General features: G+C 32.1%; 8 protein-coding genes, 1 long non-coding RNA gene and 1 pseudogene across 14 annotated transcripts in view; 5 read left to right on the top strand and 5 right to left on the bottom strand.

Moving 5' to 3' along the window:
* LOC9311556 (putative cysteine-rich repeat secretory protein 14) overlaps nucleotides 1–901 on the top strand; it is a 1175-nt gene extending 274 nt beyond the window's left edge. Inside the window, exons 1-2 of the mRNA XM_002877107.2 lie at nucleotides 1–219; nucleotides 365–901. The exon at nucleotides 1–219 is cut by the window's left edge and continues 274 nt beyond it. Of these exons, the coding sequence (XP_002877153.1) occupies nucleotides 1–219; nucleotides 365–871 (726 nt within the window). The 3' untranslated portion in view covers nucleotides 872–901. The remainder of the gene's footprint in view (nucleotides 220–364) is intronic.
* Nucleotides 902–1936: 1035 nt separating this feature from the next.
* LOC9311555 (putative cysteine-rich repeat secretory protein 13) lies at nucleotides 1937–3661 on the bottom strand. Its single transcript, XM_002875441.2, has 2 exons — nucleotides 3077–3661; nucleotides 1937–2616 (listed from the first exon to the last, which is right to left on the bottom strand). The coding sequence occupies exons 1-2, from the start codon at nucleotides 3398–3400 to the stop codon at nucleotides 2176–2178; spliced, it is 765 nt and encodes a 254-aa protein (XP_002875487.1). The 5' UTR covers nucleotides 3401–3661; the 3' UTR covers nucleotides 1937–2175.
* A 20740-nt stretch (nucleotides 3662–24401) lies between these two features.
* LOC110228289 lies at nucleotides 24402–26507 on the bottom strand (annotated as a pseudogene).
* A 1116-nt stretch (nucleotides 26508–27623) lies between these two features.
* Nucleotides 27624–29171, bottom strand: LOC9313221 (NAC domain-containing protein 59). Its single transcript, XM_021026709.1, has 3 exons — nucleotides 28795–29171; nucleotides 28439–28716; nucleotides 27624–28320 (listed from the first exon to the last, which is right to left on the bottom strand). Exons 1-3 carry the CDS (start codon nucleotides 29003–29005, stop codon nucleotides 27841–27843), a joined length of 969 nt encoding a protein of 322 aa, XP_020882368.1. The 5' UTR covers nucleotides 29006–29171; the 3' UTR covers nucleotides 27624–27840.
* Nucleotides 29172–36846: 7675 nt separating this feature from the next.
* Nucleotides 36847–37404, top strand: LOC9313220. The gene has a single exon (XM_021025609.1). The coding sequence runs from the start codon at nucleotides 36981–36983 to the stop codon at nucleotides 37233–37235; it is 255 nt and encodes an 84-aa protein (XP_020881268.1). The 5' UTR covers nucleotides 36847–36980; the 3' UTR covers nucleotides 37236–37404.
* Nucleotides 37405–45715: 8311 nt separating this feature from the next.
* On the top strand, nucleotides 45716–48337 carry LOC9313219 (expansin-A5). The gene is made up of 3 exons (XM_021026018.1): nucleotides 45716–46261; nucleotides 46671–46962; nucleotides 47754–48337. Exons 1-3 carry the CDS (start codon nucleotides 46096–46098, stop codon nucleotides 48061–48063), a joined length of 768 nt encoding a protein of 255 aa, XP_020881677.1. The 5' UTR covers nucleotides 45716–46095; the 3' UTR covers nucleotides 48064–48337.
* A 1211-nt stretch (nucleotides 48338–49548) lies between these two features.
* On the top strand, nucleotides 49549–51211 carry LOC9311554 (transcription factor MYB57). The gene is made up of 3 exons (XM_002877104.2): nucleotides 49549–50191; nucleotides 50299–50586; nucleotides 50760–51211. Exons 1-3 carry the CDS (start codon nucleotides 49897–49899, stop codon nucleotides 51089–51091), a joined length of 915 nt encoding a protein of 304 aa, XP_002877150.1. The 5' UTR covers nucleotides 49549–49896; the 3' UTR covers nucleotides 51092–51211.
* A 20-nt stretch (nucleotides 51212–51231) lies between these two features.
* LOC9311553 (putative lipoate-protein ligase A) lies at nucleotides 51232–53023 on the bottom strand. 4 transcript variants are annotated; one of them, XM_021026700.1, is made up of 5 exons: nucleotides 52758–53023; nucleotides 52312–52507; nucleotides 51995–52233; nucleotides 51757–51905; nucleotides 51232–51655 (listed from the first exon to the last, which is right to left on the bottom strand). In XM_021026700.1, exons 2-5 carry the CDS (start codon nucleotides 52488–52490, stop codon nucleotides 51434–51436), a joined length of 789 nt encoding a protein of 262 aa, XP_020882359.1. In that variant the 5' UTR covers nucleotides 52491–52507; nucleotides 52758–53023; the 3' UTR covers nucleotides 51232–51433. The 4 variants fall into 4 exon arrangements, with proteins under 4 accessions (XP_020882359.1, XP_020882361.1, XP_002875485.1 ...); XM_021026702.1 differs by having other exon boundaries at nucleotides 52312–52504; XM_021026703.1 differs by having other exon boundaries at nucleotides 51527–51655; nucleotides 51761–51905.
* Nucleotides 53024–53121: 98 nt separating this feature from the next.
* On the bottom strand, nucleotides 53122–53778 carry LOC9313218 (probable calcium-binding protein CML30). Its single transcript, XM_021026704.1, has one exon. The coding sequence runs from the start codon at nucleotides 53715–53717 to the stop codon at nucleotides 53157–53159; it is 561 nt and encodes a 186-aa protein (XP_020882363.1). The 5' UTR covers nucleotides 53718–53778; the 3' UTR covers nucleotides 53122–53156.
* Nucleotides 53779–71422: 17644 nt separating this feature from the next.
* LOC110228105 overlaps nucleotides 71423–71606 on the top strand; it is a 1665-nt gene continuing 1481 nt past the window's right edge. For 2 of the 3 annotated variants that reach the window (XR_002331717.1, XR_002331716.1), the window contains exon 1: nucleotides 71426–71606. This exon is cut by the window's right edge and continues 266 nt beyond it. This is a non-coding gene — a long non-coding RNA (uncharacterized LOC110228105). The other variant, XR_002331715.1, reaches the window with a different exon arrangement.

Raw genomic sequence — 71606 nt, 5'->3', positions numbered from 1 at the left:
GAATACAAGCCAGGAAGCCACTACAAGAAAGTCCTCGATTCTGGCATCCAAGAATTGTCGAAAGATAAGGAAGCTTTTCGTGGTGGTTTCGTCTATATGGACCACACCGATATTAAAGAAGTTCGTTTGGAGCCTGAAAGGGTCTACATCACCTTTCAGTGCCGTGGAGACATTTACGGGCCCCAGTGCCGCTCTTGCTTTGCCACTGCCCGGCCTGAGGTAACTACCACCGCACACACACGTCATTTTTTGTACCATCTTCAAGATGATCGTATAATAGACAAGAAAAACTATCTTATATGCAAATTAGTCTGTGCAATGTTGATATTGATTGTGGTGTTGATATGCATAATGTAAATGACAGCTTTTTAAGAGATGTCCGAGAGATAAGGGGGCGATAATATGGTACGATCATTGTCTTCTCGAGTTTTCTTCGATCAGTACCTCAGGGAAGATCAATTATGATGACAATTTCTGTATTGATACCGCAAGGGCAAGGCCGAATGCGAAAACTCATACCCGTGATGAAGTTTTAGAGTTTTTGACTCTCATCGATAATCTGACAAATATAGCCGTCACTAAAAGAAATAATTTCGTAAAAGATGTGGACAAACCGGCACTATATGCGGCAGGAGAGAAGAGGTTCGGAAATAAGAAGATCTATGTAATGGTTCAGTGTACGAAGGACTTAACTCCTAAGGCTTGTGTGGAGTGTGTGAGTCACAATGTCATAAAATTTCAAAATTGCTATGAAAATAAACCAGTAGGTTTGAAAATAGGTGGAAGAGTTTTCGGTAGGAGCTGTAACTTTAGGTTTGAGCGTTACCCTTTTGTTAACGCCAAGACCAGTCCTAACTATTTGAAGTTCTAAAGCAAGTTAAAAAAAAATTGTTGCTTTAGACTTCTTTTGTGTCAACTCTAACTTTTATTTTACATGAAACTATTGTATTATTTAGAAAAATCAAACGATGTAGTTTTAATCAAAATTTATTTCAAATATTCTAAAGGAGATTATAAAATGAAGTTGTTTTAAAGCATTTTTGTTGGAAAAAAGAGATTTATAAATCAATAAGAATCATTGTATAAGAGTAATCTCTAATCATGTTTTAAATAGAAAAAAAAAAAAATTATCTGTTCTTATGAAAGCACATGTTAGGCAGTTGCAGCTGAAACCGTAGTCTGCAAGTAATGCTAGTCTATATATGAAATCGTCTTCTGTTTTTGTATTAAAAGTAAACAAAAAATGCTATATTTTTTGTTATATAATAATGTGTTGAGCATAATTATATAGGACTTAAGCATAAAATCTATGATTTTACAGTTCCTTAAGACATTACTTCTAACAAGTTTGGATTAAGATGGCAAAGAGAAGATATTAAATTATGAATAGTTGATCTAAATGTACAAAATTACATCATACAAATATATCTATAAAAATTAACAACTCAGCTTAATTTCAACATTGTTATTTTTTCTGTCCACTATCATCTAGAATTGATCATCATGATGAAAGTGGCCATTAGCGTCTGATCATAAACTCATCATACCGTATATCGGACGATGAGAGAGCTCCGGCTATATATGGACGCGATCTATATGCTAGCGAGGAGACACTTCCGAGAATCTCCAACGATGAGAGGAAGACGAATCACGATCCATAATGTTTTTCCTCTGCCATTTGCTAGGTATTTTAGTTGTTTGTTAAATGAAAGGTTATTTTTGTTTTTTGTGAGACTAAGAATGTGGTATAAATGGGACGTTTAGGAATAATGTAAGTGTTAATTTTGTTTTCAAAACTTGTTATTATGCTAACTTTGAGAATTGCTAGAGAAGCCTTTAAAATTGACGAATAATGGGATATTTATTATGTTGAAATTACATTGCAAAATGGCCTATAGTTTATTGAGTTACCACAAAATTCAAACGCTAATTTGAATATGTTAAAATCCGACCTTGATCTATATACTTGGAAAATGACCTTGTACTGAAACTATTACATAAAAGCTATTAAAAATATATATATAAAACACACATACGATCTAAATAATTGTTTGAAAAAGTCTCTCCATACCATACTATTTCTCCTGAGTGTTTTATATCTCTTTAAGAGAAGAGAAAATCAAACAAGTAAACGTGAGAGGTAGAGAGAAATGGAGCTCTCATCTAAAAGTCCTTTTACCTTCTAAGAAAAGGGTAAAGCTCATACCTTAAGCTACAACTCCTACCCAAAACTCTCCCTCCTTGTCTACGGTCGAAGTAGTAACTATCATACCTACCGGTAATCCATTCTAGACACACATAGCAACCGTTCGGCGTTAAGTCTAGCGCACACTGCATCATTGCATACAACTTATTTCTCCCTATCCTCGTCTCACCCACTGCGTACCAACCATTCTTTTCGCTTACATCCTTAGTGGCTTTTACCAATAGCTTGTTGAAGAGATCTTTCCTTTTATTTTTAAACTGCTCCGCATCGCTACTCACATTCTTCAGGTTGGTCATATTGAAAAAACTATCGTAACGAATCCTCCCCTTGGTATTAATTGAAGAAATCTCCAAAACACACTGGTCGTACCATATTATTGCTCCTCTGTTTCCCGGACATCTCTCACGAAGCTGTCATATATATAAAATTTTATACACACCGATCAAGAACAACATTGCATGGAATAATCTACATATAACAATTAGCTTTCTTTTGTACTAGCCTTAAAAATGCGTATCAGTTTTATCAATTAGATCACGTTAGAATAATTATACACCGTTTATACATTTATCTCTAAGATTTACCTAAGATTGGTCGTGTGTGTACATTCATATATGGAAATATGTGACTTCTAATACTCCCTCCGTCCCACAAAGATGGATTTTTCAGAAAATAAATTTGTCCCACAATGATAGAAGTTTTGTGTTTCCAATGTCAAATTTAAAACAGTTTATCTCCTTTACCCTTATTAAACAACAAGGTTAAAAGGTTAAAATTGTCATTATACATTATTTTTTTAAATAATATGAAATTTCTAAAAAATCTATCTTTGTGGGACGAAGAAAATATATAATACTGAAGTAAAGTTACCCCAGAGAGGGCTGTATGGAGGCAGGAGTGGCACTTAGACCCGTACGAGTCACCACGGCACTGGAGCAAAACGAAGACAATGTTGGGATCCTTACTAACTTCATAAGCCACAACATTGGATTCGTAGGTGTAACCGTTGCGAAGATGAAGGTGGGAGATGTTATGGATGACTTGGTTGAGATTCTTCTCAAACGTACTCCCCCGCGTGTATGTCCCTTGGGTGTTGTTGCATTGGTGGTTCAAATACTCATTGGTAACGTTTTGAGAAGAAACGCTGCGTATAAGGAGTTGTATAGCCACCACGGCCAATATATTTGAAAACATTGGGTTTCTTGATATTTTTGTGGATAGTGTTTTCTTTCTTGTATTTTTTTTTTCCTTTTTTTATGAGACGAATCGTTAAGAAGTTCGAATGTTTATATAGGAGAGTTGATGATGAGGGATTTGGATCTTAAGTGGAGCTGATACCTTTTTAATAATTTGATAATTATTAGAATTGGTGTAAAAGCGTTGACCTTATATATAAATTCGTTTGATCATTTCATTACTATATATAACACATGTTCTATATTAGTCTGTCTATGAGAGAGAAGAGAGAAGTTGGACGTTGAGACTTGGTATTTGCGCCGAGAAGTGAGGCCGATAAAATGGTCACACGACACGAACGGTGTCAACCTGAAATGAAGGTAGTCTTAGTTTATTTTTATTTATTTATTTATTTTTTATGATTAGGAGGTTCAGAGTCTCCGTAGACCCTTACATTCTTCAGGGCGAGGCCCAAACAATGTAATATAACTCTCTTTTGGACAGCAGACCCCTCCCAACGTGAATCGAACCCGTGACCTCCAAAGTCTCTACATTATCGGTAACCAAAGGGCTTAACCACTAGGCCAACTCATTGTTGGTGTAGTCTTAGTTTATTACTCCTCCCGTTTCAAATTATAAGATGTTTAAGGTAAAAACGTACATATTTAGATACATATTTAGGTAATTTGTTTTTCTTTTAAAAAATATGATTTGTATTTAATAAAAACAAATCACATCAATCATAGAAAATACTGCAGAATATAAATGGTCACAAATGATTAAATACATTTAAATTTGCATAGAAATTTGTAAAACATCTTATAATATGAAACAAAATAAAATGCATAAAACATCTTATATTTTGAAACAGAGGAAGTACATAGTTGTGTCAGAACAAGAATCCTTTTTTCTCAAAATAAATAGATTCCACCGGAAAATAAAAAGTGATTTAAATCTCAAATTGGGGACTTGGGAAATATTCTTGGATGATAAGAGTGGGTTGATACCATTACATATATATAAACTACTCAACTAGTAAGAATTTCTGTTGACTAGGAGATTACTCTGACTTTGGAGTTGAGATTAATTGCTCCTATGAAAAAGAAAAAAAAATCTAAAAACAGTAATAAATATAGAAACATTAAAAGAAGCTATCTACACTGATTTTTTTCAGAATAAAGAATCAAACATGACGCTATGCTTTATATTATACTAGATAAAGACCCGTCCGATGTGCGGATATAAAAACTTTTAAATTAAATTAAATTTAACAAAAAAGATATAAACTTTTGCTGCAAGTAGAAACAATTTTTAGGAAATAAATAGAGAAATTTTAAGTTAGAGAAAATAATTATTTCTATTTTCGTTTTTACCTTAAGGCACTAATTTGCAGTTCTGTATTATTAATTTATATAAGATTTATTACAATAATCTAGAAAATTCTAAGCACGATCGTATTATATAAAGTATGGTTTTCAAAATTAGTAACTCAAATGATGGCGACAGGTATCAAATATATCGATAAGATTTTGAAATGTGTAAACAAATTATATTAATTAACGAAATTATAAAATTAATTAAAAATAAGGAAAATGGTACTATTTTTGAAAAGTATATAAAACGAAAAATAATAGTAAATTACTAATCCTAATAAAAAACAATTAAAAGCATTATTCCTTTTTTTAATAAAGTAAATTACAAATCTAATAAGAAAATAATTTCAAGTACTATCTTTTTGTAAACATATATTAAAAAGGAAACTGTACAAAAAGTGATAAAGTGATTAAAGTATATCTTTTTATTATACAAAGTTTGATGTTCTAGAATATAATTATTTCTTTTTTAATTTTCATATTTTAGTTTAAATTCTTTTATGAAAAATAAAAGTTTTGATGGTTATAACAAAAATTTCAGGTTTATGGGTGATAGAGAGTTTAATATATCAATTACAATCATCGCACAATAAGACAATGAAGTTGAAAATATCCATTTCCATTATCTACTTTAGGTGTTTGATTATTTTGTAACATATTCATGCATTTTTTATTTATTCAATATTTAATGAAATAAATTATTGTAATACATTTATCAAATATATTTTTCTTATCTCTTTCTTATTTTAATATATGTATTATTATATTTAATTTTTGTGATCCAATAGATAATTATATAAAGATCTTATAATGTTTATTTTATTTAAAGTTTGAGGTTTAAGAGTTTTTTGAAAACAAAAAGACTTCGTTAAAACAAGGGAGACTCACAAAAATGCCCCTTTCTTCAATACCACTTTTCAAAAATGCCCCCTTTGGCTCTCCATTTTTAAAAATACTCCTTTTTATGTACAAAATGACTAAATTACCCTTCTTTTAATAAAAGATATCACAAATATATAAGGAAAACATGAGAATGTGCACACATCAAAATTACAAATTTGATTTGTAAAAACTTGTAAAACCTTTAAAATACCTTGTAAAAATTTTCCCGTAAAAATTTTTCCCGCCAAAAAATTTTCCCACTAAAAAATTTTTTTTGCGGGAAAAGTGATTCCGCAATTTTTTTGGCGGAAAAAATTTACAAGGTATTTACAAGGTATTTTACAGGGTATTTATAAGGTTTTACAATGTATTTTAAAAGGTTTTACAACGTATTTATAAGGTATTTATAAGATATTATAAGATTTTACAAGCTATTTTATAAGGTTTTACAAGTTATTAGGTTTTACAAGTTTTTTATAAGGTTTTACAAGTTATAAATACCTTATAAAACCTTATAAGTCCCTTGTAAAACCTTTTAAAATACATTGTAAAACCTTACAAAACACTTGTAAATACTCTGTAAAACCTTTAAAATACCTAGAAAATTTTTTCTGCCAAAAACATTTCTTCAAAAAAATTGCGGAATCACTTTTCCCGCAAAAAAATTTTTTGGCGGGAAAAATTTTCACGGGAAAATTTTACAAGGTATTTTAAAGTTTTTACAAGTGTTTTGGCGGGAAAATTGCGGGATCACTTTTCCCGCCAAAAAATATTTTGTATTTTGTGGACCTAATTTTGTTTCAAATAAGGGTAAAATGGTCTTTAAAAATTAAAAGAGGGCGAACTTAAAAATGGACTCTCAAAGGAGGCATTTTTGAAAAGGGGTATTGAAAAAAGGGCATTTTTAACAATTTCTCTTAAAACAATGTGGTCTTTAAAATTTCAAAAATGAGATCAGATGTTTCAAGAAAATTAAATTTAGTAAAAATAGAGTAAAATATATTAAAAATAACTATAATTAAAACAAAAATCAATTTGTTAAATCATACAAAGATGAAACCATTAGTATGAAATCTAGCACTACCATTTAAATTGATGAGTGAAATTTAAAAAAAAAAAAGAAAAGAAAGAAAGATAGAAGTTATCCTTGTGATCTTTAAAAAAATATATATAGATTGAAGTTAATATAAATGTTTTAAGAAAAACAAATTTATATGCCACTTAAAAAATAATATGAATGAACTATTATATGAGAGTTTGTATCAACAAACAAACAAATTATCATGTTATTTTATATCAACAATTTATTTTTCTAAAAGTAATATATAATATATGTTTATTAATGTTTACATATATATATAACAGTAGGGTAAAACTACTAAAATATGAGTAAATGCAAGATATCAAATCTTAAGAGCCTTTTAATTTTCTTCCAGTCATACTTATATTGACACAATTTTATTTTTAAGAAAATATACTTACCAAAAAAAAAAAATTATTTTTAAAAAAATATTCCGTCGCTTAGCGCGGACTTTCATCTAGTGACAACAAAAGGTAGCTCTATGTCTACTTTTCAACAACATTATCTAAGGTCTTATTGCAGTTTGGTTTATCTTTTTTCTTATAAATTTTTAACACAATAGATGTATATATATATATATATATATATGCCCCTTTTCTTAAGGAATTAAGATAAACCAAACTGTTATTTGAGAAATTGTTAAGGAATTAATTTAAGAGACGGAATATTTTCTTAAGGAATTAATTTAAGAGAAATTGTTAAAAATGCCCCTTTTTCAATACCCTTTTTCAAAAATGCCCCTTTTGAGAGTCCATTTTTAAGTTTGCCCTCTTTTAATTTTTAATGACCATTTTACTCTTATTTGAAACAAAATTAGTTCCACAAAATACAAAATATTTTTTGGCGGGAAAAGTGATCCCGCAATTTTCCCACCAAAACACTTGTAAAAACTTGCAAAACCTTTAAAATACCTTGTAAAATTTTCCCGTACAAATTTTTCCCGCCAAAAAATTTTCCCGCCAAAACTTTTTTTGCGGGAAAAGTGATTCCGCAATTTTTTTGGCGGGAAAAATTTACAAGGTATTTTAAAGGTTTTACAGATTATTTACAAGTGTTTTGTAAAGTTTTACAATGTATTTTAAAAGGTTTTACAAGGTACTTATAAGGTTTTATAAGGTAGAAATTTTTACGGAAAAATTTTACAAGATATTTTAAAGGTTTTACAAGTTTTTACAAAATCAAATTTGTAATTTTGATGTGTGCACATTCTCATGTTTTCTTTATATATTTGTGATATCTTTTATTAAAAGAAGGATAATTTAGTCATTTTGTACATAAAAAGGTATTTTTTTAAATGTACAGCCAAATGAGGCATTTATGAAAATGGGCATTTTTGTGAGTCTCCCTTAATTTAATTTGCCCCCATTAAAAATATTTCTTGCCTTAAACTTTCGTATGGCGAGATCCATAGATTCCTGATGTTAACCCACGGCCCGCAAATGGAAGAGGAAAAACATTACTTCCAAGTTTGATGGTTAACCATTTAATTAATCCGGTTACTAAAGAATGGCACCTTCCCATTTTACAAGAATTTTTGGATCCAGTGGATATTCAGTTTATTAGGGGATTGGCTATTAGCAAAGTTTATAAGCCAGATAGGCTTATCTGGCATCATACAAGATCAGGAAGATATACAGTAAAATCAGGCTATCGGGTTGCTAGAGAGATGACAGAAACGATCGAATGTGGCCCAAATTATAAGAATTTACAAGCACAAGCTTGGAAAGTCAAAGCCCCTCCAAAACTAAAACATTTCTTATGGCAAATTGCTACGGGATCTCTAGCAGTTACTTCAAAATTAGCACATCGAGGGATCCGATGTGACTTTCTCTGTAAAAGGTGTGAGATGGCAAAGGAAACAATAAATCATGCTTTATTTGAGTGCACTCATTCTCAGAAAATATGGGAATTATCCAATATACCTACGGCAATAGGTAGTTTTCCTCTAACCTCGGAATTCTCAAATCTAGATTATCTTTATTGGAGGTTACCATCTAATCTGGATGGGGGAGAGAAAACCTTCAGTTATGCTTGGATTTTGTGGTTCATCTGGAAAGATAGGAATAAAAAGGTTTTCAAGGGATTACAATCTGAACCCAGAGACATTTTAAATCATGCTTTGAGTGAAAAATTATTGTGGGAAGAAGCTCAGTTGGATCCGATCGAAACTAGTTCTATTACGGAAACTTTGGAACGACCGGTTCAATCTATAAAATGTCGGATTGATGGCTCTTGGAAAAATTCAGATCCAACAATGGGTATAGGATGGTGGTGTTTTCAAGGAAATAATCAAACGATACTGCTCGATGCAAAGTGCCTTCAGAGGTGTCCCTCCCCTCTTCACTCGGAGATGGAAGCTTTAATTTGGGCTATGAAGAATATCCTTTCAAGAGGGATCGATTGTCAGGTGTTTGAAACAGACTGCTCGGAGTTAGTCTCGATGATATAGTCACCGGATGAATGGCCTGCTTTCTCCAATCTGCTAGACGAATTTGGTTTTCTCCGTGTCTCTTTCCCGTTCTTCTCGCTTTCTCTTACTTCTCGTTTATGTAATGTTCAAGCGGACTGCTTAGCCCGTTCTTCTAGACTTTTATTTTCTGAAGTTACTTTTGTAAACTCTTTTCCTCCTAATTGGGCAACCAATCAAGGAGTTATTTATTAATTAATGTGTGGTTGACAAAAAAAAAAAAAAAAACCTTTCGTTTCCCAATTAACCAATTCTCGTTAACTAAAATAAAGGTAAATGAATATTACATATTCTTTTTCCCCTTTAATGCAGCTTAGTTCTTTACAAATTTAGTTCCAAAAATTTTAAATAACAACGTAATCTAACATGCATATACCGTTATATTTATTTCCCTTTGTATCAACTCAAAATTTAATATTTAGAATACTCAGTCATTTCCTATAATTTTGGTGGTTTATATATATGGTAAATGATTTCTCTATAGCATTTTATGTGTTCCCTTTCCAAATATTTGAGTTTTCTATAAAGCATTAAATTTAAAACGTTAGTATACAAATTCTGGTAAATTTAAGTTTATGTTGAGAGTCGTTTAAAATTTTATTTTTTGTAAAATTTATAACAAATACATGCTAATTCAAAATCTCTAAATTTTTAAATATTACTCTTTGAATTTTTCAAGCTTTAATGATTTTTAAAATAATCTTCCTATTATATTTAAGTGTTCATAAAAATATTGCATTCATTTTACTTTTTCTTATATACATTATTAATTATATATATCATAATTAAATAAGGCAAATACTATATGAATTTCTTTTTACATAAAAGTATATTTATATTTTATCGATCCCCCTCCCCCTCCCCCATGAAAAATTTCTAGATCTGCCATTGGTGGTCCTGCGTGGTTGCATGAACGAACTGCAGAAGAATGTCGCACGGGTCACTGATCTCTCGATATGTTTGGCTACCTTAGCCTCTGTTTTTATCGTTGCTCTGTTTTGCTTGTATTTTGAATAACTCTGTTTGTTGGTTTGTGGCTAATGAAATGAAGATGTTAAGAAAAAAAAACATATATTGAACAAGTAATCTCGAAAATATAAAGTGAAAGTCTAAAGTTTATATATTGATCTGTTAACTATCTCATTGATCTTTTATTTTGTGTATAATTTTTTATACAATAACCCACGAGTGGCATGGGCAAAACTAGGCCCGATCCTTCACACAAACCTAAGATACATTTGTATTGGGTCCCCAATTTTTGAAACAGATTTTGTAGAAAAAATCTATTTTAAAGGCCCAAAAAATCAAATAATTATCTTTTAAAGGCCTCAAAAATCTAATATAGTTTTTTAGAGACCCAAAAATATAATAATCCAATTGTGCAAGGTTTTTTTTTTTTGTTAAACAGCTTAGATTTTTTTTTCTATATTTACGCCCAAATAATACTGGGCCGGCACTGAGAAAAACATCTAGTAAAAGAAAAAAAACTTGTTTTTGGGTCGAAGCGAAAAATCACTCTGATTGGTTCGGATACGGGTGGGTCAGTAAGTGTGGGCAAAAAAAAAAGAAAAAGCCCTAGTAATAAAAACCAACGGAGTAACTCTAAGTCGCTCCGAACGATGTCGGCCGAATTGAAAGGTAACAAAATTAGATCTCTTCTTGTTTCATCTGGTCGTTCTCCATTGCTCGTCGCATCTAGTCATTATTCATGTTTTCTATAATTCAAGGCATATAATGAATCATTTTTATATAGATTATAATTAATCGTCTCAGTTTTTTTCAAAATTGTTCAAAATATGAACATCACAACATGTCTTAAGATTGAATTCCAAGACTCTATCAACTCATTTCGACACCGTTTTCCTATTTTGTCCATAAAACAAGATCATTGACTTCCCCCATTCGTCATTCTTAACATGAAGAATCATTTTATCTTTTATAATAAATGTATTACCTAAAAAATCAAGAAATCGGAGATGTGTCTTTAGTCAAGTGGTTAAATCCATTTGACTCCGCCTTCCCCACCGGAGTTCGACTCCAGTAAGTCGCGTTACCCCGCGTAGTAGGGATTGGCTATGGATCGGGCCTTGTCGATCCAAAGTTGTCAAAAAAAAAAAAAAATCAAGAAATCAAAATTGTCCTAAACCCTAACCATTTAATTTATGAATGATTGTGACAAAGGTAAATTTTGTTTTTATTTTGTATATCCGGCTTTTCAACTTGTCATCAACTGCCTCAAAAATCAAATTTATCAATGCTAGAACTGAATTTTAAAAAATGCAATAAAGTTAGAAATTATGACATGTATTGAAAAGATATAAACAACCATTGTAATGGTTTTGATTATTTTAAGAGTATTCATAATAAATGACCACAAATTATGATTGTAGATTCATAATGAAATTTGTTTTTGGTAAAAACACTAATGTGGATGTTCTTTGGTTTTTATTATTCTATTTAATAAATCAAATAGTAAATATAATTTTTTATTTTATGGGTTGGTAATTTACTATTTTATTTTTATATATTTTTAATAATTGTAATTGTAATCCTTTTACATATATGATTTTTATAATTTCCTTTTTCATATAAGTTAATGTTTTAGATACATACATAAAAATTAGTATGTGTAAATATTTTATAATGGTTTTCTTATTTTTTAAAAGGAAAAAAAATTAAATCTTTTATGACATGTGTCACGATCATGCAAGTTACTAACTTTTTAAACAAAAATTTATATAATACGATTAGATAAAAATTTACGATTCAGAGAGATATAGGTTGTCTCTATTTGATACAAAGCGATAACATGGTGGGCAAATAAGACATTTTCCCAATATCCAAAATCTCAAACATGATAATCAGTCCATCAGCACCAAAAATCCTAATAAACTCTTACAAATGAAGAAAATATTTCACACGAAAACTGGTCCACGCCCAGGCCCACTAGAGGTTTCGATCATTAGGGTTTAATGGTAACGTCGAAGAGAAGGGCGTTTCCGATTTCCCCGAGCGGAATCGACATGACAGCTTTTTCTTAAAGTTTCGTCTAGTTTCTATGTGTGTGGCTGTATATTTTCACTCTTTTTTTTTTTTTGAATACCAGGAGCATATGGGCCAAAGCCCGTAACATCATGTAATATTAGTTTCGTCCAAAACATCACTCGAACCGGCGACCTCTAAGCTTCGCCTAAGATCTTTACGAGTTGAGCTAAAGATACTTAGCTTTTTCTTTTTCATCTTATTAATTTGTTTTTTTTTTTTTTTTTTTTTTTAACATCTTTGGATCGACAAGGCCAAATCCATAGCCAATCCCTACTACGCGGAGTAACGCGACTTACTGGAGTCAAACTCCGGTGGAAAAGGCGGAGTCAAATGGACTTAACCATTTGACTAAAGACACATCCCCCATCTTATTAATTTGTTTACTTGGCTTAATTAGTATAAATCCTTCGAGTCTTAATGATATTGGTTTTTCATGTGTCTTTCTTTGTTTTAGTAACAATAGCTTGGGTTTTGTAAGATATGGACAAAATCAATGGATTGCTTAATGACGTGTTGTTGATGATATTATCGTTTCTTCCAACAAAAGTTGTTGTCTCCACTTTCATTTTGTCGAAAGAATGGGAGTTTCTTTGGATGTGGTTGCCGAATCTTGAGTTAAATTCTCTGTCGGATCCAAGGACTGGACTTGGGGATTTTATAGACAAGAAGCTGCCATTACATAGAGCCCCAGTCATAGAAAGCTTGCGTAACTTTAATCCATATATTAAACCTGAAGATGTCAAACTGTGGATTGAAATCACAGTTTCTCGCCATGTACATGTGCTGGAAATTGATTTTTATCCAATGATGAAAACATATTACCGACTCTTCCCTTCTTTGTAAGTTCTTCTCGAAATGAAGTTGCGTTTCTGAATGAAAAAAAAAACTTGTTTGAAAAATTGCTAGGCGCTAGTCGGACGTTCGGTATGGGCTTAGCGATTAATCGGAAAATCGGATTAAAATTGGGGATTAATCGGGGATTAGTTTTAGGGTTAAAATATTAATCCAATATTGTTTTCAAAACTGCAGTAAACACAAAAAACTGTATTTTTGAGATAAATTTTTATGATTTTTATTACAAATTTATGATTTTTATTAAAATTTGAATGTAAGTTACTGTAAAACTTCATAAACTCCCAATTTAAATGATTGAATAACAAAAATAAAATGTTTTTTTATACTTGCAATATAAAAATAATTGGGATATTTAAAATTAGGCGGAGAGTAATCGGATTAGGCGGGAAGTAATCGGATTAGGCGGGAAGTAATCGGATTAGACGGAGAGTAATCGGGTAACTGATTTCTTTAAGGGATTAGTCATTAATCGGGGTGAATAGGGTGGGCGTATTGATTAAGTGAGGAGTAATCGGGTAGGTGGGGATTTTTAGAACGGAAAAAAAAAAACCAAAAAGCTCCGTTTTTGGGTGAAACCGAAACCTTTAAAGAAAGCCCACAAAAATATATAATTAAAAGCCCATTAATATTTAGGTCAAGCCCAAAAACTCATCAAACATGAGTAGGGTTTTACACTTTTACTTGTGAGTTTATATATAAGCTTGTTTATCGTTCTTTAAAAGACAACAAACACTTTTGACTTCTCTTCTGTTCTTAGCCGTTTCTGTCTTCTTCTTAGTTTCGTTTTTTTTTTTTTTTTGTGTCTGATTATTTCGTTTTTGTTTTTGAGAAGGCTATTAATGATTGCACAAGTACTGGGACATCCCTGTAAAAACAATTGGGGAATCTGTCTAATAATTTTATGTGCATATATTAAAATTAGGGATCCGCTTTGCAGCTTTTGACCGACCTGATTTAATTCGGGTATTTTCGTGTCTCTGCTGCCAGTAATCTCCTGAAATTCGCTTTTCTTCACAAGCCTTATTGTTTTTTTTTTTAATCCAAATCTTATTTCATTGGAATCATGTTTTTGCATTGATATGTTTGTTTTTTTATGTTCAACTACACTGATATGTTAAACTTAACTCTTTTGTTTTCATATGTTTAGATTTGTATGTGGTATATTAGTTGTTTTATTGTAATCTAAATAATGGAGAACTTGATGTGGTTTGATAAATTCCTTTCTTATACTTGATTAATTTTCCTCAGCATCGATAAAAATTTAATAGTCACTGAAAAAGTTGTAATCGGGTTGTATAATAAAACTTTAAATTGTGGAAAAAATTAGGAAAATATTTATAACCTCTTAACATTTGGCAAGTATAATAAGTATTTATAACCTTTTAACATTTGGCAGGGAATAACCTTTTAATCATTTCAACTCCATCATGCAATTTCACTTATCTATAATTACTCAGAAACCAAACAACACTACGATCTAGGCCTGGGAGTTCGGCTAAACCGGGTTATTCGGGTCGGTTTGTTCGGTTTGGGAGAAATTCGGTTTTTAAAAAATTCCACCGAATAGACCCGAATTGAAATTCGGTTCGGGTCGGTTCGGAAGTCGGTTTATTCGGGTCGGTTATTGGCTAAAATTTAAGTTCCGAACATGAACCGGATTTTTAATTTCTTCGGTTTATTCGGTTTCTATTTCGGTTTACATATTAGAAAAGAAAAAAAAATATTCTATTACAAACCCAAATCCAATAAAATAAAACTCAAAAGCCCAATACAATTAACAAAACCCAAATAAAAGCCCAATATAATTAATACCCAATAAAAATTTTAGGGTTTTGACAAGGATATGAGCTGAGCGGCTGCGGCTCCGGTTGTGACGGTGAGTCGGTGAAGGTGACGGCGACAGCCGCGGCAAACTCCGACCGTCCTATTCCAGCTTTTAAGAGAGATTGCATTGAACGAGGTTGATGAAGAAAGGAGAATGGAGATCGTAGAGGAGAACAAAGAAGATCAAGATGGGTTGAAGGCGGATTGAGACGAGAACGAAGAAAATTAAGATGTAGAGGAGTCTTAGAAAAGAAGGAAGGAGATGAAGAAAGAAGAACTGAAGAAGAATGGAGATCGTAGGGTGGAGGAGATGAGATCTTTTACCTCTAGGAAATGAATTAGATCTAGGGTTTTTAAGTTTTTATAGTGTGTTCCCCTAAACCGACTAAACCGATCGGTAACCGAATACCGAACCGACCCGAACCGAAATCCGATTACCCAATTTAATTTCGCCGATCGGTTAGGAAGAAGCTGTTCGGTTTACGCCGATAACCGAAAATGTCGGTTTGATCGGTTTGATCCGAACTCCCAGGCCTACTACGATCTCTTCTACAACATTTTCTCTCGTTCTTCTTCATTGAAACAACGTCCCAAGTACTCAGCAATTCGCTATAGCTCAACTCCGGTGTTGTTCTTGAATGCCTTGTACGTAACAGAAAGGACCAATATCCCAATACATGCCCCCAAAATGGTCATCTATAAACTTGCCGTTACAAACGACATTACAAACGAGAAAAGGGTATTTTTATACTCGTACAATTTACAAAGTGTATTTTTCAGCCTGAACAAATTTGTAGGGTTAATTCATACACAAACTCCAAAAAAAATTGAATTTCATACCTAAACTTTACATTTAGTGCCTAATTCGAAATCGTAATAACAGATGTTAATCAATCATTACGGTTGTTGAATCAGATGACACATATTTGATGACGTTGCTTAGGATGACGTCGTTTTAAACATTGGAGTTGAAGTTAATAATCAAGTCTCAAACCCACAACGTTTCACGATAGTTGTCGATCAAATGGTAATCGGCCGCGAAAATGAGTGAAACGCCATGGCTTCGAGACCCGGTTTTTGTAAAATTTTATAAAATCTTAACTCCAACGCTTAAAACTACATTGTTTTGAGCCATAACATCAAACACATGTCATTTGACTCGTAACCGTAATGGTTGACTAACACCCGTTAATTATGACTCCATATTAGACACTAAATATAAAGTTCGGGTATGAAATTCAAATTTTTTTGGAGTTTGGGTATAATTTAACCCTACGTGTTCATTCAGGTCGGAATACACACTTTGCGGATTGTACAAATTACCCTTTTCCCCATTACAAACTATATATTCATGCCCAAGGTAGGGGCAATGCTGACAGTGCAATAGTATTGGGTCCCATAGTTTTTTCTAGTTTTTATAAGGTATTAAGATCCCAAAATTTTAGAAATTTGGCAAATATGTCCCTAAATTTTTATATTATGAACTTTTCGAGAATTATTATTTTTAACTAGACACAAGGTCGAAGATGTGCCTTTAGTCAAGTGGTTAAGTCCACTTGACTCCGCCTTCTCCACCGGAGTTCGACTCCACTAAGTCGCGTTATCCCGCGTAGTAGGGATTAGTTATGGATCGGGCCTTGTCGATCCAAAGATGTCAAAAAAAAAAAAAAAACTAGACACAAGGTCCAAAATATTTTTGAGCCAGACATGACTGTCCTTACAGGGATCGTGTAATAATACAAAATATTACAAGACAAGCTCTTAACTAACTCTCGTGTTCATGAGTCTTGAAGAAGACATGTCATTTGGAAAATATACCTTTTCGCTGTAAAATCCCTCCAAGAAGTGCATGAGAAGATGCAGATTGCAAACACAAAGAGGATGATTACTAGAAAAAACAAAAAAAAATAATTCTGTGATTTAAAAAAAAAAGAAAATAAATTTGGTCCAAGGGAGTCATGGGACCAATACATTGTTATTGTTGAGTTTATTGGTCTTAGAATGTGCTTTGATTATTATAAAACTCAATCACTTAGAGAGAGATAGAAGATGTTGTGTTGACTGAGTTTGATAAGCTATCAGAACAGAAAGTGACTGTGATAGATAAGACAAAGATACATAGATGGAATCGTCATATATGTCTCATAAATGGTGTGACAGTAAATACAAAGTTATTAGACATAACTGAAAAAGATGATGGTTGAGCAGATGCAAAGATAGTACTTTATGAAAGTGTTGATACAATGATTGACACAAAACAGAGAATATGTTGTGATGAATCAAAAAACATGTGAGATATATCATAGGATGTATCAGACGTCTAAAGTATTTTTTTTTTAATATTAGTTCTGATGTTAATACATGAAGTAGTACAAAAAGTCGAGGTTTTCAACTGCTTTGAAAAGTTGGAGTACATAAGTTTGGGGCGGACTTGGACAAACCAAGTGACGTCTGTTGAGCTTTGTAAACAACGTGAAGAGTATATTCAAGATGGGAACATGAACACAAAATTCCTTATCCACAAAGAAAAAATAAATCTGTCAAATTCCTATTTGGTGTAGGATAATAAAATTAGGGATGAAAAGTTTCCATCTCTTAGGAGAAGAAAAAGGAAAGATTGTGTGGATACTCTTAAGGTTTTGGGTTGAGCTATCAATATAAATATAAGAGGCTGCCTCATGCAGCGCCGGCTCGAGCATTTGATAGGCCCCGGGGCAAAATAAAAAACAGGACCCCTATTATATTAAAAAAAACGTTTTGAGAAAAAAGAAAAAAACTAACGTTTACAAAAAGAAAGAAATAAGATTATTTTGGAGAATCAATATGATTATCTGAATGCCAAATGAACAATGTAAACCTGAAAAATATTAGTGACCAGTTGTTAGTGATTAGTGACTTTCAATTTAAGAATATGAAATATTAGTTTAGAAAAAAACAGAACAAAACTCAAACAGAACATGAAAACTTACATAAATAGATTACAGATCTAGAGAACTTGAACTGAATTGACTATTGTATAAAATCGAAAACAAAATCATTCATTGTTGTGTGTTGATCTATGATTTTGCTGGGAAAGAGACTCGAGAGACAGACTCAGAGATGTGGTGGGGTGGGAAGGTGAAAAGTTTCATAGAATGATTTTTGATGTGTGTTAAATCCTTTCTTTGTAACAGAAATAAAAAAAGAATTAGTCATAGCCCAATAAATCAATTAAAAATTTAGAATGGTTGGGTTAAAGAAAAGAATCAATTACGGATTTGCCATTTTTTTGGATGACATTTGTGGATTTTGCCCTTTTTTGAATAGTTTATGGATTTTACCCTTTTTCAGGCTAAGGAAACATGCGTTTTATTCGTTATGTTTGGGTTTAGTCGGTTGTGGTTGTTCTTAGGGTTTAGTATTTTGTATAAACTACGTATTTTTACCAAAAAAAATCCGAAATACGTACATTTTTAAGTGTTAGAAAATGGCAAATCCATAAAGATTTTTGCAAAAATGGCATTTTCAAAAGATTTTGGTAAAAAATGGCAAAATCAACAATAATCCCTAAAGAAAATTAAGATCCAATTTTGGCCCAGTAAAAAGAAAGAGAAAACTTGTCGTTATGTTTACAAAAAAAATACAAAAATTATTGGCCTTTTTGATTTAAAAAAATAATTCCTACGGCAGATTTTTTTTTCCGTTAATGCTTACAAACAAAAAAAATTGTGGGCCCCCTTGATGTGTGGGCCCCTGGTGGTTGCACTGTCTGCCCTTCTAACTAAGCTGGCACTGGCCTCATGAAGACTTGCGCGCCTAAGGATATTTTTGAGAGATGCATATGAAGTGTGAGGTATCGTCCCACCATAAATATTTGTAGATAAGTTGGTGGTAATTGTCTATGAAAATTGCAGCCGTTAAGAAGGCGGTGATGTTCTCGTGTTGCCATGATAGTCAAGCATGCGGGCTTGGTATCTATTTTTATAGTTTATCCACTATACGTAATTAGAGTTGCAATTTTGCTCTAGTGGATTTGATTCTGGATTAGGTCTCAGGCATGTAGGGAAACCGAATTTCGATAAAAAAATTGTGTGCAAACCGAATTTCGATAAAAAAAATTGTGTGCAAACCGAATTTCGATAAAAAAAATTGTGTGCTTTACTTTATGCTCGTACAAACTCGCACTTGAACGTTCTCATACTTGAACATATATATAGCTACAAATATGCACCTTTCATACATGTCATGGAGACCAACAATATAGAAAATACTTATTTTATTTTTAACAGATGGCATAATAATAATATGACAATATCGACCAAGATATTAAGACAGATGGTTTTTATAATATATAAAACAATTAACGATTGATAAATTGCTCATTCAGTTTCATTTGATGTATGTGTCAATTAAAGATTTTTTCACACTCATAAAGAAAAATCCATAAAAAGAATTTATCAAATTTATAAATTAAATTAATTGAGGAAAACCCGCAATTTTTGATTGAAAAGTTTCATTAAATATACAAAACAACATTCTTTTGTGAACCAAAATTAAGTCATAATTTAATACTTCCTATGTATCACTTTAAGTGATGTGTTAAGGATATTATTTAGTTTTATTTTAATTGATGTTTTTAATTTTTTATGCAAAAATTAAATGTCTTAAATTTTTTTAAACAATTATATTTTACATTTTTACATTATGTTTTCTTATTGGTTGAATTCAGTTTACTTATGAACAATTCTTGGATTCACCCCTAAGGGCTAGGAGTGACTCTCTTATTAACTCCTTATTAAATAGCCAATCAAAATTTACCATGTAATCTAATTAAATAACCTAAACAATTACTATTATCTAATAAAGAATAATTTAATGGATCACCAAAACAAAGGAATAATTTAATTCATTAAAAATTCTTAAATTGATTTAATTGTAAAATCAAAACCCTAATCATTCTTTTGTAAACCCAAAGTGACATCTAATTTCACTTCATTGTAAAATCTAAACCATAACCCTCTTTCATAAACCCAAACCGACATATAATTTTGTTTAATTGTAAATTCTAAACCCTAAACCTCATTAGAAAACCAAATTGACATAAATTTCGTTTAAATCTAAAATTTAAACACTAATCACTCTGGTGTCGGTCGACACCAATACCTGACGGCAATTCAACCCCACCCCTGATGTCGGTTGACACCAATATCTGACGGCAATTCAATTTCGAGTCTCTTTGAAGTTTTGAAGATTTACAGAAAGTGCCCAGAAGTTTTCCCTATTTCCAAAAAAGTTCCTACACGTTTTTAAGAACATATAAATAGATTTTTAAGGTTTTGTTTTAAGAACATCTCTCAAAGAAGAGCTTGAACCCTTTGGGAGATAATTAGAGAGAGCTCCTCCAGAGAAGATCTTTCTTAACTCTATTCTCTTCTTTGTTTTCTTAATGCAATTTTATTTAATCATGTTGTTTGTTTCATTCATCATGTCTGAGTAGTTTGCTTGTTAGGTTTAGGGATTCTCATTAGGGATTTAGATGAATTAGTAGATCGATTACCTGTTAGGATTAATCTTTAGAGTTCTTCACCTTAGGTTGTTCTTAATGCTAGTTCTAGAGTAGCTAACTAGAACTTGATCATAGGATAATAGGTTTTGATCCGAGAGGGCGCCTATTACTGGAACTATCTTAGGTGGGAAAATATTTCTAGATACATTAGAGAGGAGGTCTAGGAATATTTGTGAACATATCAAACATGTTTGTAACGCTAGTCTAGATCTAGGAGTTCGCATTCGAGAGGGTGGAATTACCTGATATTCGATTAGTTAGTCAATTCATACGAGAGGTGGTTGGCTATACACTAGTGTTTTGAGTTCTAGAACGGTTCGATAATAATCCTAATTAATTTGCTAGATTTACTATTTATTTATTTCCTGAGAATTTCCCTAAACCTGACGCTTTAATCTATTGATCTTTTTACTTGATATAATTGCCTGCTTCGTTTTTATTTTAATTCTTATTATTTTATTTAGTATAATTTCGATATTGTTAGCAATTGTGTAAACAAAAGAACTTTGTGGAATTCGACCCTTAAGTGCTGCAAGTGATCTCTTATTTGAGAGAGTAGTCTATAGGTCTAATTTGACTCATATCAGTAACTAACGACATTTCCCATTCGATCTATCGGCGCTGGCACCATCTAATGTTTCTACTTAAACTTACTCGCCTCGTTGTCTTATGCAATTTTTATTGTTATAAAAAAAATAGACGACGACGAGCATAGTTTAATGGGAATAATTAATCAATTATATAGACAAGAACCTATGTTCTATGGTTAATTTACTCATCACAAGCTTTTAGTTCATCCAACTTCACTTTTTGTTCCGGTGTAAGAACACTCTCATCAAACGGTGGCTCCACATATGGTTCATCATCTTTCTTCTTGCGGCAATTCATTGTATTCCATGGCATAAAAAAAAAACAAATGAAAGTTAGTAATAATTAAAAATGCTCTAGACTAAAAACTAATCCTAAATCCTTAGGTAACGCAATTGGTCCCCAGCAACGGCGCCAACTTGATTGCTTGAGTAATTACCCGATACACTTAACCGCAAGGTAGTATATACGGAGTCGATCCACAAGAACCAATGGTACACTAAAGACTTCCGAGACTCGGTCTTAGCTAAAGCGAGAGAGATTGTTTTGTTTGGGTTTTCAGATTGTACAATAAAAATGCAAGTAATTTAAACTATTTAACTTATGAATTTAAATACATTAGGCCATAGGGTGTTTCAGAGATCAATGAATAATAGAAACATGAGACATGGAATTCAACAATTAAGTACCGTTCTTGAACATGAACACATTTAGACTAACTCTCTTTCAAGATATTAATCACTAAATTTGACTATTAGACTACTAAACTTTCGCATGTAATTTCCTAGTCAAATTCGCATTATCAAACAGGTTCATTTAGTTCACAATGCGTCCTAACGTCAACGTCAATTCACATTGGTTCAGGCATTCTATCGAACACTTTTGATGCATAGGAAAACCTAGAATCTACAACAGGGTGATCAATCCTATTCTAGCATTAAGAACATGTGAATCAAAGAACCTAGAGAATGAGAATTCCTAGTAACAATCAATCCATCAATCCACTAAATCCCCTAATTAGAACCCTAGAACCCAATAGGATAACTACTCACACATAGGAAAAGAGATAACAAAAATAAATGAAGGAAACATGATGAAATTGTAGAAATAAAAAGAAAGGGTTTAGAAATCTTCTCCAAGTGTTAAGAGGATGGATTCCTTTGCCCAAAGTTGTTTACAAACCAAAGACCAAAGTTTAGAACTGAAAAAATCAAAGATAATGTCTCAAAAGTCGAGCATAGGGTTTTAAAACAATAGGAGACGAGTCGGGTCGGATCTGGAGTGACTCGGGTCAAATCTGGGCCAAAACTACGTCTGGGGAAGGGATCGATCGATCCAGCAGTGTCTGGAACGTTTCTCATCCGTCAGGGAAGTGGATCGATCGATCCACAAAGGGATCGATCGATCTGGAGCTTCTGGTCTTCAGCTTTGCAACTGCTTCAAATGCTCGCCAGAATGACCTGTCTTCACTAATTCGGGTATAACTATTGAGTGCACCGTTAGATTTCCTTCAAATCACCTGGAAACTCACTCTAACATCTTCATATAGCTTGTTTCAAAATGTCAGAAAGATCTAACGGTGGTAAGTCTTCCATCTGAGGCCAAACGTTTGACACTTCTAACCGAAACTACATCTCCAAATGTGTGTTTATATCCCAAATCATCTTGTTTTCCTCCGAAGCAACCTCAAACCTGTAAAGACTCGATAAAGGACTAAAAAACTCTAAAAAAAACTTTGACTCTATAAAATATATGATCTAGGAAAGAAAACAAAGACTCAAAACCGATAAAAACAGAACATATCAACTCCCCCCCGACTTAGATCTTTGCTTGTCCTCAAGGAAAGCAGAAATCCTTATCAAGAGAAGATGTTTGAAAACACGAGAACTCACATTTTCTTCGGGATCATGCTCTTATCAATTGTCTGCAAACCACTATCACAAAACTCATGAAACCGTACTAGACTGTACTTCGCCATAACCATAGCAACAAAATTAAGTCCCGAGATCTAAAAGAACTTTCAGAGTCAGATAACTTAACTTTTTAACATTCATTAGCAGTGGCGTGTACTCTCACAATGTGGGTATCAAACACGTTATGGGCTTGGTAAAAAGGGCTAATATTTGGTGGCTCAAGTGTTTCGGGTTCTCAAACAGTGTAAAATGGATGCATGTCATTATGCGAAATCACAATGAGACACAAACCAACTAGGAGGTACATAGCTTCCCTTAAGCTCGGATCAAATCAACCAACACACTACCCCAATCAAATCAATGCGTACCCTTGATGCTTATCAACGTAACTAATATCAACTCGACATTTCCAGTTCCATTCATTCTCCTTTCCCATTTATTCTTTTCATTTCCATTTTTTTTTTTTTTGAACGAGGGAGTGGAACCGGTGTCTCACATAATCTGCATCAAGAAAAACCGCAAGCGATAACAACATATCTCATGAATACAACCTCTAAACCATAGTGGCTCAATCTCATCATATATCAGCAACCAGTAAACTACAACTCACTATCCTAACAGAAGGAAAGCTATGTCGGTCCGTATACTCCGTAGTTTTCGTACATGGATGCATATCATGATGATCATATAAGAATGCATGATCGTATACTCTGCAATTGCTTCAAATGCTCGCCAGAATGACCTGTCTTCACTAATTCGGGTATAACTAATGAATGTACCGTTAGATTTCCTTCAAATTACTTGGAAACTCAAGATAACATCTTCATATAGCTTGTGTCAAAATTTCAGAAAGATCTAACGGTGGTAAGTCTTCCATCTTAGGCCAAACGTCAGACACTTCTAACCAAAACTTCATCTCCAAATGTGTGTTAATATCCCAAAACATCTCGTTTTCCTCCGAAGCAACCTCAAACCTGCAAAGACTCGATAAAGGACTAAAAGACTCTAAAAACAAACTTTGAGTCTATAAAATATATGATCTAGGAAAGAAAACAAAGACTCAAAACCGATAAAAACAGAACATATCACTCAGCTCTCTTAATTCTCCAAGACGTCTTCAACTCCTCTTTATATACCCAAAACGATTTCCTAATCACCATAAGAGAAGATTTCTAAATTCAATAAGGAAAAGTAAATTTCCTTTTACACTTTTCCTTTTTCTCACCAAACTCCACTTTCATCAAGTCTTCCAAATCTCTTTAGGTCATTTTTCCTTTTTGATTCGTCCTCTAAACACGCTCCAAACATACTTTCTCAAATCTTCTAGAAACCTACACTCACACAAAAACATTCGCATCTTGAATTACTTCTTGAAGCATTCATCAATTCCATCAGAAAAAATCTTGTATTACTTCTTGACTCATTTAACAACTCCACCAACAGCATTCATTCTCCCCCTTTTTGACTATGTTTGTGAACTCAACAGTTCTAACTCCAAAACAACATCACGAAACACATCATCATTCTCCCCCTGAATGAGTCACAACATGGTCAAAACTACTTGGAAAATTCTCTCCGCTTTGCAATACGAGGTTGATAGCCTAGTACACCACCTCCATAGAAATCATCTTTCCTAACCCAAATCTTGTTGCACCTTAAACCTTCATGACTGAATTCTCGAATGAATCTGAAACAATTCCTATTAATATGTCCTTGAACTCCACAATGATAACATGTAGGACCACAAAATCTCACATTGTAAGTGTTCTCCATTCGATTTTTCACCCTCAACAATCTAAAAAATCTTGGCCTAATATGCCCAACAACTCCACAATGATGACAAACATGTCAAAAAATCCGTCGAGGTGCATTCTTCAATTCTGGAATTTTCCTTAAAGCTGATGCAGTCTCTGTACCGTTTCTCATAGTAGTTCTCGTATCAGATGCAGTCTCTGCCACAGTTGCAGTTTCTGACACACTTCTTGATGCAGACGTGATTTTCCACCATAAACAAACACTGGATCCGATTTTGAAAGACTTCCTTTAAATCCAAGGCCACACTTATCAATCTTGCCTATATTCAGAATATGATCCAACTTCTTTGTGCCATTATTAAGCATCCTCAAATTCTTTTGAGTTTCTTCAAGTTGCACTTTAGCTTGTGCTGCTTCTTCTTCTTTCTCAGCCGCATATTTCTGTGCTTCAACAACCTTAGCCTCTAACTTGAGCTTCTCCTTAGTTAACACTGAATTTTCCTGAACCATTTTAAGCCAATGCTCATATAAGGCTTTGTAATTCTCATGAAACTCTTCATCACTGATACTTGCAGCATCTTCATCACTTTGATCATTGTCACTTTCAATTACAGCTCCTGTTGAAGACGCTGATGCAGACTCTGACACAGACGCTGATACACCTCCTACTACATATATGACTCAAAGGTTGTAAACGCCACAAAACTCTTCACCTCTTCACCATCATCTGAATCAGTTTTAGAGTTACTCATAATAAGTTCCTTCTTCTTTGGCTTCAGCAAATTCGCACATTCCAAACGCACATATCCAAAACCTTTGCACTCAAAACATTGTATGCCCTTTGATAAATTGCCCAACTCTTCTCTGCTTCCATTAGCCCTAAACCCGTGAAGAGATTTGTTTCCCTCATTCCATGAGAACCGCTTCTTGAATGGCAACCTCAATATCTCCATCAATCTTGATATCAAACTCTGTCTTACTTCCTGAACGATTTCCTAAACCTCACCCTTGAGCTACCCGAAACAAGACTAAATCTCTATCGAGAACCATCTCTGATACCACTTGTAAGTGCGAGTGAGGTAATAATAAAATGCCAAAAGTAAACGAGACAAAAAATTTATTAACGAGGTTCGGTTTTTCCCATTCCCCGTGACCTAGTCCAGATTCGATTTCACTAGAACAAAAAAGCAAATTATAACCAATTCGCAAACTCGTAAAACAAGCACAACCCTCTTGATTTACCGCTCCCTTCTATAACGTGAAACCTTAAGGATAATCTCTACCCTTAACTAAACTCCTCCTGAGTCTAGATTTAATTAGGATAACCTAACCCTGAGCTAAACTCCCACTGAGCCTAGACTTCAATTCTTCAAGTCTCTGCACCAACCGTCACACACGAACGTTACACCAACAGACAAATAAGCTTGATCATACAAGCATCAAACCGCGAAACTATATCGCACAAAACCGCGAAACTATGTCGTACACACCCTGAGAAAGCTCTCAATGATTTGTCTCTATGCCTCAGCTTTCTTACTTCTCCAAGACGTCCTCAACTCCTCCTTATATACCCAAAAAGATTTCCTAATCACCATAAGAGAAGATTTTCAAATTCCATAAGGAAAAGTAAATTTCTTTTTACACTTTTCCTTTTTCTCATCAAACTCTACTTTCATCAAGTCTTCCAAATTTCTTTAAGTCTTTCTTCTTTTTTGATTCGTCCTCTAAACACGCTCCAAACATATCTTCTCAAATCTTGTAGAAACCGACACTCACATAAAAACCAGGGCCGGCCCATAGCTAAAGCTGGTGAAGCTGGTGCTTTAGGCATCATATTGGTATATATATAATTTTGGGGCATCATTTTGTTAAAATGTCGTTAGTGTAGTGGTTTATGTTGATATGAAAATGTGTCCTTGGACTTTAATGTTGTGTGTTCGAAACCTCCAAAGTCCCAATTGATGTTTTTCTTTTAATAAATGCATTTGTTAATGGGCTTCATTTTTTGTTTTGCTTTAGGTAGCTAAACATAACGGGCCGGCCCTGATAAAAACAGTCGCATCTTGAATTACTTTTTGAATCATTCAGCAACTCCATGACACAAAATCTTGTATTATTTTTTGACTCATTTAACAACTCCATCAGCATCAACTACATCTTCATCATAATCCTTTGCTTTGTAGATATACGGAATAGATGGTCAACTAAACATTGTAGTATTGACATAATTAAGTTAGAAACATGTAACACTTGGTAGAGGGATTCACATAGCAAAAAGATGATCGTTTTGATTTACGAATGAGTTTGCGCATATATATATGTGATGAGAAAATAAAAACAGAAAAGAGATAGATATACGGAATAGATGGTCAACTAAACATTGTAGTATTGACATAATTAAGTTAGAAACATGTAACACTTGGTAGAGGGATTCACATAGCAAAAAGATGATCGTTTTGATTTACGAATGAGTTTGCGCATATATATATGTGATGAGAAAATAAAAACAGAAAAGAGATAGATATACGGAATAGATGGTCAACTAAACATTGTAGTATTGACATAATTAAGTTAGAAACATGTAACACTTGGTAGATATACACATGGAATGACATCCAAACTTAGTTCATCGAGAGAAACATTGAACAATTTTTTGGTTTTTAACTAATCTTATCTCTTAAAAAAAGTATATTTATTTCCTTGCCCATCGATCATTTTTTGGTTTTAGTGTCTAATTTGGATAATCTGAACTGATTCAATCCAAATGAAACAAGGAAAAAAAAAAGAACTTATAAAAAAGAACTAATCTTTGCTAAATGAATTATAAAATGAAATATACCTTAATTGGTCAGATCATATCACTACTTTTTCTTTCGTCAACCATATATATCAAAGAGATCAGAACACTACGTCATCCTCTAAAATTGAAACTATTGTGATTAATCCAAATGGTAAGTGAGTAGATTTTCACTACAATGATTCTTTTTACAAAATGTTACAAGAATTTTGGTATATCCTGAGTCTTTAGACTCTAGATTCTAAAGCAAACACATAACACATATACTGTTAAACCTATATACCTCCTATTTTTTCTCCCATACAACCGATATGCAATGTTCCAATTTCCAAAATCAGAAATTCCAAACACAATCAAGATTCACTGGTCCAGTTGAAGCACAAGGATCGTGACCGTGCAAAGAACTCGCGATTAATTCACTCTCCGAGGAACCAGAATTCTGAAGATTCTTCTTGAATTGGGTTTCTTCACTGTCAAGCAACATCTTCAGTATGGAAGAATTGTCTTGCAGAAACAGAGGACCATAGTCTAGCAGAGAACTAATGTTTGGTATCAAATTAGTCGATGCCGAACCGAACATGGTATTTTTAAAATCGTCTTTAAACTCGACCACAAGACTCTTGTCGTCGGTTGTTTTGTCGAGGAAGCAGGTCATGTTAGAAAACAAACCACCAAGGGTGGTTCCGGCAAAAGAGTCTCGTCCTCTACTCTTTAGATATGGGGAAGAATCCATCAGCGGAGGTAAACCGACGGACATATGCGCCTTCGTACCATCTGCCCGTTTATGAAAAACACGACTAATAACACATTCGTTCTGTATTCACAAACAACACAAAAAAAACTTATAAATCAAAGTTTTGCTTTAAAAAAAAAAACTTAGCTCACAATAAAAACAGAGAACTATGATATATATGTCTATATATTTATCTCACCTTAGCGGTTTTAGGGAGATTATCGATGGCATATTTGCCTTCTAAGCGATATTCATGCATGACCCAATTGGTTTTTACTCCTTTAGGAGCTCTTCCTTTGTAGAAAACCAAAGTTTTCTTCATACCAACAAGAGATTTCCCTTTGAAGATCTCTTTATCTTTCCCTGTAGCTTTCCAATAACCGGCTTTAGTAGCCCGATTCGTCCTTAAACCGGTCGGGTATTTCCGGTCTCGTACGCAAAAGAAGTACCACTCTTTTTCCCCAATCTTAGCCTTCCCTAAAAAAACAGAGTGATTAGAAGTAACAAAACATAGATTTTTTTAGATACCAAGAAAAGAAATGACCTATAACTTACAAGGCAAGTCCCATGGCTCGACCTTGTTGAGATCAACTTCACCAATAGCTATAGCAGAAAAAAAAGTGTTTAGAACCTTTGGTCTTAGATAGTGAGTTATAAGTTCTTCATCAGTTGGGTGAAATCTGAAACCAGGTGGCAAATCAATCTTCTCTGAATCTTCTACTTCTCCTTCTACGATCTCCCCAATTCTTGATACCTTGTAATCCATTTCAGATATCAAAAGTTTCAACTTCTGGCCAAATGTTTTGTTTAATGGTTTTGGAAATGAAGAAAGAAGATACAGAAAGAGTTTTTTGATGTTAAAGCTCTTATACTAGTTTGTGTAAAGATGAAGAACAAATATTAATATAGGTTTTATTCACCAATAATTGGTCATTGTTTGGTATCAAAATTACTGTTTTCTAAAACTATTTAAATCCGAAGGAAAATATACAAAGTAGAGAGAAATAAAGCTATATAATAATATCTCAATTTTATATTAATAAAGTATATATATATATATATATATATAATCTGATGTAGACCTGAACCAACCATAACATATATATAACATCGTTCCAAAAATATATTATAAAATTAACTTTGGTTTAATGCTATCTTTAGTTTCTATTACAAAGATGCGTAGTTCAACAGGCAACTTAAGATGTTATTTTGAAGATATTTTTCTTATTACAAAATTATTAAACCTTTCCGTTTCAAAAACTTTAATGCCTCCAAGTTTCAATTTGACCAGAAACATTTCACTTGTGGCTCCCCATCCATTCTGTTGATGCGATAAGAACAATCTTATCACATCACTGATGACGTTTTTGTCCATTCTTTAAACTAATTTTTTATATTTTCATAAGAAGAAAAGATAGCAAAGTTTTTTTTTTTTTTTTTTTTTTTTTTTTTTTAAACAACTTATATTAATATACCCAACTACCCAAATGGGTTTAGGCCAAGGCCTACACAGAAAATCGAAACAGTTACAAAAATGGTTAAACGGAAAACTCGCCGGAAAAATAAAAAAGGCTCGAATCCTGTTGATCATCTGCCGCAGAGAGACCGGAACCTTAGATCCGGCGAAATCAAAACCACAGCTTCGTGGAAGCCTCAAAGGAGCTAGAACACAGCCGAGAGATTTCGGTTCCCGACCACACTCGCCTTCCTCCGACGCACCAAGCCCGCCACAGATCTCCCAGAAAGCTAGCCCCTCCGACAGCAGGTTCGACGACGACGAATCCCGACCTAGCAACCCGACGTACCTGGATTTATCCCCAATTTTCTCAAACCAAACCTTTCCGATTAACCAGAGCCAATAAACTTCAATTCGGGCTTGTGGATGCCAGAAGCGGCAGATCCAGAAGATGGTGGCTCAACCAAACCTCTGAACCCAGAACCCGCACCAGCCATCTAAGCTCCGAGCCACCGGAACTACCGTTAACCACCTCGCCAAACAACGCAACCCACCAGACCCCATCAACTTCCGCCGTGGTTGCAGCGAACAGAGCAGCGGCTGAGCCTGAGGAACTTTGAAGCAACCACAACGTCCTTTAAACCGTGACCCACCGCTGAAAAATTCCTCCTCCGCCAAACCGAAGCCACATCCACATCGATGAGGAGACACCACACCACCGCTGACGGAGAAGCTTATTGACTCACTCCTGACCGACCTCTGAGAGTCCTTGACCGGCGATGAAGAACAGATCTAACAAGAGAAACTGGATCTGAAACTCGTCTGCAAGAGAGAGAGAATGGCACGATTACCAAAGCAACGATTGTGCCTTTTTTAAGTGTTTTTATATATATCCATTGAAAACATTTTTAGTTCTATATTGGGCAAGAGCTTGAGCTCTTTCTAACTTAAGAAAACTACTATAACCAGAGCAACACATTGTGGCTTGGCTCCTGTCACTTGTCCAGATATAATTTTACGTCTAGAGTTTAAACTGTATATCATGTACGTGTAGATTAAATTATCTCTAGCTATAACATTTATGATTTGTTATAACTTATAACTGTCGATGGATCTTTTACATAGCAAAAAGAGATATTAGAATTTTGCGTTTAGATTTGTGTAACATGATTTTTGTAATCACGAGAATGTAATCTAATTAACTTTCTTAGTAAAACTTTTGTGGATATATATACATGCATAAATGTACTGTTCTCTTATATATACTGTTATGGGTGGATGTCTCCTATGTCCCAAGACATCTTTATATATGTAAGGGGTTCAATTTTTTCGCAAGCGTTGTTCGCATTTGTATCAAACTCCATCATAGATAAGCTTACAAACTAAGCAAGAATTTGAGATCTGCGTTCTTTCCTTCCCTTTCTCTTGTGAGCAAGTAGCAACACTAGACATTTGAAACTGTGGAATAAATTTAAACCGTCTAAAGCCGGCTTAGCACTAACCGAAGACGACGAATATGGGGAACCGTCAGAAACAGGATTGGCAAGTAAAAGGATAGTTAGCTACAATGCCCAATTTTGAACAGAGAGAGCAAAGAGGTGGCAGTTATTTTTTTTTTTTTTTGGATAAACTCTATCGGCTGATCCGGTTAGCTTCGGTAGAAACGTACCGAAGTGCTTCAGAGTGGACTACTCCCCGAAGGGCCACCATACTGTTTGTCCCGAGTTTGGAATGCTTTCCGACTAATGTCAGGGGTAGCCAGATCGCCTGTTACTGGACTACCAGGTAAACTGCTTATGCCTTTTGGCCCAAACCCAGACTTCACACACAAATGTGTTTTTTATTTCCACACAATGGTGGCAGTTATTTGCACCAAGATTACTTGATGCATCTCTTTTTTTTTCTTCTTTTTTTTTTTTTTTTTTTTCTCAAATCTCTCTATGAAAGTAGATATTTCTTTCTTTGAAATTTGACAATTTCTATTCTTTTAATATGTTTTAGTTATTTAAAAATCCTACAAAGCGGCTTGGATATCAAGCTGAGTATCTATAATCGCCGGATATTTGGTTAGTTGAACATGAATAATAAAAAAATGAACCGAACCAACATAGAGTGGAGGAGTTCACAAGAATTAAAGATATTTTCCACTAATTTCAACCGTAGTAGTGTCAAATAGCAATCTTCTTCAGATCTGGGAGCTGGTATTTACTATAGACAGTCAACATTATGATCAGGATCAGCAAAGATAAGTGCCAGAGAGGAGACAGACGTAAGACGTGATTAGTTTTCAATGGTCCTCAAAAGGTAAGCACTAACCTTTGTTCTTACGAATTTAAACAATTACTACTTAAAGTGGGTTTTGACCAGCTTCCTGGCACAAACATGAGTAAATTTAACGATTCGAAACAAGACACGTCTCGTTTTGCCGAAGGATATTGACGATTTATGTCATTGTTTGTGTTAGGCGACCCAATTTTGTGGATATATTAAAGTAACTACTTATTATTTATAACTTGGCAAATTATTCATTAGATTTGCTATATTTTAGTCTTCATTTTGGTTTAGTATATGTTTTGACATAGTCCAAAAATTGATTAAATATACTTTCTCCGTTCCAAATTTAATGTTGTTTTAACCTATTTTTTATTTAAAATAAATATCACTTTATGATTTCAATTAAAAAATTGATATGAATTTTATCAATTTTAGTCATACATAATGGTATTCAAGAATATAAAATATAATAAAGTCCAAGAATCAAATATACTAAATTTTATTTTGTTTCTTAGCTCAAAGTTAAAAGTACTCATCCAAAATGTAACAAACACACAAATTCCAAAATTTAAAAGTTTCAAATATCCATTTAATCCATACTGTATTTACATATTATAACATAAGCTTATAATTAATTTTGTTTCATTTTAAGTACCTTTGAAATACATAAAAATAGCTTTCAAGAAGACACTAATAAATAATGTCCCTAGAAACAGTAGATGTTGGGTCAGATTTTTATAATCCTACATACAGTTGAAATAGTTCTATTTTATTGAAACTAGGTAATTTAGCTGTGATACTCGCGGCTTGTTGCACACTATGTTATATGTTTGCTATTTATTTTATTTAGTTTTTTTCGTTTGAATTTAAAATTTAAAGAAAAATAAATAAATGAATGACAGTAATTTCAAATTTGATTTTTTATATAAAATTTGAATTGTATTCATCTATATACAATGATATTTATGTTTTTTAAAAAATAATTAAGAGTATATTACTGCTTTTAATCAATACAATATTTGATGCCAATTAGAAATTTTAAGAATGTTGAAGATAAAATTAATGATTATAGTAATATAATATGTATACATAAATAATACTTATTTTGTTAAAATGTGAAAATATTAAACCCTACTATGAAAATTAAGTTACATCGTTTTCAATTTATAATTTATATTTTAATAGTAAAGTTGATATTTTAAATTTATCCAAATTTAAAAGTAATTGTTGCATTTTAAAAAATTTAAATATAATGGTAATACAAAAAAATTTCTATTATTTTCTACTTAATGAAAATATCATAACCAAATGTTATACATATTGGGTTTAGGCTGAGTTTTGAATTAAGTCTAGCGTTATATTTTGATACAACTTGATTCGAAGTTGTTTATCTGCTTAATGAAAATATTTAAAATCACATAAATGACGTAACAAATGTTGAAACACCATTTTATTAGTTTATTCTCCGTTAATAAAATAACCATTTTATGCTACTTGTAAAAGCATAATTTATTTGAAAAATGTATAACAAATAATTTATTCCGTAATTTTTTTTACAGATTAAGAAATAGATGTAGGAATGAAGATGAATTATATCATAAGAGATAAGTGAAGAGAGATGAATTATTTTATCATACAATTCAAGCATCTGCTTCCACTCCCACTTAACATTTATGTTGTTTCGAAATATACTCAATTGTATTTTTTTCTTCTACTCATCATTAGTCTTCTTGATTTTCTTCTTAATCTCACTTCAAAAATATCAAATTTATTTTGAGTTAATCCAAATTCAGGTTTATATAGATTGATTGTTTTGGACAAAGAAAATCAACCTTACTATATCTTCTTTTGTTGCATTACAAACTTCGGGTTTCTCTACTCGCTCATTTTAAAAGACCTCTGAAATAACACATACGATTGTGAGTAAGGTTTTTTGGCTACATGTCATCTCCTCTTCATAGCCTCTTACAAAATTGACAAAAATATTATATTTAAACACCATTAGTCGGATTATAAAAGAAAGTGTTATAAAATTTATCAATATTATGAAATTTGGAATATGATGGTTAGTGGTATGTGTATATTATTATTTATAGAAGACAACATATTTACGTTTTACAACTATTCAACTTTAACAATTATGTTTAAATGTCATTTATGAGTAAGTTAGTTGTATGTATATCATAAAAGTTATGTTATATTTCAAAGAATTCATTGTGTAGAATTCATTTTGTATTAATTGTATTTAAAGTATTGTTGCAATTTAGTGTGAGCATTAATAACGTAACGATAATTATTAGTATGAAGGTTACAAAATATGAGAAAATAAGTAAAATATAATTATTATATGTTATTATAGAGAAATCTTAAATTGTTACATGCTAATGATGTAGATGACATTTGTTTCAATATAAATATGATTGAATTTTTTTTAAAAGCTCTTAAGATTTGATATCTTGCATTTGCTCGTATTTTAGTATTGTTTTTTACTTTACTATTATTTATGTTTGTAAACATCAATAAACATATGTTATCTATTACTTTTACAAAATAAATTGTTGAGATAAACTCACAGATAATTTTTTTGTTTGTTGATATAAACTCCCACATAATAGTTCTAATTCAGATTATTTTGCAAGTGGCAAACTAAATTTATTTTTCTTATAAAAATCATATGAACATCAATCTAATTAAAATCATCAAAGATCCAAGGATAACTTCTATCTTTTTATTTTTTAATTTCACTCATCAATTTATATTATAGCTAGTGTTAGATTTTACACTAATGATTTTATTTTTATACGATTTAATAAAATGATTTTTGTTTTAATTATAATTATTTTTTTGTATATTTCACTCTATTTAAGTATGAGTGTTAGGTTTCATTCTAATGATTTCATTCTAATTTTCTATTCTACCTAAATTTAATTTTCTTGAACCATATGATTCGTTTTTTTAATCTTAAGGACCAAATATTTTTTAACGAAACTCTTTTTAATTTGAAAAATACTTAAACCTCAAACTTTAAATAAAATAAACAGTATAACGATTTTTATATAATTATCTATTGGATCACAAAAAGTAAATATAATAATACATATATTAAAAATAAATTACAAAATTTATTCGAGATAAGAAAAAGGTAAGAAATCTATACAATAATTTGTTTCATTAAATATTGCATAATTAAAAAAATAAACAGTATAACGAGTTTTATATAAATATCTATTGGATCACAAAAAGTAAATATAATAATACATATATTAAAAATAAAGTACAAAATTTATTCGAGATAAGAAAAAGGTAAGAAATATATACAATAATTTATTTCATTAAATATTGCATAATTAAAAAAATTACATGAATATATTAGAAAATAATCAAACATCTAAAGTAAATAATGGAAATGGATTTTTTCAACTTCATTATCTTGTTGTGCTATGATTGGAATTGATATATTTAACTCTCCATCACCAATAAACCTGAAAAATTTGTTATAACTATCAAAACTTTTAGTATACATATGTGAATTTAAACTAAAAATATGAAAATTAAAGAATAAATAAGTATATTTTAGTATGGCTTTAGAAATATACAAAAATGAATACAATGTTAGATATATATAATACATTCTAAAATAAATTTAGAATCAAATTCTTGATTTTCAATCCATATAACAACATAAAAAAAATAGACGCATAAATATAGTTGAAGAAGATGAGAGAATGATTACTTATATGATGATTATCTAAAATAGACAATGAAGATGCATCTTTCAAAAAAAAAAAAAACTAATGTAAGAACACAAAACAAAAAAATATTTAAGATTTGAGCTATAGTGGAAGAGGGTTAGAGAGTGAGAGGATGAGAGGATGAGAGAATGAGAGGATGAGAGGATGAGAGAATGAGAAATGAGTATTTATAGGATGAGAAGTGAGATAAGTTACAATTAAAAAAATTAAATTTTGGAAGTTACAATTCTAATTTATTATGTGTTGAATAAAATTGAATAGAAAAATATAGTTAATGATTTAAGTTTTTATATTAAAGTGTGAGTTAAATGTGTTTTATTTATGATTTAATTAAAAATAAAAAAAATTAAGTTACATTTCTAAATGGACCAATAAAAAGAGAGTGAAACTCTACTTTTATATGTATGATTTCTATTGAAATTCTATGTTAAACTATTAAATCAATTAGTGGGGTTGATAACGTATCTATAAATTGTCCGAGAGATAATGGATTCAAATACTATTTTGACTTACTTTTTAATTAAAAAGACGTTGTTTTATATATTTTAATATAATATCTCAACGGAAATTTAACTTTGTTTTGATGGTCTTGGAATGCACAAGCATTTATTTGTCCAAACTCTTACACACAAGTGCAACAAGACATGATAACATATCTTAGTAAATTATACTTCTTCCGTTTTATATTAAGTGTCGTTTTTAGACTTTAAAGTTTGTTTTAAAATAAGTATCGTTTTAAATTTTTAATGTAGCTGTTTAAAAAAATTACAGTTTTATCTCTACTATATTAATCTGTTGACTAATGAAAAAAATTGTATAATATATTAATAAGAGACTGAATAGAAAATATAATAATTTTATTAATTAGTGTCAAAAAAACCTTGAAGGATATTTATAATGAAACAAAGGGAGTATTGTTTATGATAACTATTTTAATTCATTGACCGGTTAAAAATCAGACAGAATGCCAACAACTAACCTAATTGTAAACATGATACATCATATCTAAACTTCAACGCTCACCACTTGTTGTTTTATAACAAAATAGTACTTAAATTAATAATTTTGGATCTATACCGACCACTTACTCTTCAATAAGGAGTTGACTTTTCTGTCTATTCAAAAGGCCTCAAAGTAATCCCCAAAAGACCATATTTTGTCTCCATCATTAACTTATAATTACAAAATCACAACACACAACCAAACCCACATCAGAAAATCATAACCAGAATCTCTCCATTCATCAAAGAATCTTAAAAATGGTGAGAGAAAGAAGAAAGACGGAGAAAGTAGAAGAGAAGCAAGAAGTTGTAGATCAAGAAGAGAAGGTGAAGCCAAGACAAAGAAGCGTGAGCAGAAGAAACATGCAATCTCTGGTGATCGGACTCGTTGGAGCCGTGTTAACTCTCGGTGCTTATTCTCAGACATATGTTGATCCGGGCAAATCTCTTGGCGCTGGCCTCTTTGTTCTCTTCTTTGGCTTGCTTGTCAGCGAAGGTTTCATCTCTCTTTAAAAAGAATGATTCTATATATGCAAATCAAACCTTTTTTTTTTGTTTATGTATGTTACAAAATTACGAATATCTTTGAGCATCTCGTTTCATTTTTATTTTATTTCTATTGTTGGGGATATCTTGGACTTTTGAATTAATGTGATGACCAATTCCATATTGTTTTTACGGATTAGTGTTTTTTTTTTGTCTTGTAAGAATATGTTTTAATCTTTGAGAACAGATTTGAGAAGAAAATGTTGCAACAAATCAGTTTTGATCCTTGATGATATGTATGTCTGCACATAAGTAATATGAACGGAATGATACTCTTCAACATATTGGGCTAACGTTGACTTTTTTTTTGGTACAAAAAGTTGACTTGACTTGGGACATGCTCTTAGCTGTAAATTAAAAAAAAAGATGCTAAATTTGATACAAATGAACGCTATCTAAATTATATATTTCGAAATATTTCACAACCACAAAGATTATATATAATTTACAAATAGAATTTTGCAGTAAAAACAATCATCACTATTCGTTATATTTATTTTTATATAATACAATTAGATACTTAGCAACGTGTAGATTTAATTAAATATTATACCACCACCGATTACATTATCTTTTTTTTTTTTTTTTTTTTTTGAGCAAAGCACCGATTACATTATCTAATTGTGAAGAAATGTCCGGGCCGTAGATATTGCGTTAGATTCGTTATTGGGCCGCTTAATTATGAATTTATTGGTTTTTTTTATGATAAACATTGTTTTAAGTCTTCCATCAGACACTTGTCTTTGTAAATATACAAATTTCTTCATCTATTGCTAATGCCATCATAATCTCATAACATAAGGACTTAGGAAACATCATTTTCATAAGCTGTGTTTGAACTTTAAAGCATGATTAATATCGACTATCAAATTAAGAAAAGGTATTTTACATTTATTGGATGAAGAACAAAGCTATAATGGAGCTTGTAGATCAAGATGGTGATGATAAAATAAAATAAAAATACGTATAATTGGTGGCTATTGTTTTGTTTCGTGTACATTGTACTTGTGTGTATAATATATGAGCTGGTTTACATTAATCAACCGTCACAATTTTTAACTAACAAGTTTTACCTTTTAGCTTCATAAAATGGTGTTGTTTGTTTTGTGTATTATTGGAAGACCAAAAAACAAAAGTGGTGTTGTTTATGTGTTAAAGAATTCGTATAGTGGACAAAACTAGAGGACGAGTTTCACTATTTACGACTATCACTGTGTTTTCTCTTGGTCCGTATAAACACCATAAATAGCAAAAAGACCCAAGTTTTTATATGATTCGAAGATTGGTTCAGGTTGCAGTGTGAATCTAAATTAGCTATGGTGATATGAACAATTTTTTTTTATCACCGACATAATTAGCTGAAATAGCGTCATGTCAAAGTCAATATTTTCCAACCACCATGCTTCATGCATGTGAGAATGGGTACTAGTGTTCTACCAAATTTGAGTAGGGATTAAGACTTCACTCGGAAAAATGGTAAAACGTGCAAAAATATTTACACTGTTTACATATCAATTCACTTATAAGAAGTAAAATTTGTGTTCAAAATTAGTAACAAATTTATTACAGATATTTTATGATATACATATATATTCTACTACACTTTTCTAATCGATAGAGTTATTGATTTTGTAATTAATATTCCCTCCGTTTCATAAAGAGTGTCGTTTTAAGGTTTTAATCTCGTTTCACAAAGAGTGTCGTTTTGTGTTTTCAATGCAGTTTTAAAGACTAATTCTCTTTTCTAACCTCACTATTTTAGCCTATTAATTAGAGAGAGGGTATTATTTAGTGTATTAATAAGGTGTATAAATGAAATTTGTTTCCTTTTCTTAATTTATGTGAAAAATGTTAGAATGACACTTTTTATAAAACAGTGTGAGTAATTCTTAAATCCTTAACAATGATTAATTCAACTTTTTCCAAACAAGTAATTACTCAACCAAACGAGATGCTTAAAACCACGTGTTCTTAACTAAATGGTCCATTAATTAATTGACCATTTGATATCTTTAACACGTTGTATACTAAATATGTATATGTTATCTTTCATATGGTCTCACCATATTAGAGAAAGAGTTATGAATTTCGTCGATGGAAGACAGAATAAGTCAAAAACAATTTATATTTAATACTTCCTCGATATGCACATGTTTGAAAATAAAACGTATTTTCCCAAATTGAATTTTTTGGTAAGAAGAAAATCATTACTATTGGTTTGTAATTTCTATATATGTAATCAAAGTACGTTAATGTTATTTAATATTCTTTCTGTAAAAGAAGAGATCAGTGCTAACATATTCTTTTTTTCCGTTAAAATGAATCTTAACCACTAGGGTCAACAAATTTGATTCGACTATTCGTAATTGGAATTAATTACTTTACCGGTCATTTAAACTTTTTATTTATCTTTGATTTTCCTTAATCTCTTCAGTCTTTGCAAATTAAGCTTATGACCTTTTTTCTCAAACTAGGTTTGAATATGTGAACAAAGATTGCTAAAAGAATTTTATGATGGTTAGAAAACGATTTTGTCATTTTGTAAGAAAGATAATTATTTTCAAAACGTCTTTCTACTAGTTTTTCATGGAAGTCATTTTCTTTTTTATAAATCCTATTTAGTAGAAACGCACCAAAGTGTTATATAATGGACTATTTTTCGAAGGACCACCACACTGACTATCCCGAATTTGAAATGTTTTTCGACTAATGTTTAGGGATAGTCAGATCACATGTTATTAGACTACCAGGTAAACTGTTTGAATCTTTGATCCAAGTACAAACTACCCACATGGATGTGATATTTTTGCTTGCAAGAAGACTCAAACCTTGGGGAGAGTTTTAGAACATTTCCAAATATCACTTACTACTGAACGTCAACCATGCGGGCAATGTATATTTTTTGTTAGCCAGAAAATTTCATAACGAATCTCAAGTCTAACCGAGAAACATCAAAATCTAGAAAATATCAAAACGTTTTTTATTTAAATCGTACCAAATGATATAAATCATATTAAACTAAACATATTTTCTTTTACTTTAAAAACTAAAAAATATTTTCGTACATTTTTATGGTAAGAAATATATTATTTTGATTTGAATATAAACAAATGTGAAAGGCTGCATAATATCCGCTAAAAAAATTAAAATTAGAATTACATAAATTATGAAACTTTAATATACCAATTTTAAGTGGAATTGATATATTATACTATATACTCATATACATTTCATTAACAAAAAAAAAAAAAAAAAAAAAAAAAAAAACTCATATAAACTCATTATATAAATTTGATGCGCAATATTTTTTTGGCTAGCTTTGATGCGAAACATCACTATTAGTAGCCCACATTCAAATAAAAACACAATAAATCGAAAAGAAAAGAAAAAAAGAAAAAAAAAAAGGACTCAGACGTAGGCATGACCACGGTTACGGTTATTACGGTTACGGTCGATTAACCGCCGCTTACGGTTATAAATTTTCTTTAACCGTAACCTTAACCATTATATATACGGTTAAAACGGTTACGGTTAAATACGGTTACGGTTACAACGGTTACGGTTAAATACGGTTACAGTTATTTGATGATTACGATACGATTAATATCGGAGGTAAAATCTTACGAGTTACCTAACTTTTTATACTACTTTGAATAGAATAAAAAAGTATGTTATAAACAAATTTTCTTCATTTTTAGCAATCTAGCATTAGAACATATTTTTTTGAGAAAAAAACTATTTTTCCTAACGTAGATTTTTTAATGTGCGGTATCATTTACTTTTTTTGAAAATCTTTATCTGAACATTCAAAATTTGTTTTTGCATCATCCGCAGCTACAATCATATTTTGAAAGTTTTAACTATGCGGTTAATAGTGCGGTTAACCGTACGGTTAACTAACGGTTTTGACACATTTACGGTTAATTGACGGTTACGGTTAGTATATTTTTTAACCGTAACTAATCTGTTTTGACGGTTAACGGTTACGGTTTTTAACCGTTTTATACAGTTACGGTCCGGTTACGGTTGAAAAACGGTTCGGTTATGGTCCGAAATACGGTTACGGTTAGCTTTTGGTCATGCCTACTCAGACGCGTAAAATTGTAATAAATTGGTGATAACATTTTGTCTAGACAATTTTAAGCCCACGTATTGAAGTCATCAACATGGCACGCCAATTTTGTTTTTTTTTAATTGTCCCAAAACCCAACTTATTTAAATTACATACACTTCCAATATGCTTGCGTGGTCACAGAACTTTATGCCCACATGCAGATATAAATTGTAGAAAAAATGTTAAATTACATAAATTGATTCTTGGGCAATTTAAAATGTACAAAGACAAAAATGAAGTATGAAATTAGGCAATAGACATTATGAAGTTTTGGTCTTTAACAAAGATAAATACAATTGATAAATGAGCTTAAAGTTCGGAATATTTACGACAAAACCACCTCTTTTTTTGGTCATGCGCGTGAAAAAAAAAACATTTTTAACTTCAAAGGAAACGAGAAATCAAACTGTCAGCTATTAAATGCTCACAAGTTAAAGTAACCTAATTAATAAGCCATTTGATTTATTACAAAAACGTATATAGAGTGTTATTAATATTTATATACATATGAATATGTATGTAGAGCGTTATTAATATCTATACATGTAGTAACATATATAGAGAATTATTAATATTGTTTTGTACATATTTAAATATATATAGATATATAAAAAATTTTGGACATCCATGCAAAGATCTATAACGCAAAAAATGCAGATCTAACTGAACCCCGACGCTGTGAATTAAATAGTATATACGAGAGAATGATTGTGAATTCTCTGGCGCTGCGAAGTGAATAATATACACGACGAACCAGTTAAATCGGAATGAAAGACAATTGAACAATGGTGCTAAAGAGAGATGATGACACTTATGAAAATGATGAACAAAAGAGGTAAGTAGACTCCGTTCTTTAATAAGTGATGTTTTAAGCTTTTAATTTTGTTCTTAAATAGACGATGTTTTCAGTTTTCAATGCAAAATCAATTACTTTTTTTTATTGGTTTTGACGATTTATATTCTATAGATTATTTTTTTATTGGTTGATTAGATAATAAATAATGTTTTAGTTTAGAAATAAATAAAAATTAAATAATTTTTTAATCGATGTACATTCTCCTAAAACATCACATATAAAAGAACGTGGAAGTAAATAATAACCAAAACAATAATATATGTGCCACGTTACATTTTAGAGTAAAATTCACACGTTATTTGTATCTCGAAAACAACAACATAATTAAGTGTTTGTTTCATGTTTTGCGTTGGATCATTTTTAAAATAAGCAAATGCGTGAGGCTAAAGTGGGAAGGATTGTGGACTAATATTTTCATCGTTATGAACCCTGTGACACATTACTACAAAACTAATTTTGCTCAGATCCATGGTCTCTACCCCCAGTTATCTCTTGATTCTTCATGTTCAACTTTTTTTTTATTTTGTTAATGAAATGTATATGAGTATATAGTATAATATATCAGTTCGACTTAAAATTAGTTTATAAAAATTTATGTTATTTCAAATCTAAATTTATCATCTGTGGAATCTTAGTTTGGCCTATAGTAAAACATATTCTTAAAAAAAACTAATTAATGTTGGATAAAAATTTTATTCTAGGGCGGGTAAAAAAACCGGATTCGGAACCGACCCAAAAAAACCGGGTTGGGTCGGAATGTCGGATATTAGGTATGATCAATTACTCAATTTGATCATATGTAGTCCTATTTGTGGGTATCAAGTAATACTTGGAACGAATCTGATACTCGAACATGATCCGAATATCCAAACATATAATTAAATAATTAGAATATTAATTATATTTAATTTTAATATTATCCAAATATATCAATCAGTTTTATACCTAAATACCCAAAATAACCAAAATATCAAAAAATTAATTGTTATATTTGTCAAAATTTAGCCAAATTTATTCGAATATAACCAAATATATTTAAATTTAACCAGTTTTTGGAGGTTTTTTTTGGTATCCGCTATTTGGGTATTTTTTGGATTCTGAAAAACTAATTCTGAACCGACCCGAACTGAACTCGATTTTTTATAGTTATCCTATTATGTCTTAAAACCAACTACCTGTTTTTCCAAAGAACGGGTCCTGCCAGAATCCGGACCGATACCCATTTGCCCAGCTCTAGTTTACTCTTATATCTTGTTCTTTTAAAAATTTAAGATACAAAATTTATGCTTTCACAAAAAGGTACAAAATTTACTAATCACAATTCATTTTTTGAAAAGATTATTGTTAGCATTAAGTTAATTCTATGTCCCTCAGATATTGGTGTTAGTTATTCAACAATTTGGAGATCATAGCTTGAAGTCCATTATTAGTCTTTATAATCTTGATGTACAGATTTTAAATTTCAGGATTAGCAGGTTGAAAATTTTCAGTTTGATCAACCAGATGCTAATTTCCATTGAAATGAACTCGCTCATTCTCGACTACAAAATAGACAGAATTCAAATATACAAGAATAATACGCTTTTTGTTTGTTTGTGTGTGTGCAAACAAGCATAATACACTTATAATGTACAAATGGTTGAATTCAAATAAACAAAACATCTGTCGTTTTTCCTAGTTGTGTGAAAATCAGTATTTATTATAATTTTGTTTTGTTTCTCTAAGAATTTGTCTTTACGAAACTGGTTATGTTTTTTAGAGTACAGATCCACACTGATCACATGCATGCATGGACAAAGTTCGGCTTAAGCTGTTCGAGATCGAAAGACTGATGTCACCCATGAGTAACAATGTTATATACAAGTGTACGTTCTTTCCAAGATTCGAAAATTATCAAAATATTTTCGATCATAACATGTTTTAATATCGAGAAAACCATCTTTATGTATTGACTTAATGTTAAGAAAAGAGTCGAAGTGCAACAATTGAAATTGGATCATTCTGATTCTGATTTTTGTAAGATACAAACAATTATGCAAGTCTATATAAATATATCGGTAATATAACTGAAATATTTCCTTTGTTTTAATATAAGTGTCATTTTTTATAATAATTTTCATAGAAATAACAAATTAAACTATAAATTACCAAAAAAAATCTTTTACACATTAAAGAAACAGTTAATTCTTAACAATACACCTAGCCGCTCCCTTAACGATGGGGTAAAGCGTACCCGGATGCAAGGCCTCGTGGATTAGTCTTTGGGTCTAGAAAACCGTTGGGATCCCACGGTTTAAAAAAAAAAAAAAAAAAAAGAATACATGCAACATTTTCCTACATGAAATCATTTTTTCCATTTTATAAACCAATAGTACTTCATTTTTTTTCAAGTTTACAAAATATTAACATAAATTCATATGAATCTAAAAAATCATTTTTGTGGAATATATAAATAAATAAATAAACATAAAATTTTAATTTTAAAGACCGTATGGATGTATTATTTAATGTGTTGTATTTTAAATCTCAAATTAATTTATCGCTAAAGTTTAATCTTAATATATTCTCTCCCATTCATTAACAAAAGCATTAACAAGCTATATAATTTTCGATAGTGCTTTTTAAAATTTTACAGCTAATTAAAAAAAAAATTTTAAAAAATTTATAGTACTCATAAAAATAAATTTTAAACACTTTTTTATTTGAGAAAAAAAAACATAATTTTTAGTTATTACTTTTATTAATTTAGTTTAGGGAAAATTAGATGTTTTCTAGCTTAAATTTATAATAATAAAAGAGTAAAATAATATTTATCATAAGAATAGTGTATGACGACATTTATTATAAAACAAGAAAAATCATATATTTAAAATATTCCTGTGGAAATAAATTTTCATATTTTTTTAAATGCAGTTATATATATATATATATATATATATATATATATATATATATATTTAAATGATGGAGTTTCTGTGTGCTTTCCTTTTTTAGTTTCTATGTGCTTATATATACAGTTTTTAATATGGACTATAAATCATGAATATTAGTTTTCTCTCTAAACAGCTGTACCCATTTTTGTCCAATGACATATCTACAGTTTTATGAAAAGTCCCAACCGTTCTTCATCACTTCTTCTGCTACGAATACTATGTAGCCCCAATTTATAACAAATTAAGAAAACAAAAAGTAATAAAACCCAGACATAAAAATAAAGTGTTTCTAGTAAAACTTGGACCGAAAAATATTGCATTTAGATTCTAACTTTATTATCTGGATAATATTATTTATTGAGCTCTATATTGTCTGTCTCAAACACTCAAACCCTCAAAATTTATGAATGTAAATGCTGTTGCAAATCATGTCTCAATATGATTACTTTCTGACCTTTAAAATAATCAATACTTTCTACTATATAAAAAGAAAAAAGAAAAAATCTATAATGTTACAGTATCACTATCACATCTACTAATATCTGTTACGCATTTATTTCAATTTCTTGAGTGACCTTTACGATAGATTCCTACTCAGTTTGACAATTTTTCTTTGATCCAACTCTTAAATTAACATTCACCTCTACTTTTTCATTTTTCGTCGGTTCTTTAAAAAATTTAAACCCTTAAAAGAATTAAATTAAAATAAGTATAGTGAAGACCAATAAGCAATTGCATGGACCCTGATTGATTCATTACCGCTAAAACTTTGTCTGAATCCTTCTTCCTATTTATACCACTCTCTTCTTCTTCTCCATTTTCATTACACCGAACTTCTCACATCTCCACATTCTGCATTTTGACTAAAACACCCTTTTGTTTTCTCTCTCTCCTTTGCATGTTGTGATTCTTTTGCTTCACAACATGGGCGTTTTAGTAATCTCGGTTCTTGTGGTGCATCTCCTAGTTTTTTCCGTCTGCGTTCAAGGCGTATACCGTCGTGGTGGCCACCATCCCGGCGGCCACATGGGACCTTGGATCAACGCTCATGCCACTTTTTACGGCGGGGGTGATGCTTCCGGCACTATGGGTACGCTTAGCGATAAGTTCAATAAAAATCCTCCTTCATTTTCAATTTTTCACTTGAATCATATTAATTCAGCTGACAAAAAGGTAGTTTAGTCATTTCATCTTAGCTTCATCTCATGTTTTCAGAACTAGACCCCTCGTTAGTCGTAACATGCAAACAATTTCAACGGCTAATCATAAAAATGTTTATTAAAGTCTGAATTGTTTCAAATGTCAATTGTTATGATTTAAGGAAAAAGAAAAAAGTAACAGATTTATTGTGATATAAAACATTTTTTATTTTCATAAATATTTTTCATACAAAAATCTAAATGCAGACGAAAACTCTACTTCTGTTTAAAACAATAAAAATAAATACAATCCCAAACAGATAATCTGAGACCTAAGTTTTTGTTGATGAACTACATTAGGTGGAGCATGCGGGTACGGGAATCTGTACAGCACAGGTTACGGACTGGAGACGGCGGCACTGAGCACGGCGTTATTCGATCAAGGACTTAGTTGTGGCGCATGTTTTGAGCTGATGTGTGTCAATGATCCTCAATGGTGCATAAAAGGCCGATCCATTGTGGTCACTGCCACTAACTTTTGTCCTCCTGGTGGTGCATGTGACCCTCCCAACCACCATTTCGATCTTTCTCAGCCGATCTACGAGAAAATTGCTTTGTACAAATCCGGTATCATTCCGGTTATGTACAGAAGGTACAAAATTTATTAACCTTGATTAGAGCCTCACAATGGTGTTATTTGATGGCATGCACAGAACTGAACTATAGTGTATAGTTTACGAATATTATCTCACATTGAATTTTTATCAAAATTAAAAAAAAAAAAAATTAGAAATAGAACTCGTATCTTTGATTTTTGTAACACTTTAATTTCAAGTAGATTATAGATCTTCATTTTTTGACTTGAGAGATAAATATTCAAATTTTCTACTCGAATATTTAATTGAAAGTTGAAACTAATCGTAAAAGCAAATAATAAGGTAACACGACTAAGTTAAAGTTGTACTTATTTAGAACAGATGGACTTCTATATGTATGACTTTTGTCTTAACTCTAACTGGTTATCTCTTTTGTCTGTTTTTTTTTAAATATAAAATAATTTCTTATTTATTCTTTTTTTTGGTTCAAAAATTTGCTGTTTATTCTATCTTCTATTTTTGAACAAAATTTTTTGTAGTATTTTTATAGACTAACGATTAACGAAGGCAAAGTAAGAGTTCTTCTTACCTTAGTTATTGTTTCTGACTTTTCATAGAACATATGTGTCGAAAACACACAAAAGCCGCGTATAGTGAAACATTTATAATCAGCTTTTGGTCCTATAAATACGCATTTAATACTTTTGGACCAGTTGATACATGTGGTAGAAATAAGGTATTAAATTATTAATAGACCCAAAACTGAATAATAGTGACACACCAAACTTCCTAGTAGTACATAAGCTTTCATAATATATAGTTTTCATATAAATGATTTGTGTTATAGGGTTCGGTGCAAGAGAAGTGGCGGGATAAGGTTCACGATCAATGGCCACTCATACTTTAACTTGGTGTTGGTCACAAACGTGGGTGGAGCCGGGGACGTACACTCGGTCTCAATGAAAGGGTCGAGGACAAAATGGCAATTAATGTCAAGAAATTGGGGGCAAAATTGGCAAAGCAACTCTTATCTCAACGGTCAAAGTCTGTCGTTTGTTGTTACCACAAGTGATCGTCGAAGTGTCGTCTCGTTTAATGTTGCACCTGCCACTTGGTCCTTTGGCCAGACCTACATCGGAGGACAGTTTCGGTATTAATTATATATAATCGGTTTTCGGTTTGGTTTTGTTCGGTTTTGTTATTGTGTTTTTTTTTTTTCGGTTCCAAGTTGGGGACTCTTTTTTGGTAACCAATTGAGATTGGGACTGATAGTGATAAGTAGCGAATATGTGTGGGAACGAGAAAGAGAAAAGTATAATTCTCGTTTTTATAATATAAGAAAATGAAAGTGATGTTATGTATTTGTTTTAATTAATTTGAGTACTATACTTAGTGAAAATTTTCATGTTATGGAAACATGGATTTTGTTTATATGGCAACTAATTCTTCTTCTTATTCAAAAAAGAAAAATACCATTTTTAGCGCGCTCTTCTAGATTTTTATTTTGTGAATCTACTTTTGTAAACATTTTTCTTCCTAGTTGGACAACCAACCAAGAAATTTTTTAATAAATGTGTGGTTGACAAAAAAAAGAAAAAAAGAAGAAGCAAAGTATAAAAATTAAACTAAATCTATTAAACCTCCAATTAAAATATCAAATGATCAGCCAAAAAGTTTGGTTAAAGAGATCATCACCAGTTAGACCTATTATCTCTTAAAAATGTTGTAAAGTGACCTTGAAAATTCGTACTTAATATTCTTAAATGGTACCAACTAGATCTATCTCTTTCAAATCATGGGATGCTAGCATACTAAGCAGTGAGCACGATAACAAAAATATATATATTGTAATAATGGGGTTGTACCAGAGAAAAATTGACCTATTTTCTCGATTAAACCGCTGACTAAAAGAAAAAAAAGATATGTTTGGCAGAGCCAGCTTGGCTCGACCCAAAATCTCTAAATGTTAAATCAAAATAGGTCCATGCATGGTCTTTCTCATTGTGTCATTGCGGTCCAGCGAACCAGTTTACAATAAGCTGCCAACTAAAAAATTTAATTGGTATGTTTTATGGATCCAGCCGGATCCAAATTGGTAGTCTTATATAAGCCATCCTTGACTTAGAGGATTGGACTGGATCAAGTTTGCTCCACAAATCAGCTCCATATTATTAGGGCCTTTAAATTAAAAAAGTTTTAACTTTTCATTTTTTTATAATAATTAAACATAAAACTTCTTTTTCTAGCCTTTAAAAAATTAAATTCAAAGTTTTTGTGTTTGAGAATTCATTTTTTGCCTTTTTTTTTACATTATTAATTTTGGTATTTCATATATAACAATATTTTTAATCGATCTCTTTAATTATTGGACTTTGGATTGGGCTCCAGACCATCGCACTGTCTGCCTCCGCTCTATGCCATCAACCGGCCCTGCCTATCTAAGCCCATTAAGCCGAAAATCCTTGAACAACATTATGCTTCTTCATGTTGAATATGTTGCTTATGCCACTATATGCTTAAAAGTCTTTTAATATTTTGCCTTTTCTTAAATAATGCTTAGAAGTTAGTCTTACATTGGAATATTTATTAATCTTATAAAAGAAATTTCATCCAATAATGGGTATACATAATTTTGTTCTTATATACCTACATTTATACATATACAAGGAAATGGTATATTTTAGAAAGCGTGGGGAGAAGAATATAAAGGTGACAAAATATTCAAACTAAGTTTATAGAAAAAAAATGATGTCAGAGAACTGAAACTGTTTCTTAACAGAGCAACCATGAAAGATGTATGCGTGGGGTTTCTTTCTATTTAGAGTTATACTCTCTCTCCTTAAACCTGTTCTTCTCTTTCCTCAGGTTTCTAGTTTTGGTAATGAAAAAGATTACTTACGATAACATAGCCATCACAGAATCCAAACATCACATGCCTCTCTATATGTCTTGTGTGTATATATGAGACATTGGTTATAGAAGAGACTAACATGGAGATGGATTTTTCATGTTTCCAAGAATACCCTTTTGAGTTCCATTGCAGAGGAACATTTAATGGGTTTGGAGAAAACAATGCAGTGTCTGAAGAGTTCTGTAATAAACGAAGGATGCAGAAGAAGAGTGATGACTTGGAGAAGAAGAAGAAGAAGAAGAAACAGAGTGGTTCTAGGGTTTGTAGTAGAGGACATTGGAGGATTTCTGAAGATTCTCAGCTTATGGAGCTTGTTTCGGTTTACGGTCCTCAAAACTGGAACCACATTGCAGAGAATATGCAAGGAAGAACAGGTAAACACATAAATCTTCACAAAAGTTTGAGTCTTTTCCTCTGCTAATTCTAGAAAATGTGAAACTTACCATGTGTGTTTTGTTTTTTCTTTGTGTTTGTTATAAAGGCAAGAGTTGCAGATTGAGGTGGTTTAACCAGTTAGATCCGAGGATTAACAAGAGAGCTTTCAGTGATGAAGAAGAAGAGAGACTACTTGCAGCTCATAGAGCTTTTGGTAACAAATGGGCTATGATTGCTAAGCTTTTCAATGGAAGAACAGACAATGCTTTAAAGAATCACTGGCATGTCCTCATGGCAAGAAAGATGAGACAGCAATCAACTTCTTACGTCCAAAGATTCAATGGGTCTGCTCATAAACCTAACACAGATCAGAAAATCTTCAATCTTTCTCCTGGTTTGTCTCTTCTTACTCTATCTAGTTCTTCATACATATACATTGAGTTTACTCTGTTATTGGAGTCAAGTCATTATGCTAAATATCGAAAGTATCACTCAGATTGCAAGTTTAAGGAGGTTCTATTGATGTTGGTGAGTCTTTAAGTTTCATGGTTCTGTGTGTTCTTGCAGGTAATGTAGATGATGATGAAGATATGGATCTGAAAAAGTGCAGCTGGAAAATGCTAAAAGAGGGAACTACTAACCTGAAAGCTCAGTATCTCCAAGAAGAATATTGTTCTTCACGCATGCCGATGCAGGGTCCACATCATCCCTACTCAACCTTCCCTGCAGATTCCTTGGCACTGACACTGCATGTCTCCATCCAGGAACCATCATCATCATCATCATCTTCGTCATTATCACTGCCATCATCATCAAGTGCACAACATACAATGGTGACCAGATATTTTGAGACCATTAAACCTCCAACATTTATAGATTTTCTAGGAGTTGGTCACTAAAACTCCAACATGTAGAGTGGGAACTAATCAAGAAATTGATTACTCCTGTCATTATTATCAAAGTCACTGTCTTTTGTTAGCCATTAACATGACAAGCTAAGAAATCAAGTGTCTTCTCTTTTTTCTTTCTTCATGTGCTATTATTAATCGAATGACTGATTCAAAATTTCAAACAGTATTACAAAATCAACACAAATTTATCTTAAGAATTCTGAGTTAGGCCATCAATGGAGGAGACAAAAGTAGTGGCTCTAACCCGAGGCAAAGAATCAAGGACCAAGTAGATTATAGTAGTTTTGAATTCCATATTGAGTAAAACTTAACTAGGCATGAGCAATACTCTCATGCGTTCTGAGTTGTGCCAGCCATTGCTTCTTCGAGTTCTTCCATTGTAAGAAGCCTCGTGGTCTTCAAATATCCTCCTTTTGCATAGGAATCAATATCCTCAAGGTTCACTTGCTTCAATGTGAATTGGTTTCCCACAGCCTTTACTGTCTTCTCAATAAAATCCGATCTTTCAATGTAATCCTTCATTCTACACACGAATTCTGTGTGATCTCTTTCCTGCAATAAACCAGAGAGTTTTGGATCAAGTAATCAATTTCGAGACGAATCAAGTAACCAATTCGAAGACATTTATATCAAGATGAAACAAAGGATCATACCAACCGGTACTGTGGCACTCTCGAAGGCAGTTTAAGGTAAGCCATGTTCCTCACATCGTAGTCCCATAGAAATGATGTATGGTGTATCCATCTACTCTTAATTATCGATTGAGCATTCCCACCAAATTTACGATCACCAAAAACATAATCTGTAAATCAAAATACAAGAAAGAGGAAACATTAAACCCTTTCGTTGAGACTAACTAAGTAGACATCTTAAAGAGTTTTAGTCACACACCGTTCTCACGTAGTTGGAAACCATTAACACCCTTAAACACTTCACCATACAACGAACCGCTCCACGCCATAACAGAACGAGGATAAGGCTGGACATTTGGTACATCATCCTTGTTACAAATCAAACTCACAAACAAAGTACTCTTATCAACAATCACAGTCCCTCCTCCAGTAAATCTTTTAATCACCGGTATTCGATCTTCCATAACAGGTCTAACCTCAATAAGTTGACAAGGCTTCCTGTAAACAACATGCTCAAAGTTAACATTTTTCGCAACGATTTCGAATATAATCGAATAAAGATGGAATTATCATTACCCTGACATTCCCATGACAATGGTAGGAACATTGGTTCCATCATTAACAATGCACCAATTATCAGAAGATGTTCTAAGAAGCCTTTCTTCTAAATGAAGTTGCTCCAGAATCGGTGTTCCTTTAAGTCTAACCAGATTCATCAATGGAAGCCTCAAATCTTTGACTCTACTTAAACTCATCTTTACCTGAGAAGCTTCTACAATACAAGAACCATAAATCAAAACAGAGAATCTTCAAATCTCTTGGCTTAGAGGTCAAACAAAGTCTATCTAACACAGAGTATAGAGAAGTTCTTCCAAAACCCACAAAGACCCATGACACTAAAAACAGACAAATCTCGAAAGTTCTAATCTTTGGTCGGATTTGATTTTAAGGAAGATCAAGAAAGCTGTCTGATTTTGATTGAGGGTTATCAAATCTCGATTCCAATAATAAGAGAAGCTTACCTGAAATCAGATTCCGGTGACGGTACGATCTCCGGGAGAATTCTGTGTACAGCAGCGAAGCCTCTAGCTTGACCAGAAGCTTTATATCGAAAAGCCCTTATGCGCGCAAGGTGTTCGATATAATGCCGCAAAGAGATGTGTTTTATAAAGTTTGATAATTACGAATTAATTACGTTCTGGATTTATGAATAGATCCATACCCAGTTTAGGAATCAAGCAACTATGGCTAGAGAATTAATTATCTGATTAATCTCTACATGTAAAACACTTTGTGCATGGAAAGTGTTCGATTAAATGCCGCAAAGAGATGTGGTTTTCGAACTAACATGTTTAACATATACAATCTCATCACAAGAAGAAGAAGAATAAAGGAATAAATGTCATTAAAAGAATCATGATTCAACAAAAACTATTCTCCATGAATTTCACAAACTCGTTAAAATCGATTTTTCCGTCTTTGTTTACATCGAATGACCTAATCATTACCAAGCAATTGTCTAAGTAAGCTCCTTCTTTAAAACCTAAGATTGTCAAAACTTTTTGTAACTCTATAGCATCAATGAAACCATCTCTGTTTTCATCAAACACATCGAAAGCTTGTTTCACTTCTTCCAAACTCGCTTCTTTCTCTTCGAACAAACTCGAAACTTCTTTCGCAGTGTACCGTTCTTGAAGCTGATCATCGCTTTCTTGGTCGGAAAAAAGTGATAAACTTCTCATAACCATCTCTGCATCTTCCCTAGAAAGATCATCATGTTGTTCTTCTTGTTCTATGTGTTTGATTAAACTCTCTTGTTGATCTTTGTTGTTATTTTTGTCGAAAACACGTTGATGATGTTGAAGAAGAGGGACGAATCTTGATAAAAAGATGCGAGTAGAATAAACCCATCTGCAAAAACTTATGAGGAACAAGTTGAACAGAGTAAACAATGGAAGAGAAGAAGAAGATTTCGACTCCATGGTTATGTTTTGTTATGAATTAAAGAAATCACAAAGAAGTAACTAAAGCTTCTTAGAGGAGATATTAGAGATATAGAATCTGCGTGTGTTTGTTAATATATATACAAGATTTGAGTTTTTCAAGTGTTGGTGCAAGGAAAGTGGTAGGGCAAGTAGAGACAAAAGACAAAGTCCGTGTTTGAAAAGAAATTGGAAATAGGAAGTTTCTTTAGTTTCTTCTTAACATTGTTGGAATTGTTAGAGCAGCATTATCGGTCGTTCCTTAGCATAACTCTTAATAATTTTTTTAAAAAAATAATGAAAAGTAAAGAAAAAGAAGAGAGAGAAGCTGAAATAGTTTATCACAAACTAACAGACACGTGCATCTTTATTAATGGGTTATCTATATTAAAAAGCTAGAATATAATTGTAACATTAAAATATTATTATTTCTTGTGTTTTTAGAAATCTGCTAAGGAATGACCGATAATGCTGATTTTAGGAGTTTTCTGGTCTTATTTGGAGGAAAGTTTGGTCGGGTGGACTTGTTTATTTATATCTTTATTTTTAACGAAGATATTTTTGTATGTTTTCATTGGTTGGGATATATAATTGTGTTAAGTTATCTAGACATTTTGTATATTGAGAATTCAAATATCTTATTTATTAAAGGAAAACTTGAGAGACCATGACTTTGAATGTACTGAAGACTTTTTGACTTTTTGACTTTTTGCTTAATTTTTACATTCATTTCAATCCTATATTGACTGGAAATATGAACGTAGTCAGACGGTAACTAGGTTTACTAGAAATCACGCGTTGCATGCAGGTTAAATGAATATTATATTTATTTATTTATTATTTAAAATTTTAATTTTTTAATTTTATTAGAAGTGTTTTCATTGAAATAAATAAATAGATAAGTCTTTCTCCGTTTCACTTCTCATTTTAAAGTTTTATATTTGTTTTATAAAGAGTGTCATTTTGTGTTTTCAATACAAAATTTTAAATAAAATCTCAGTTTTATCCATGTTTTTTCAACTTATTAATTAGAAAGAAAAACTATTTTAGTGTATTAATAAAAGGTAAAAAAAAATTTAAATGTTTTTCTTAATTTGTGTACAAAATAGTAGAATGACACTCTTTGCGAAACGGATGGAGTATTATTTGTTTTACGCTACTCACCTTTGCCTTCCACCTTGTTTTAAAATACATACAATAAAATATTTTAATATGTGTTTTTATCATTTTTCTAAATTAACAAAATAGTCTAAATTTCAATCCTAAATTCTAAATCGCTAAATCTTAACCCTTAACCTAACTCAAAGTACTAAGCTATATTCCTAAAACTAAATTCATTACTCAAAATGCTATAATTTCTTAATGAAAATATAACACATACACATAGAATGAAAAATTATTGTGTGCTACATAGAGAGTCATTCTCCATCAAAAAATCATTAATCTATTTTTTTCTTGATAGATAAAAGAGTATCGTCTAGCTGAATTTCTGTATATGTTGCTTGACCACAATGGTCGATTATATATACAAAGGTACAGAACTTGCGAATCAAGTTTGAGATCCTAACAAGAAGGAAAGAAGAGATTTATACAGATTACAAAAAATGTAAAGATACGATATGAGTAAATCTTCGAATATGGATAACCTCATTACCCCCCCCCCCCCGTCAAGCTGGATCATGAAGATCCAGAATGCCCAGCTTGTCCCGAAAAGTATCAAACTCATGTCGCCCTAGTGCTTTAGTGAAAATGTCAGCAAGCTGTACCGTTGTAGGGACGTGGGCTGTGGAAATATTACCGGATTTTATTTCATCACGAACAAAGTGATAGTCTTTCTCTATATGTTTCGTTCGTTCGTGGAAGACGGGGTTCGCACTAATGTGTAGAGCCGCTTTGTTGTCACAATAAAGATGCATTGGTTGAGTTAACTTGACTCCTAAATCAAGAAGCAGAGCTTTTAACCACACAAGCTCTTTCGCCGTCCATGACATGGCTCGATATTCAGATTCAGCTGATGAATGACTAACAACATCTTGTTTCTTTGTCTTCCAAGAGATCGGGGACTGTCCGAGTTGTATGAACCAGCCCGTTGTCGACCTTTGTGACAGTGGACAGCCCAAGTAGTCAGCATCACACCATGCATAGATTTGTAGATCACAGTCCGCTCGAAGCAAGATACCTTGTCCTGGACTGCCTTTAAGATAACGATAAACCCGCATACTTCCTTTGACTCAAATATATTCCTTTTGAATTTCGAAAGACCTCTATGCCCAGAAAATATTTCAACACACCCAAGTCCTTCATGTGAAAGCATGCACTGAGATATGTTTTAAAATCTTCAATCGCCTTAATCGTATTTCTCGTAATGACCAAGTCATCTACATAAACTAAAACTCTGATTTCGATGCCATTTTTCTCACAGACAAGCAGAGAATAGTCGGAGTAAGATTGTCGAAATCCATATTTTTCAAGTGAAGTCAAGAGTTTAGCAAACCAACACCTTGGAGCTTGCTTTAACCCATAGAGCGACTTTCGCAGCCTACACACTTTTCCATCATTGCGCGCAGGGAACCCCTGAGGCAATGTCATGTACACTTCTTCTTCCAGATCTCTATGAAGAAACGCATTGTGTACGTCCATTTGATGGACTTCCCAATTTCGAGCTGCAACTATAGAAAGGAATGATCTAACCGTGGTCATTTTTACGACTGGTGCAAATGTTTCGCCGTAGTCAACTCCTTCTATTTGACGATTTCCCAAGACAACCAGTCTTGCTTTATACCTTTCGATTGATCCGTCAGAACGATGCTTGATTTTGAATACCCATTGGCAACCAATTGCCTTTTTTTCTTTTGGCAAATCTTCAAGTGTCCAAGTTTTATTCAACTCTAGAGATCCAATTTCACTGCCTACATCATTCTTCCAACGTTCGTATTTCATAGCTTGTAAAAAAATTTTCGGCTCATGAGCATTTGTGATAGCTGCCAAAAACACTCTGTGTTTTGCTGAGAAACGATCGCATGTCACCACATCTGCAATGGGATACAAGCTGGTCGAATTGGCACAAACGAAACTAGTATCATAATCTTTAAGATACCCAGGTGCCCGTTTCTCTCTTTCTCCGACACGTACTTGTGCCACCACATGTTCTGTTTCTGTATTTCCAGCAGTCTCAACAGTCACATCTTCACTTTCTTCATTATCAAGCAAAATCGGGTCGGGTGTGTGAACAACAGGAGTCACTTCATTTTTTATCAAAACCGGAGCTGAAAGAGAACTTGGTGATGCGTCTTTGTTCTCTTGCACTGTCGACTCTGTCTCAGTAGTGATCACAACATTAGAGATCACTTGTTCTTTTTCCATGATAGGATCTTCATCCAAAGCTGTTTGAGGAGACAGATAGTGAAAAGTATCTTCTCGGAAGATCACGTCTCTTGACACTGTAAACGTTCCTTTTTCAAGATCAAAAACACGCCATCCCTTCTTTCCATAGGGATACCCAACAAAAATGCATTTTCCGCTTCTACTTGCGAATTTATCTCCTTTATGTTCTTGATTGTGAATATAACACACGCAGCCCATAACCCTTAGATGATCATAGGAAGGCTGTTTTCCATACAGCACTTCGTAAGGCGTCTTTCCGTGTAACACCAAAGAGGGTGTTCTGTTTATGAGATACGCAGCCGTCAAAGCACATTCTCCCCAAAACTCAATTGGTAGATGACCTTCAAATCGTACAGCCCGAGCTACATTCAACAAATGACGATGTTTTCTCTCCACTCTACCATTCTGCTGTGGTGTTCCTACACACGACGTCTCGTGATGTATTCCTTATTCCAAGAAAAATTTTGTTAATGACAAAAATTCACTTCCGTTATCGCTTCGTACTATTCGCACTTTCTTCCCAAATTGTCGGCTAACCAAGGCTAAGAAATATTGTAACCTTTTTGGTGTCTCACTTTTCGCATTCATAAGATAAATCCAAGTACCACGAGAGAAGTCGTCAACTATGGTTAGAAAATATCTCGCTCCCGAGAACGATGGAGTTCTATAAGGACCCCATATGTCGCACTGAATCATTTCAAAAATCTCTGTAGTCTTATTAATGCTCAAAGGAAAAGAACAACGAGTTTGCTTTGCGCGGATACAAACTTCACACGCATTATTCGACAAAGAACTACTAGTGCTATTAAAATCAAAACCCGACATCAACTCCACAACTTTCAAAGATGGATGTCCCAAGCGTCTATGCCACAAATCCACGGACTGACTCCTTAGACCCTTAGCCGCTGCAACTATCTCCAAATTCTGAAAGTAAACCAAACCTCTAGCTGGTTTACCCAACCCAATCACCGTCCTCGTAGTGCGGTCCTAAAGAACACAAAACGGAACAGACAATTGCATCACACAATCATTTTCTTCCATTAATTGTGAGACTGAAATCAGATCAAATCCTAGATTTTCTATGTAGAAAACTTCGATCAAACGCAAATGGGAATTCAATATCACAGTTCCGACCATGTTACCCAACACGGTTCGTCCATCAGCTAACATAATCTGTGTTGGCGTTGATGGTCTCAAATTTGTAAGAATCTCTTTCTTACATGTCAAATGGTGAGTAGCTCATGTATCAAGTATCCAAGAAGGAAAGAATGACTTACCAGAGGATTGCTCATCGGCTCCGATAGACGCTGCATTCATTGCACGCTTGACACTCAGCCACTGTTCGTCTGTCAAGTTGCACACAGCTGTTCTATCCACATCTGTGACAGCTACATTGGCTACCGCCGTGTTTGGTTGTCCAACGACTCTTGCTACATTGGCACGAGCTGGCACACCTCTTCCCCAAGAACCTCCAGCCGATGAACCAGTTCCTCTACCACGGCTGATCCGACTTCGTGGTCTGTCTCCCCACCACTCTGGAAAACCCAAAATCTGAAAACACCCATCAGCTTTGTGTCCAGTTCTTCCACAGTTTGAACACACCACACTCATATCTCTTTCTTCTCCTCGCCATTTAGCCCTTTGTGTTAGTGTCACAAAAGCCATGTTCTCAGGTTTTTCTTCAGAAATTTTCTTCTTGGATCGTGCATCTTCGTCTTGTGTAACCTTCAAGTAAGCGTACTCAAGACTAGGTAATGGTTCTTGCGACAACAAGTTAGATCTTACCATCCCGTAGACTTCTTCATCGAGCCCCATCACAAAATCATGAAGCTTGTCTTCTTCTCTTCTCTTCTCTTCTCATCCACGACACTGAAGTTGCAGGTGCAAAGACCACAAGTACATGTAAGTGGTGGCCTATAACACCCGAGACAGTCCCAAATTTTGGTAAGCTTCCCGTAATAAGCTTCAATGCTCATCCCAGTCTGCTGACAGTTCGCGAGTTCCTTTCTCAATTGTTGAACTCTAGGACCGTTAGTCACACGGTACCTTTTTTGGATATGCTCCCACCGATCTCCCGCAATTGGTTTGTGAGAGATGTTGGAGAGCAACTTCGGTTCGATTGTCATCTTGATCCATGACACAATTGGAGCATTGATCGGCTTCCAATCGTCGTAATCAGGTGATTCTTCGGTCGGTGGTTTGATTGATCCATCTAGGAAACCAAACTTCTTTTGGGAATAGAGTGCGGTCTCAAGGTTGATTGCCCACTCTTCATAATTGTCTCCTCATAACAGAGGACGTGATATGATGCTTCCAGGATTGTCGTTTGAGGTTAAGTCATATGGAGAAATCGTGTGTCTCTGACTTTTCGGTTTAGAGTCGCTTCCTTCGGTCACTTCGGTGCTCTTTTCTCTAGCCATCGTTACAGAAATTTGAGCAGAGTTTCGAGATGAAAATAAAACAGAGAGATGAAATCGATCGAAAAATTAAAAGTTTGTTTTGCGCTCTGATACCATGATAAATAAAAGAGTATCGTCTAGCTGAATTTCTGTATATGTTGCTTGACCACAATGGTCGATTATATATACAAAGGTACAGAACTTGCGAATCAAGTTTGAGATCCTAACAAGAAGGAAAGAAAAGATTTACACAGATTACAAAAAATGTAAAGATACGATATGAGTAAATCTTCGAATATGGATAATCTCATTATTTCTAAGAAACTTGTGTCCCATTTTTCAAAAAAAGAATAAAAAGAATTTCAAAACATAAAAAAACTAGATTTTCTTCAGTAAGGATGCGAGTGAAATCAATTTATACGAAAACAGTGAAACAAAAAATGTTGAGAGTCAGAGAGGAGAATTATTTGGTTCTTCACGTAACAAAAATTGAAGGAGATAAAAGGTAATGAAGAATTGAAGGTGTTGTGTTTAGGAAGGCATTTTCGTCTTGCCTTGGTTAATAAAGAAAATTTACTAAATATGTTTATTTTAAAAATATACTTTATGTTTATGGAAGGTTGAGGGTGTCAAAATGAGGTGGGTCGCTCAAGTCAACTCATGATGAGATCAGATATTTCATGAGCAGGTCATCACATTTATTGTAAGAGCTTCTATATATAAACTTGGAGTTGGAGCATTTTGATCGCTAGTTAAATGTGTTAGCTCGTGAGCTAATTATCAAAACATAAACAAAAAAAAAAAAATTAAAAATTTATATTAGTATTTTTGAAGTACATTTTTAGCGGGTGGGGCAAAATGCATTTGGATACAATGGATATCCGACCCGTTTACAAAATTTGGTCATAAAAAGTTTGTTGGGTCAGGTTATATTTAATCCAATTCATAAACCGAATATTCAATATTTAATAATTTAGATATTTAGAAGACTTTTTGATTAAGATTTAGAATTATGATTCTCCAATAATCTTTGTTTGATATGTTTTTAACTGTTTTGAATCATCATATAATACATAAAGTAAAAAAAAAATCAATTTTTCTGCATGTACTGTGATTCAAAATTTTAAATACGGATATATATTATCAAATTGACGAAAAATATGTGTTCAAGGTTCCACATCGACTAAAATATTTAAACAATGATTCAGAATTATATCATAAATAAAATCAACATTAATAAAATAAATGGATTTTTTGGCGGAACGGGTTTGGCGGGACATGTTTTTGAATCAACAATAATCAAAAAATTAAAATATCATTAATCCGCCGCTTCAATATGAACGAAATCCTTAATTTTTTTTAATACCACCAATATTAGACATATCAAATAAGTCTCATTTAGAAAAGATTGTATAAAACCAAAAATTGTCCCGTGGTATAATGTTACTTAATAACAATTGTAAACTATAAAATATAAATTTCTTAGAGAATAATATAATTTGCAATCTTTTATATATAATAAATAATCGTTAAATTTTTAAAATTACTACTTTTAGAAAACAACTCATGGGATGAGTTAAGAAATTACAGGACGGATTATATTTCGGAATGAGGTTATATGGTGGACGAGTTGGAATCACTATCTATAAAATTTTAAAATATCATTAACATGCCGCTTTAATACAAATTAAATCCACAGTTTATTAAAATATAAATATCTTAGAGAATGATACAATTTGTAAACTTTTATATATAATAAGTAATCATTAATTTTTAAAATCACTACGTACGTTTAGGAAATAAATCACGGGACGGGTTAAGAAATTACGGAACGGGTTATATTTCGGAACGGGTTTATATGGCGGATGGGTTTGAATCAATATTTATAAAATTTTAAAATATCATTAACATGCCGCTTTAATACGGGTTAAATCCTCAGTTTATTAAGAATTGTCCCGTTGACTCGTGGTATACTGTTACTTAATAAAAATTGTAAACTATAAAATATTTTATTTTATAGGAGATATAATTTTCAAAATTTTATATATACTAAATTTAAAAAATAAATCATCCCGCGGTGTACCTCGGATTAAAATCTAGTAGTTTAATAAATCCAATAACATAATTTGAACGTTAAATATTGAAAACAAAACCAAATAAAACTAATCCCAAATACTAAATAAAACTAACGTATAACAATTAAATTAAATTAAACTAATTAAAGATAATGAAATAAATCAAAACTCTATTTCTTATGAAAGTCTTGAGATGATCCAAAAACATATATATACATGAACTTATATATATACACCTTATGAAAGTCTTTTTTTTTCCTAATGAATGTCTTTAGATGAGTGTTATTGCATAGGATTATGATTTCAATTTTTTTTAGTATATATATACATGAAAATTAGTGACAGTGGATTGTAGGCTGGTGGATGTTGGATGGTGGATGATGGATAGGTAGATGATGAGATCATGTATGGTGGATGTTTAGATCATACATAATGAATAGTTAATTTTGTGACTGATGCATGCAAGTTTATTCTGGAAATTGTGTATTTGTAAATTAATTTTTGTATCAAAATTCTATATGCTAAATTTGATATCTATTATCTTAATATATTCTTTCAAAAAGATATAACAAAAAATGGTTGTTTCTATAAATGTAGAAAATAAACAACTTGAAATTAACATTTTTTGTTTGATAACAAATTAAAAATTTTTAACCAAAATAATGAAAAACGCTAATATCAAATTAAAAAATTGTGGTCTTTTTAAAAAAATTTCATCTCATAAACAATATGAGTGTATTATTTATCGGCACTATATGCGAGGTGAAATGATTATTAAGTAAAAGCTCATATGAGTGTAAAACCATAGAGGAGTAGATAATGTAAGATTTGCCAGTAAAAATATGAGAATTAAATCTCTCTTCAGCTGTTCCGAAATATGACGTAAATACCCCTAAAACTGATACAAATCGAGTCAAGAGTAACTAAATCTCAGCATTAAATGCAAGAGACAAAACTGAGTGAAAGATTACGTAATATTGCGCTGTCGACATAGGAAAACGAAAGATATAGCAAAACAAAATGATTACACAAGATATTTTTCGGGTTGCGGTTCTAGCAGAGATATGGGTTCAGCTATTAATTACCGCAATAGCGTCGTTACCTAACAAAAATAATAAAAATCCATTAAAGAGCAGAGAACTTATTACCAGTTAATGTGAAGAAGAACAGAGGCAAAATTGTTGTTTGAACGTCCGATAATTATAACGTTAGCGAACGTAACTAAACTTTTAGGCGATATTCTATTTCTTAGCGAATATCTGTGAACCGTTGCAATCGTTGCCGTTCACTGGGCCACAACCGAGCAATGTGCAGGGAGCCAATAACGGTAAATGCATTAACATAGTAGTCTAAAATATGTTGTAATTGGAAACAATGAGATAACAATGATTTCATAATTCAGGAACCGTAGAGTGAATGAGAAGACAAGTTTTTTGGTGGCTGACACGACGGATGGAAGGCAATGGGCAAAGAAAAATAGCTCAACTGGAAGTATTATAAAGAAAAAGAAGAAGTTGGCTTTAAGTGAATATTGTTCTATAGAATATGGAATCTAGTGCCATATGATTATGGAAGCAATTACCCATCAAGTTAATAAAGTCAATTAATGTTTACTTATTAATCAATGTCCAGAAACTATGGAACAAGGTACATAAATCAGAATTGGAAAGGTAATAGTTACATAAATTAAATTACCCACTAAATAGTTGCAAAAATCTAGTAATAAATTCGTCACCCAATAATAAATAATTACATAGAAATCTAAAAGATGCATTAAAAAAGGAAATGAAACATTGAACAAATGGGCAATATGCCATAACTGATGTAATTCAAATCTAACATTAGAGTTGTAAATTTAAGATACAGAGGTGATATTTTTAATCACAATACGAGAGTAACAACGCTAGTTGAGGATATGTTAATACTTATTGAGAGTAGAAATTAGTTACCGAATAAGATCAAAAGAAAAATAATTATGTCATATAAACCAAAGCGGGCTGTTATAGAATAAAACTTGTCCCGCCAAATCCGTTCCGCCGAAAAACTCATTTATTTTATGATATGATTCTGAATCATTGTCAAAATATTTTAGCCGATGTGGAACGTTTAACACACATTTTTCGTCAATTGGATAATATATGTCCGTTTCTAAAATTTCGAATCACAGTATATGTAGAAAAAAAAATTGATTTTTTATTTTTATTTTATGTATTATATGATGATTCAAAACAGTTAAAAACAAATAAAACAAAGATGATAAGAGAATCATAATTCTAAATCTTAATCAAATCTTCTAAATATCTAAATTATTAAATATGAAATATCCGGTGTATGAGTTGGATTAAATATAACCCGACCCAATAAACTTTTAATGACCAAAATTTGTAAACGGGTCGGATATCCATTGTATCCAAATGCATTTTACCCCACCCACTAAAAATGTACTTCAAAAATACTAGTATTGATGAGGGGCACCTAAACTGGATTAATACTGTTAATCACAAAGTTACGGTAAAATGTTATTAGCGCAAAAGAAAATAGTTATTGATTGTCGGTATTAGTTACCGAATATTATCAGTAGGAAAAATAATATGACATATAGACCAAATGAGATTGTAACAGTAATATGTTAGCACGGTACCAGTTATTTTACGGCAAATGTATATAGTTATTGGCATAATACATTAGTTATCGAATAAGGTGAGTAATGCAAAATTGATAAATCATATACACCAACCATCTTAAATGTAACAATATAGTTATCCGATATTAAAATGTTACTTAAAAAAAAATTAAGAAGCTGGTATGATTAATGGATTAAGTGATACTATGTATAAAACAAGTTATCAAGTGTGTAATTAATATAGGAGACAAAATAAACAAAGTAGCAATTATAGCTTGGTAACAAGGTTAACATGGTAACAATGATAGATGTCTATAAATGAGAACATGGTAACAATGATAGTATGGTAACAATGATAGCAGGGTAACAAAGATAGCAGGGTAACAAACATAGCAGTGTAGACATGGTTGAAGGGAACAATTAATTAGGAAGATAATTGGAAGATTTATCGTAATTAGGAAGATCACTGGCGTACCAAGCGGATTTCTTCGGAAAATTTAACAAACCCCCGAGTGACGGATCTCTGATTAACTGAATTTTGTCCTCTTCTAGCGAGTCGATGATGTCTCTGAAGGTTTTCATCTTATGGTACACATTAACCCTCTCCCCAATAGGTTGTTCACCCACATCAATAAGCCGATAAGGAAGGTCCAGATCTTTCATCTGCGAGAAAAACCAAAATCAATGAAAAGGAAAAAAATCAATTAAAACTCAACAAACGCAAAAATATTGAAAACTAAGAGAGGGAATGGTGAAACTTACTCCGACGAACTAACACTTAAGCGGCGTCTAAAAAAATATGAGAGAGATGATATATATTCGGAGAAGATGAAAACTTTGTATAATCGTAAATATGATGACTCTTGGGAGAGAAAAATAAAACGATTGATATAGAACCCAATAGACACAACTCTTCGGTTTCTCATGATTATCATTGTTATTTCCAGAAAAAAAATCATTGTTATTTCCAACGATTTCTCGAAAATGAAATCTTGAGGAAGATCTCATATCTCATTCTGACACACAAAACATATATTCCCTATTATCTCTCTCTTAATAGCAAATAGGACTGTAGGGGTTTAATGGTCAATTTGTTGTGTACAGTAAAAAAATCGATTAGTATAGAATTGTGTCTGTTAATTATTGATTCTTCTATGGTTACCGCGTATAGATACCCTTAAGTAAATGCATTGAATGTTTAGTTACAAAATTTATATTATTATTATGCAAAATCTAAAATGTGTATATATTACGAGACTGGTTATATATTTTTCTATTATATTCGAACTACCGATTTTTCATACGGGAATTCGTTTTTCATGTAAAATAAAAATGATGTTTTTCTAACTTAAATAACAAACAATCACTAAACCACTTTTTCGTGGATTATTATTGAAATATTTAATTATACAATAAAGTCATGTAATAAACGATATGTTACAACAAATCTAAGTAAAATAGTGTTCTAAGTATATTTAAAAAGTACATGGACTCACATCTACAAATTTTAATGATATATGATTTATAACAAAGAAAAATGCAATGTCATATATGTACAAATTTGATATGTTTTAGATAAAACAATATGAAAATATAGGTACGAAACTTCTGGGAGATTTGTAGCAGAGATGGTGACTCGTCGGAGAGAGATTTGCAGCGAAAACCGAACACTTCCGCCAATGATCCCGATCCGACCTCGTTGTCGCGAAGCCGTGAATCTTGTGTTCGCCAGTATTCTGCTCGAGGTCTCTGCCTCCGGTGATTCACCAGGGTCCAGTGTTCTAAAAAGCGGTCTAGGCGGTCGCCTAGGCCCCGACTAGGCGCTAGGCTATCATGCAACGCCTAGATAACCGCTTTGACCGCCTAAAATCACATAGTTCTTGTTTAATATATTTTTTTAATTTTAATAAGAGTTTTATTTATATATATAGTTAAAATATTCATATATTGTTTAATATAAATATAAATAAATGTTTTATCTAGTTTTTGTTTATAATTTCATAATTTTGAGTTTTATATAGATATTTTATATATAATATTATATTTATAATATTTTATGTTATAAACGTCTAAACCGCCTAAAAATCGCCTAAGCCCCGATTAAGCGTTTTAGGCGCTAGGCACTGGGTCACCGCCCGCTTAGCGCCTAGCGCTTTCTTGAACATTGCCAGGGTCCGATCTCATTTTCTGTTGACGACTAGGGTTTCCTCCATTTTGTGAATGTTTTCGATTTGTAAAGCCCATGGCTTATCTGGGCTTGGACCCATTTTTAATAAAATGATTTAAGTAATATATATATATATATATATATAGGTACAAAACATATAATAAAGATTTGTATTATATATTAAAGATTTGCCGCGTCTGCTTTTGTTACCTACGCATAGCTGCATAAAATCTATTGTCTATAAGTCCAATAGACTTTAAGTTGCAGTTGACTCGAGATATGTAAGTAAACTCTCTATATCTTAGCTTCGGCACACTTGAAAAATCTAGTGGACGAGTGGATTTGACCCCGAGATTAGTCGAACTTCGACCATAATATATATGTGGATAGTATTTTGCATTATCTTATTACAAAGCGCCACATAAATAATAATGCCACGGTCGCAGACTCGCAGTAAACATTTGGGGTAGATTCCTTAACCTTCCAAAAAGGTATTCCATTAGTTAAAGATTGAAGAGAGTTCTAGTTATCATGGGAACATAGTTTGGTAGATGACCTAGTTTTCTTAGAGCAAAACCCTATAGCACTCAAACACTCTGCCGTCGCACGAGTGTTCTAGTGTGAAAGTAGTCACACCACCACTAAAGTGACAGAAAATTTTGAGAAGGAACCTTCACCAGTATTGCATGCAACAATAAGACGGGACAAGATCTAGATCCGGGTGGACTGATGGGTCGAACGGACCTTGAAATATTTCCACCATATATCAACCTAAAATAAACTCCTCTATTAAAGAGAAATAAGGAAAATGGACGAAAGGAGCGAAGGAAAAGAAAGGTATATAAAAAAATAAACATGAAATATGGAGATTAAGCATGCACACAATCGACTAGATATAGGAGGTTGAACCTCTTCACATCCACTTGCCTAAGGGTGTACCTTTATTCCTTTCACTTCCGAGATCCCTAATGTTCTTGAATATTTGTCGAGAGTTCCAATCTTTCTTCGGCATGTAGATATTTCCTCCAATTTTTTTCAAAAATTATCAAATTGTGTTTTAGAATTTTATCGGCTAATTAAGACTCCTAATTCAACCCCCATCATCTTTCCAAAAAATTGATTCTTCGTCTAGTTATGTTGATCTTTCCGACTAGGGTGTCGGAAAATTCTTAGAAGGATGTTTGTCCTTGCGAAGACTTTTTTTGACCATGTTAATGTTGAATGATCGAGGCCAAGAGGTTGCGGCCCAAGAAGGATAACTTTAACATCCCGATTTCAGGAATATGGTGGTGCATGAGAAGAGCTTAAAAGAATTGATTTGGCAACATATGTCCAAAGTGCACTTATATGTTTGATTAAACATCATGAGAGAACTCTAGAGTTAAGCCTTAAGCGTGCCGTGCCATGAGTTGGAGCAATTTCTAGATGGGTGACCTATCATAAATTGGTTTTCGGTACCATGCGAGTGAGGAGAAAATACGAAGAAAATCACATAGTGATTTGTAAGGTCAGTAAACAAATCTTTAAAAGCCTTCCGAAATAGCAAACCGACCGTCAGAGATGAGTGGACCTACAGATCGAGAGAGGACGTATGACCCATAGACAACAGCAGTCGAGACGTTAAAATAATCAACAAAGCGCATCTACCCATATGGAGGGTATATGTTCGTCCCAATAACAAAAATAAATCACGAAATTTCAGAATTACATAAATTCTAGTTTTTTTTTTATTTTACATTAAAAACATCATTTTTTATCTACCTAAAACAACTGATCACAAAACGATAATTTGCATAAATTTTTGCATACAAACTTGAAAAAATCAAATGATTATATTTTTTCTTTCTAAAACATCTTATATAATGAAACGAAGATAGTATAAATTATGAGAAAATGTTACAAAAATATGATTTAAGCATTTTATTTCACAAATAATTTTTAATTACTATTTATACTTTTAGATATTTACAGATTTGAAATTTCTAGTTGATTTAATTGATCAGAAAAAGTATTGAAAAATGAAACGTTAAGTTATGATTAATATTTTGATACTTAAATAAACTTTAAATATAAATTTGTATATTTATACATCTGAAAGATCCAGATTGTCATGCAGAAAAATAATTAAATATTATAATAATTAATGGAAGTGTTAAAAACTTAAAATCAATAATTAAATATTTATAATAATGGGGCTTTTGCAAAAATACCACTTTTTCAATGCCACTTTTCAAAAATACCTCTTTTTAAAACCTTATAAAAAATGGTCTTAAAAATATAAGACTTACTCAAATATGTATGTAATATTATTAAAACATACACAAACTACATTTCTATGTATCTAAAATCTTATAAATACTTTATAAATACCTTATAAATGCATTTTAAATACCTTTAAAATATCTTGTAAAACCTTTGAAAAACCTTAAAAATCCTTTAAAATAACTTGTAAAATCTTTAAAAACACCTTATAAAACCTTATAAATACTTGGATCGAGTCTTCAAGTAGTAGTTACAATCCATAAGTACCTTATAAACCTAATAAAACTTTATAAAAATTTCAGATTTAAAAATGGGCATTTTTGAAAATAGACATCTAAAAGGGACAATTTTTAAAAGGGACATACCAAAAGGGGTATTTTTAACAATTTCCCTATAATAAAACATAAACGAGTTTTGAAAGACATATATACTCGATGTAACTGGATTTATGAATTTATGTCTTCTGTATTTTGTGCATGTGATTTGTTTTCATTATTAGCATTTTACTCGCAACTTTTTATTCCACGTTATATTATTAGCATTTTACTCACAACTTTTTATTCCATAAGTAACCAATACATTGATTCAGTGGTGATGTCTCGTCTCACCATGTTAGTCTGCTTGGACTGCTTTAGTTTCTATCTGACATTCATCTCTTACCCTAGGAAATGGACTGCTTTATATTTCATTATGTTGAATTTTATGTTTTTTTTTTGCTTAAGTATACTTATATTCTACATTTTTTTGGATTGTAATATTACCTTTTGTAATCCTATGTTTTTATATATTTATTTTTGATTTTGCAAATAATTTTTTTTTTATGATACTTAAACCGGTCTTACCAATGGAAATATATTTAGTACTAGTATCATAAAAAATCTCATACAATAAACAAACATTAAAATCAATACTAAAAAATTGTTAATGATACGAGTATCAACTATGTACTGAACTACTTGTAGAGAAGTAGGACCATTACACTACAAAAAATATAATCGCTGATGGCAAAAAGTTAAAAATTATTCAATCAGTTATCGTACATAATTGGTAAAATAGACTATTTTTTTTTTCGTCTGAATGATATTGATAAAACTTCAAAGGATACAACGACCGGCGAAAATAGTTAATATCTCCGGTAAGATAAGTCAGCGGAAAATGGAAATATCTCCGTAGACAAGAGCCCAAAAGAGGGAAACTAAAAAAACAACCAAGGATACAACGATAAGCTAAAACTTAGAAAACAAACCTAGAGTCTTCCAATGAGTGAAATGACTAGGAACCACGAGAATCTAAAAGAAAAAAAGTCTGAACTAGGAGCTAAGGGACCAACGCACAATTGCCTTATTTGACTTGTGGAGAGGAACATGGCCGGCCCAATGGATTACTAGTCCCAGTACAAATATTTAATTTTAGGCCTTTCAATAAATGTTACAAAAATATTTTGATGCATGTAAGGAACTAACTTACTAACTTAGTTCAGTATTTGGTAAAATGAATATATGAGATTATAAACATGGATTGAAGAATCAAACAATCCAATAGCAGAATTTTAGATGGATTATATTAAAGAGATTTTACATTAGAGGGATTGATTGTATCTTGAAAAATTATCGGTAAACCCATTCTTAATGCCTCTTACACAATCGATCCAAAGATATGTATTTCGAAGCAAAATTCGTTAAGCTTTCTTCCTTATATATTGTTGTTTTCTTTTTTCTGAATCCTTTTGAATGTTTAAATCATTATCATAGCCCACATTAGTGTGCATGAGAAACGTTTCTGCTTAATACCTTTTGGTATCACAGTAATTAGAAATTGTATTTCTATATTCTCAAGAAAATAAAATTAGTAGTTTATTGCCAATTCAATTTATATTTGCAATGTTTAGTGAAGCTAATATATGATACTCTTACTTGTTAATGAGTTTATAAATTTATATGGGACACAGAAGATTTTAGAGATTTTATAATCAGACATGTGGATTTTGAAATAAATAGGTTTTAACCTTGGATTTGAATCTTTGCATTTTTAACGTTCACATTTTTTAAAATTCAATGTTGATTTTCAAATCTAGTAATAAATCATTAAACATATAACATCGGATTTCAACTAGTATTTGTAAATCATTGAATAAATAACTTTCCGTAAGAGTTATAAAACCTATGGTTTAATAACACATTTATTTGGATTTGTAAAATTAATTAAAATTTATGAACTAATACCAAAATTGTTTGAATAAATTTATTTTTTGGGAATAAATATAGGGGCTATTGGTGACATGTGTCATGTGTGATATTTATTGGAAATGGAAACAAAAGGAAAGAGAAAAGAGTAATTTTTACAAATATATCTTCTTTTTTTTTTTTTTTCCTTTTCTTACAATCTCTTCTCATCCTGTCTCATCCAATTATAATTTTAAATCTCCTACGTGTGGAACTTCGGGCCACATGCTTACATTACTATTCATGTTCTTCTTCGTGACCTCTTCTATAAATTTGCGTCAATAGTGGAGCTTTTTAATCTAAGTGTACGAGTTTATTTGTGGTTGTAGCAAAATATATAATAGAAATGAGGGACTCTCACTACAAGAATATTGAGTTTTAATAGCATTAAAAGATAACGATTTATGTATTTATGCTATAGTTGATTTACCCTTAACTCTTTTGTAGCGTTTCTAAATTGATACACGCTATAATATGTTATGCAGATAAAAAGTTATACGCTGGCTCAATTTTTTCGCTCATGGTATATGATAGCATATATACACAACTAAAACGTTATGGAAAAATTAGCGGGAGAAAAGAAGTCAGTGACCGCCTAAACTAAAATTGGGCTCTAGAAACTCTTATCCAAAAACCCTTAAATTTTTTATTTTTCTTTCACTTTATTCATCAGGCTAATGAAACCGTCTATCTTCTTTGACTTCTCTTCATCTCCGTTACTCTATTCTCGCTCAATCCACTTCTCCTCTTTGCTTCT

Source organism: Arabidopsis lyrata (genome assembly GCF_000004255.2).
Source record: "Arabidopsis lyrata subsp. lyrata unplaced genomic scaffold ARALYscaffold_5, whole genome shotgun sequence".
Classification (NCBI taxonomy): domain Eukaryota; kingdom Viridiplantae; phylum Streptophyta; class Magnoliopsida; order Brassicales; family Brassicaceae; genus Arabidopsis; species Arabidopsis lyrata.
The sequence above is the reverse complement of the archived record's forward strand: the minus strand, read 5'-3'. Positions and strand labels throughout refer to the sequence as shown.

Excerpts from the sequence above, each read along its gene's own strand:
- LOC9311555 (XM_002875441.2), bottom strand. The coding sequence starts at position 3,400 with ATGTTTTCAAATATATTGGCCGTGGTGGCTATACAACTCCTTATACGC. Across the intron at positions 2,617-3,076 it reads TCCATACAGCCCTCTCTGGG|CTTCGTGAGAGATGTCCGGG; the intron begins GTAACTTTACTT and ends TATATATGACAG.
- LOC9313221 (XM_021026709.1), bottom strand. The coding sequence starts at position 29,005 with ATGGATTACAAGGTATCAAGAATTGGGGAGATCGTAGAAGGAGAAGTA. Across the intron at positions 28,717-28,794 it reads CGAGCCATGGGACTTGCCTT|GGAAGGCTAAGATTGGGGAA; the intron begins GTAAGTTATAGG and ends CTGTTTTTTTAG. Across the intron at positions 28,321-28,438 it reads ATCTCCCTAAAACCGCTAAG|AACGAATGTGTTATTAGTCG; the intron begins GTGAGATAAATA and ends TTGTGAATACAG.
- LOC9313220 (XM_021025609.1), top strand. The coding sequence starts at position 36,981 with ATGGTGAGAGAAAGAAGAAAGACGGAGAAAGTAGAAGAGAAGCAAGAA.
- LOC9313219 (XM_021026018.1), top strand. The coding sequence starts at position 46,096 with ATGGGCGTTTTAGTAATCTCGGTTCTTGTGGTGCATCTCCTAGTTTTT. Across the intron at positions 46,262-46,670 it reads TGATGCTTCCGGCACTATGG|GTGGAGCATGCGGGTACGGG; the intron begins GTACGCTTAGCG and ends GAACTACATTAG. Across the intron at positions 46,963-47,753 it reads ATTCCGGTTATGTACAGAAG|GGTTCGGTGCAAGAGAAGTG; the intron begins GTACAAAATTTA and ends TTTGTGTTATAG.
- LOC9311554 (XM_002877104.2), top strand. The coding sequence starts at position 49,897 with ATGGAGATGGATTTTTCATGTTTCCAAGAATACCCTTTTGAGTTCCAT. Across the intron at positions 50,192-50,298 it reads GAATATGCAAGGAAGAACAG|GCAAGAGTTGCAGATTGAGG; the intron begins GTAAACACATAA and ends TTTGTTATAAAG. Across the intron at positions 50,587-50,759 it reads AATCTTCAATCTTTCTCCTG|GTAATGTAGATGATGATGAA; the intron begins GTTTGTCTCTTC and ends GTGTTCTTGCAG.
- LOC9311553 (XM_021026700.1), bottom strand. The coding sequence starts at position 52,490 with ATGAGTTTAAGTAGAGTCAAAGATTTGAGGCTTCCATTGATGAATCTG. Across the intron at positions 52,234-52,311 it reads ATTGTCATGGGAATGTCAGG|GAAGCCTTGTCAACTTATTG; the intron begins GTAATGATAATT and ends TGTTGTTTACAG. Across the intron at positions 51,656-51,756 it reads GAGTGCCACAGTACCGGTTG|GAAAGAGATCACACAGAATT; the intron begins GTATGATCCTTT and ends GGTTTATTGCAG.
- LOC9313218 (XM_021026704.1), bottom strand. The coding sequence starts at position 53,717 with ATGGAGTCGAAATCTTCTTCTTCTCTTCCATTGTTTACTCTGTTCAAC.